This window comes from Eubalaena glacialis, chromosome 6, assembly GCF_028564815.1.
Source record: "Eubalaena glacialis isolate mEubGla1 chromosome 6, mEubGla1.1.hap2.+ XY, whole genome shotgun sequence".
NCBI lineage: Eukaryota > Metazoa > Chordata > Mammalia > Artiodactyla > Balaenidae > Eubalaena > Eubalaena glacialis.
Window position 1 is genome coordinate 122251902 of NC_083721.1, and position 72089 is coordinate 122323990.

Consider the following 72089-nt stretch of genomic DNA (forward strand, 5'->3'; position numbering starts at 1 on the left):
GAGAAATTTTAGTTAATTATTTATGAGGTACTATTATATGAAGAAATAGTAGATGCAATGAAGGAATAAAAGGAAATTTTCAAAAATGTATGACCAGTGTTCATTATGTACAAATGTCTGAACCAGCTGGACCTCAAACACTGTATGATGTTCCTCTATACTCATGTTTACCTGGAGTAGGCTGTTTGTTATCTTAAATGCACTCTTAATGACTAACCTTGTTTGATGCAGTTTAGGGTGATGCACAAGAAAGTTTAACTAGAAAAAATAATTAATTTAACTGTTCTGTGGCAACTATTAGAGAACCAATCTTTTACCTAATTACAGACCAGTTAGGATAATTTGGGCTACACGTAATATGCAAGCCAATTCATAGTGACCCAAACAAAAAGGATATGTGTTGGCCTGCATAACAGGCAGTCCAGGGTTGAAAAATCTCTCTCTTCTATTATGTCACTAAGGACCTGTTCTCTCAGTCTCTCCATTCTGCCATCAACAGCTTAAACCTAAACCAGCTTCCAAACTCCTGGTTTTAAGGTGGTCACCAGTACTGATCAAAGCCACATGTTTCCTCGTTCATGACCAGCTCAAGAGAAAGAAAACACCTCTGCCCTAACCGCACAACATAATTCCATTCTATTGGACTAATTGGGCCACTTAGGTTATCACATGCCCATTCCTAAACCAATCACTGTCACCAGGGGAATGCAATGCACTAGCTGGCTTATGCCTGAGTTGCTGACACTTAGAAGAGGAGCGGGATTTTCATGATTGCCCTGGACCTCTCAAGCTTTACTCTTGGATTTAAACAATTTGATAAAGTGCATGGCAGCTACAATGGGTGTTGAGGGATACACAGATGTTTGGCAGTTGACAGCAATCTCGACTCCCCCACTGAATAAAACACCGTCTAGCTTAAGCTGCTTACCATTCATAGCCGATATTTACCATCTCAATACTGAGTCAATATCTTTTAATATGTTTTTGCTTAGAAAAGGACTTCCCTTTGAAGGATTTTCTTCTCAATAAAAGGTTGCCGCCTGAGCATATCCTTTTATAATATAGAGATAGATAAAATATGCATCCAGTTTGATGAATAGACATGAAGAAAATATTTAACTCTCAAAGTAGTACAGATATTTAATTCTACTCTACATAAACATCATGTATTTATTTGCGTGCAACTTTTTTCCCAAATATTTAGCTGTTATATTAACTATCCTTTCTAGTTAAACTTTCTTGTGCATCACCCTAAACTGCATCAAACAAGGTTAGTCATTATGAGAGTATTTAAGTTAATAAACAGCCTACTCTAGGTAAACCTGAGTTTGGAAGGGCATCATTTTAAGTTCCAGCTGGTTCAGACATTTGTACATAATGAGCACCGGTCATATTTTTTTTTAATTTCCTTTTTATTCCTTCATTGCATCAACAATTTCTTCATATAATATTTGCTCATAAATAGTTAACTAAAATTTCTCACCCAAATATCTCCTTATTACACAGTTATGATTACACTTAGAGCAGATTCATAGACTATTTTTATTTTTCTCAATTATTTTAGTTTTATTTCTTTATGTATATTTAAGAGCAAGAAGATGCTAATGTTTAGCACTTCATGATAGAAAAACAAAAACTATATAGATTTGAGAGAGAGGAGGAAACCTATACTACAAGTTAAATTGCTTCCTTTTTCTTTGTATTATCAAAGAATACCTCACTCCCACTTCCTAATCCCCAGCAAGAATCATCTTTAATTTTTTACCTCTGTTTTTCTTTTGGGGAATTTATTTTGTATCTCTAATTTACATGCTTTTACATCGACCTCTTGACTTTTTGTTAATGTTATAGACATTATGCATTTATTTCCCATAATGTTTCAACTGAGGATCAGGCATTTATCATCTCTTTCTATTTATTGACTGTAGTATGTGTGGGAGCTTCATAAGCAATGAGGAAATTCTCCACATCATTCTGCTAAAATCTGTATTTATCTCTCATTGGTACTTCACAAAGGGAACATTTGGCTTTATCACCATTCATCATGAGGTACTCTATTAGGTATTTATTTTTAAAGGTAACTGAGTAGCCCAATGCTGGCTGTGTGATGGTTTGTCTAAGGTCCATGGTCTAGTCGGCTGTGACTCTTATAGAAATTTGTTCAGGGCTCTTCAACAATTATGCCTGTCATACCTGGACTTTTTCATTCAGTTGAAGCTCCAAAGCTGAAAACAAAGAGGATAATTCTTCCCAATTTTAAAAGAGGCATCAGAGAAGCTGTGCTGAACTTGCTAAGTGATGACCTAAAAATAGACACCTTAGCCCATCACCCATACAAGGGTATATAAGAGGTAGTGAGGAGAATGATTCAAGGATGACAAAGAAAACAGATTTTTGGAGAGAATTTTCAGAGGGCCAGGCAATCTTCCAGCCCTGTGAGGTAGGGACTTCTTCTTACCCATTTCAAAACAAGTAGGAAAGATGTAACCCAACCAGCTGGAGAACTTGATCTCGGGTTTCTAGAGTTCATGGGGTGCTGGAGCTGGTGCCTAATTCTCAGTTGGAGATGTGTTAATGTTAAAAATCCATCAGGAAGTATCTTGACACATGAATGATGGGCGTGGGAAGCATATATGTATTGCCTGTAGGCCACAATGACCCGGTGAGATCCCCAAATGGTGGGACATGAATTGTTTTCAGAAGGATCCAGCAGAAAAGTTTGAAATGTTCTGGGAGATAGAAGTTAAAGGGGTGTCTAAATCAGCAGGAAGGAATGACCTTTCTATCCTCTGTGTGGTTATGTCACTGGTAAATACACAGATTCATTTATTGTATTTTGAGTTTGACTTTTAGGGATTCCATTTTCTAATTTAAATTAGTTTTTTAGTTATTGAAATATATAAATAGTTGAAAAGTCAAAGATTTTTGAAACAAAGATTTTCAGTGAAGTCTAGTTGTCATCTGATCTTTTTCTTTTATGGCCTGCTCCTGCATCCAGATAGATGGATTGATAGATAGATAGAGATAATAGATAGATCTATAGATATAAATAGGTCTCTCTATATAAACAGATATTTGTTATATATATCATATATACACACATAATACACACACATATGCACTTACACACACACACACACACACACACACACACACAGATTTTATAGCTACATAGTACTCCATAGTACTCCACTGTGTGGATATACCATAGTTTATTCAACCATTTCTGATGGATAGATAGTTTTGTTTTCCCCATTACAAATAGTAGATAATACTCAGAGAGGGAGGGAGATGAGTCTGGGAACTAGGAAAGAAACAGAATGTGTAAGGCTTTGAAAGCCATAGTAAGAATTTTGGACTTTATTCTAAGGACATCCACAGACATTGAAAAGTTTCGAGCAGAGGACTGACATGCTATGCTGTTTGTTTTGTCTAGGACTGTGTGAACTGAAGAAGAGAGGCCCAGGAAGGTGACTACTGCGTGAATTGCAAAGGCAGTTCTCTGTTAGGAAGATCATTTCTATTAATGAAATATGTCCTTTGCTTACCCTGAAGCCTACAGTTTTAAATAATTTCCTAGGAAAGCAGATTGATATAGCCAACTAGAGTCTGCAAGATACTTAAAAATAGGTTTCCAAGATTAAGATTTTAAGTTTATATTGCCTGGTCCCAGGGCATATATTTATTTAACATTTCAGAGTATATAAAAAATCCCATACAGATTATAAATTATGGAAATGCAGAGTAATTTCTGTATGTACACAAAGACTGAAATCTGAAATAGCTTTGTGTTCAATGAGAGTCCTGAAGGTCATTTAGTTTTAGTTTTTCAGAATCTGTAAAGCTTTTCCAAAACCATGCCATTAGCTCTCTTGTGGTACTATACATTAGAGCTAATAACGCAGTTACAACTTATGTAGTTAAACAGTGACATTGCTTTTTTCCCCCAGAAGGTCTTCTTTTTAGACATATAGTCATCATTGTACAGTTGTATGGATTCACATTGCTGCAGCCTAAGTAAAATTATCAATATAAGTTCTCTGTCTTAGTAAATGCCAGATTTTCTATCAATTAACCAAATACTGAATTTCATTAAGGCTCTAACCTATTTTAAAAGAGTATGTAGTGTTTCCAGGCAAAGACTCAGGTTCTTTTTTTCTTTTTTCAAGTGGCTTAAAGAACAAAGGTTTTTTTTTGGTTGTTGTTTCCTTTTGTTCCTTTCTTGTTTGTTTTGCCACCTTTTGCCTTGTGAAATGTGTATAAATTCTCTCTCTCTAAAAACCAAAACAGTTACATTTTAATATTCTAGCTACAAATAATAAATCTTTTGGGATTCCTGGTAAATGAAGTAAACCTTTATATTACAGAGGAGGAGAAGGAGAAGGAGGGGGAAGAAGAGGAGGAGGAGGAGGAAGAGGAAGAAGAAGAAGGAGAAGGAGAAGGAAAATGAGAAGGAGGAAAAGGAGAATATGTGGCCACCATATTCATGGGTGGCCTTGAAAGATATTTTGGATGAAAATCTTCTCAAGGGGAAGATCAACAAGGAGTGCACCTGTTCGTCTAGTTTGTGTGAGAAGTGGCCAAAAGTGAGACTATGTATAGATTCCTAGGCAGTAGCCAACAGATGAACCTCTGGTCAGGACACTGGAAAGGACCAAAAGTTCAGAAATAAGAAGGTATGGGGTAGAGGTATATGTCTGGACATATGGAATGGACAGAAAGTATAAATACTTTGTAGCAATTTTAATGCCCATCAAAAAACATGCACCACGGAAAAGGTCCTGGATAACTAAGTACACAAAATTACTTGACCAACGGATATTAGCTAATCTCATTATCAGCAACTTCAGACTTAGCATAAAGGGTATATTAAAGGAATGGTCACAGTGGCAGAGATGGAGGCTATGGATGGCTCAAGCACATGGACTCCCACTTACCAAGCCCTATGTAGCTACTTCTGCTTCTGAACATGTAACTTGTTCAGTAACAGAGACCAACTCTGTGCATCTGATTGTTGAAAACAAGTCTCCATGTGTTTCTCATACGTTTGAAGGCTTTACCAGCAGAGGCACTGGCAACTTTGGTTCAGGACTATCTTTTCAAGGATGTTTGTAGTGGATAGACTTGGAAGACAGAGGTCGTGTCTTCCACTGGAGTTAAGGGGCAGGTTTGTTTACTATTCACTACTATAGTGATAGCACCTCCTTCTGGGGAAAAGATACAAACCTACTTCCCATTATAAAATATCCGGGTTCCCTAAGGTTGGGGTTCCTGTCCTGTCCAACTCACCGCACGTGTATTCCTCTTCACAAACCCCTTTTGGGAAATGGGGCTGGAGCAAAGATGATGATACTCTCACTACTGCTGTTGCTGTACATAATAAACGGCCTGTTTTCTCTGATTCAAGAGTCTCATGTCTTCTGGCAAAATCTATGAAACTATGGCAGGCTAATGTAGTTTGTAAATAGAGTAAAATCTCAGCTCTTTCACAGTTCTTGACAACAATATGTCACTATTACTTGAGGAGAGCAATGGACCAGTTGGAACATGCTGACTACATTGGCCCCTTCCATTCTAGAAAGGCCAACAGTCCTTCCCTCTTAGAGGAATAGATGCCTATTCTGGTTATGGATTTGCCATTGTTACCTGCTTAGTTTCAGTGAGCACCAATATTTCAGGGTTTATGGATTTCATATGGCATAGCATCAGATCAGGTAACCTACTTCGTGGTGAAAGAGGTATGAGAGTATTATTGGAAACTTACTTTGTGGTGAAAGAGGTATGAGAGTATTATTGGGCTGTAGAATCCAATAATTATATCACATACCAAACCATCCAGAAGCAGCCAACCTCACAGAATGCTGGAACAGCTTTAAAGGCTCAGTTTCAGCACCAGTTCAGAGGCAATTCTCTGAAAGTATGGAATGCCAAACTTTGGTATGTATTAAATTAGAGGCCTGAATATGGCGTTGTGTCCCCAGTAGAAAAATACAAAGATTTGAGGACCAGAAGGTAGAAGTAAGAGTGACCATATATAGCATCACTCCCAAAGACCCAATGGGGATTTTGTGCTTCCCATCCTACAGCTCTGGGCTGTGCAGAAATGGAGCTCCTGAAAGCCAAAAGGATTATACTATTATCAAGGTCATCAACAAAAATTCCATTATATTATAAGCTACAGCTGCCACCAAGGCGCCTTGTCCACCAGGACTCCTCGTGTCCAGAGACCAGCCAGCAGACAAAAATAGAAATCACCATGCTAACAAGGGTAACTGACTCTGAGTGGCAGGAAATGGTGAGGCTGCTTTTACACAATGGGGGCAAGAAGGAACACATGTGGAACCCAACTTATCCACTTGGGTACCTCCTAGTACTCCCTTGCTGAACAGATATATGCAGCAACTCAGGCCTGATAAGGGCATGATCATCAAGCATTCAGACCCTCAGGACACCACCAAGTAAGTAATCAAGATATGCTGAGGTGGTAGCTGAGGGCTTTAGAATGGATCTTATAGGTGGAAAAAGATAAGAACCAATGAGATCAACCACAGTGACCAAGGCTGTAGTTCACCCTATAAATTTCTCTCTTTTAAGTTTCCCCTCAGGAAGACAGATCCATGGGAACCATGGAGGAGCTCCTCCCCAAATAAGTGTGGAGAAGTAAATCTGTGCAGAGCAAGTGCTAAACTGTGGCAGCCATGAAAATGGACCATTCAAATATCTTGCTGAATGAAGTGTAATTGATTGGTGGCCCAAGCTATTACATTAGGAATCCACCAACATGACTGTGCTGAGGCCACACTTCCCACATGCTGCTTCTAGCCAAAGGCTGAACACAGAAGGAACTCCTCTGATGGGAAACTTTGGCTCAAAACCTCCCATTGCCTTAGCTGAAATTTTCTTCAAACTGCAGTGCAAGACCCTCCTTCCTTCCTTCTCTCCTTCACAGAAGTCAGAACTACATTAGAGTCAGAAGGCTTTCCCCACCTTCTCCAGCCCCTTTTCATTTGTCCCTCACAGATGTTTTCTTCAGTATGGTTCTTGCACATCTAACCCCATCTTGCCTTCTGCCCTTAGAGGACCCAAACAAACACAGAGGCATCATTAATAAGTACATCCAGAATAAAAGACCTGATATTAAGTAAGCCACTACCAATAGTGTCAACAGTGACCTCCATTAGCTCTCCTGGATGTAATCATCAGGAATTCTGTGAATATGTGTCAGAAATAGAAGCTGAGTACTCTACCTTACAGCAATTCTATAACTCAGCAGTGACACTGTATTGCAATTTTCTTGAGGTCAGAGCCAAGATTAAACTTTTTGTGATCAAGAAGAACTGTCCTCAAACACTCTTTTTGAATGTTGAATGAATTTGGAGATTACCATTTGTGGTAGACTTGATAATATTTCTTAATTAATTTGACCTAAAATTACAAGGCAAAACTATAAGTACTGATATCAGTACTTATATGCAAAACTTACACTGCAGGAGTGTCATTTGGATGACAACTAATATTGTTTGAATCTTAAGTAAGATCAAGCTGCTTTATACACCACCTAAGTTGTCAGAAGTTAAGATAAAAAGAAATACCTCCACTACCACACAATTTTGAAGGAGATATACTTTTCAAGCTCATACTAAGTTCTAATAGTTCCAGGTTCAAAGGAAATTTCCATGTTTCAAAATTCATTTAACTACGTAAGTGAGGAGCTTCCACCTAACCTACAACTGAAAAGGAATAATCTGAAATGTAATGACATACTAAAAGGCAAATATCTAGAGAAGAATCTTAACAGAATTCTATAAGTGCCTTTCATGTGCTCAAGGATTAATATCAGTATTTGGCAGAATTTAGCTCTGTGAAAAGACATTTTCAAAGATAAAATAATAAAATCTCATTACTGATCAGCATTGTGATGAATACTTGCAATTGATTTTGATGACAGGAAACACTGACTTGGAACCCAATTAGTGAATATTATTCCTAAAGGAGAATTCCACTTTTCTGATTAATATGCTTATATTACCAAAAATTGTCTTCAATTATTATGTTTTGAATGTCATCAATAAGATTTGTGGAATCCTGATTTCTCACTTGTTATTTAACGTCCTCTATAATAGTCTCAATTTTGCCTCTTGGCCCACAAAGCCTAAAGAATGTATTATCTGATCCTTTCCAGTGTAGGTTATGAGTATGAAAGGTTCAAAAACAGAAACCATATGCAAAGCCTTGATTGTTTTTCCTTGCCTTTGATATTAATTAAATATACTCTATTTTCCAGAGTGTTATTTGAGAACAATTCTGTGATGCCTTCAAATACAAACATGTTTGCAGCAAAGCAGATATGTGAGGGGACAATGTCTATGAGGAGTTTTGAATGATGCCATTTAGATTTTCACAACCCAGTTTCCTTAATCTTATACTGCCTGAAGTCATCATTTGTGGCTTGACATAAGACAAAATTATTTGAAATTGTTCAACATGCTCCATTATAGTAGTATTCTTAATGATATCAGATGCACTATTAATCTAATTTGTAAATTGTACTGGTGCCTAAAATGTTTTAGCTGTATTTAAGGTAAGTTTCAAAATACAAGAATATACCAATAACAGTGATCTAGGGTAAAATATATGACTATGCAGAAATTATATGTTTGGGCAGTGCAGGAAGCTATTTACAGATTCTACCTGCCTTGCTCCGTGGTCATCCCCTGTGGCATACCCAGATATTTTCATAAGCTGGCAAGAAAAACACCGGGAGTGAGATAAATATGCAATTTATACTCAACAGAAAATGTAATAAAAATATTAAATGTATTTGTGCTCACATTAATAATCTTTAAGATTCAATGTTAAAACTATATACCACTAATAATGAAGTTTTTAAAAAATATGCACACCCAAAATAAAGCTTTAAATGAAAAATAATGAATATTAGTTATATTACTCTTCAGAATGGCATTTCAAGAGTGTTATTAAAATTATAAAACAAATTAGACCCAGTTTGTTAATGCCTTTTTTTAAAAACTATTTTAGAAGATAAATGCTTTGTTAGAATTCATTCATCTCAAACTTATTCCTTCCGCATGCTAATTAATAGAACAGGATCATGGTTTTATTAATTAAAATAAGATACCTCAGGGAATTGAAATTAATTTTCAAGTCCTAATAGATACTCTCATATCAATAAATCTCCCAGATGTTTTGTTAGCATTATATGAAAGTGGATAAAGGCATTCTTAGCTTGACTTTGGAGAAAGTGAGAGGGAATTATCCATTTTAGGCTAATCACAATGCATGAGGTAGATTAATGTAGTTTTTCATTAAGACTAATCTCCATGGATATGTTAGAAATTTCAGAATAAGCTTTCAAACACTATATATCTAAGTCTTTTGTTCAAATGCGATGCAGTTTAATAGTTACTGAAAGCTGTAACCATCTGGCAGATGTTTTCTGGCCTATGTGAAATGAGTTGAGGGGCTCATTTCTGTTTCCAATGAACACATGTCCAGGTCACCAGAAATACCACCACAATTTGCACCCTAATTAGCAATCTCAAGCATGTTGTGGGCTGCATGGTAATGGAACATGGGCTACTCCCCAAATTTGGAAATGAATCTATTCAGATACAAATAGAAATGCCCTTGTAGGGTCAGCATCAAGAGAGCTTGCATTTCTGTGTAGTGTAAATTTCAAAAACAAAAGATTGGGCTTTTTTTTTCTGGCTTTAGGTGTTCACTTGACATTTTCTCTGAAAAATTCTTCTTTTTCACTAGCAATTTTTTGATATAATACAGAGTAAAGCATATGTCATTATGGTTCTTAACATTCTGGGTGAAACAGACCCTTCTGAGAATCTGATAAAAGCTACAAGAGCTTACCCCATAAAATTAATTGATGGATATATACCAACATTTATATACAATGTCAAAGACTTTACAGAATAATGTTATCCTAAGATAAGGAAAAGATCTTAGAAACTATGATCAAGATTTTCACTGTGATGTGTAGACTATATTCAATAAAGAAGTTTCTTCATTACAATAATAGGCCCAATAAAAATACATGGTAAGAATTTTTAAATAAAAAGATTCAATACAATTGTCACTTCTTTCATATGCTAGTTGGAATGGTACCCCTCAAATTCCAACATTTTCTTAGGTTGGTAGTTCTCTAACGTCTGAGCCTATATTTCTATAAATATATTTATTTGTTCCTATAAGCTATACATTAAGCACAAGTCACTGCATTTTACATGAGGCCTTCCATTTTGTTTATAACTATCAAATACCTGCTCTAAAAGATTAAATGGAATGTCCTTGACCTGTGAGAAGAATAATTACACAAGTATGACAATGAAATTCAGGAGAGAAAACAAGAACTTTCTTTGTACATCAAATTTATATAATATTAAGGCGGGTATACTCCGCTTGAAAAAATCTGTTCGTTTAAGTCAACTAATCTATATTGAGTTAGAAAGAGACATAAACAGGATAGAAGGGGTTGCTGTCCTTTTGACACAATGAGTGAGAGATGAACATGTGGAAACAAGCAGCTCTAGCACAACATGGGATAAGCCACGATGGGAAGGAACAAGATGGCACCGTAGTCCTTAAGAGGTAAACCTGGGTGATGCTCAGGGTCTCTGGACCTAGAGCTCCTGGAGGGCCACATGTGTGTTTTATTTGATTCTAATTCTTATGTCCAGCATGATGACTGGCCAACAGAAAGTCACGTAATAGAGATTTTGTGTTGAAAATTCAATTTGCCATGGAGTTGATGATGGTGGTGGTGGTGTGTACGTACAACTTATAAAACATCAGAGCTTTTTGAATAATCAATATGTATAATTATTTATACCTGTTTTACAAAATGTGTTATACAAATCAAAAGATCCAAAGAGAGGTATGGACAAATATTATGAATTTGGGAGTTGATAGAAATTAGAGTGCGCATGTGGATCAGATTGTTCAGGGAGAGAGTATAGAATGAAAAAATAAAAAAAAGGACCAAGGATGCAGCATAGGTAACACCAAAATTAAAAGTTAGGTAAATGCAAGAAGGCCCTCAGAGTCGTAAAAGCAAAACCAGGAAGAAATAATATCAAATAAGTCAAAGAAAGAAAGTGTTTTGAAAAAAGTGTTTTGAAACAAGGGAGTTGTCAACCCAGTCAAGTGCCAAGAGAGGTCAAATGAATACGATTTTCTAAGCATATTTAGGTTTGGAAACCAGAGGACCATATGTTACCTTGGAGACAGTTATTTCAGAGAAGTGATAGGCCTTTGACTTATGAAGCAAAAGCCAGATTGTGCTTGTCTAGGTAGAGAATGGCACGGGTAGTGGGTGGGGAGAGGAAGTTGAGAAGGCAAATAGTGATGTATATTTCAGGAAGCTTCTATTCAAACAAAGGAGACAAAGACTCTGGCATTGCAACTGACACAGACACCAATGAGAGAAATAATGCTCCAGATTTTCCTTCATGTGACACGTAGATTCCTGCCCAAAGGATTTCACACAGATTTAAGAACTCTCTGCCAGGAAGGGGAGGTCAAACAAACATTACAGTGAATTATAAGAAATGGTTTCTGGAATCACCTTTCCTCTAGGTTTATCTGTCCAAATTACTTATAAAATGTGCCTGAGGGTAAGGAAATGAAGCACCTGAGACCTGGAGACCTTTTGCAACTCTGTAGCACTGTCATTCATTTTGTTTGTTTGTTTTTTAACTTTAATTAGCCTTCTGAGGAGCAACTTAGAAAGGCCAATGTACCATTTCTCAGATAATTCCTAGTTATAAAGAATATAAAATATGAGGGGAAAAATTAAACACAGATGACATAGAAGCCCTTAACTCAATTTCCTTATCTACAAATACTTGCAGCCAAATACTACTACAATGTTCACTTTCCCTCCTTGCCATTGTTTTGTTTATTTCTACTTCACTTAAATAATTGGTTTTGTTCTGTGACTTCTCTTGTACACTAATGCATGCAAATATAAATGAATTAAATCAGCCAAAGAATAAAATTAGATAACGTGTGATTCCTTCCCCCTCCGTTTTTTGCTAAATAGAACAATTTTTAAAACTGAAAACTCTCAAATTTAGCTTTTCCCCTTTGTTTACTTTAAACTAATAGAGGGTCTAATCCTCTCCTTTCCTCTGGCACACTAACCAAAGGGACAAGGTGGGCCTCTGTGAGATCCCCTATGGTCTCCTACTTTGTAATCTCATTTTAGTTACAAACTCAAGAAAATGCTGTTTTGGAAATCCTGCCATTTGGGAAAACATGAATGCAACTTGAGAGCAGAGCATTATGCTAAGTGAAATAAGTCAGACAGAGAAAGGGAAATTCTGTATGATATCACTTAGATGTGGAAGCTGAAAAAGCTGAATTCATAAAAACATAAAGTATCATGGTGGTTACCAAGGGATGGGGGTTGGGTGAGGGGGAGAACTGGGGAGATGCTGTTTAAGTGTACAAACTTGGAAATAGTAGATAAGTAAGTCCTGGAGAGCTAATGCACCGTATAATGATTATAGTTAACAATACTGTATTATAATCTTCAAAGTTGCTAAGAAACTAGATCTTAGTTGTCTCCACTGCAAAAATAGAAATGATATTTGTGTGACATGAAAGAGGTGTTAGCTAAGGCTTTGGTGGTAATCAGACTGCAATATATACACATATCAAATCATTTTATATACCTTAAACTTGCACAAAGTTTTATGTCAATTATATTACAATTTAAAAACATTTAATAAAGATGATTATTTGAGGAAATAAAACTGTTTGGAATCCTTTTTCCCTCACTCTTTCTTTAAGCTCTTGGTGACAGGGTGACTTGAGGCTTTCTGTGTAACTGGATAGGCAGAGTTCACACTTCCACCTACCCGGGCAAAATTACAGATCCCTTCTAGACCCAGCAGAGGCATAAAAAGGCAATATTCATACAATAACTGAACAGGTTATGGTTGCTTATTAATTCAGTAAATATCTCAGGAAATACCTTTCTCTTGGTAAACGTAACAGGGTGATCACAGAGACCCAAAAGAATCGACCAATGCCAGCTCTTAAGAAGGAGCATGAAACGAATCTTTAGTCTGGGAGGTCGGTCACGTTCTACTCTTTCTCACTTTCACTTTCCTAAAGAACTGTTTGTATCTGATCACATGTTTGTTTAATGAAGCGCCTGGCTTTAAATGAGTTAATGAACCTTTGCGGAGCAAAATAGGCAATGCTGGTTATTATGTGAATAGCAAGCTGATCATTGCTTCATTTCTCCTTAATTGTAATATCGTTTGAAAGCTTTATGCCACTAATATATTAGAAGTGATTTTGAGAGAATATTAAGATAATTAATATTAAGAAAAATTTGAAAGCAGATCAAATCAAAGCTGCTCTGTTTGAAAGGAGAGAAGAGGAGTCCAAAGTCTCTCTGCCCAGCCTCACATACACCCCTGGCTGCACTCTGCATCCCACACCCTGCCCCTCACACACAGAAGCCCCTGAGGCCTGCTCTTGGAACGTGAGGATTTCCCGAGACACAGTCAGAAATTCATTGATCTAGTCTATTACCTCCTCACATTCCTTTCCTCTCCTAACTTTGGTTATTTTATGGCTCATAATCACCTTCAACTGTAGAGCAATCAAAGAACATTACTGGAACCGAATTTTGTAAAAAAATACACAGCACTTGTAAAACAGAGAGAAAATTACTCTCCTTATCAATTTACTGTGATTAACTAAATTAAATTAAATATATTTAATTTCTCTCATAGCATCTGATACAAAGATGATAAGGGTATACAAATTAATAAACAAAAACCTCAGTTAAATAGAGGGGCAGCTCTCACGCTCTTCCATGATAGCAGAGCCCAGCAGGAAGAAGAAAGACTCCCTCTTCTTGCCTGGCAAGACGCTCAGTCAGTGAGAGACAGTCACAAATCAGAGTATGAAAAGCCATGGACTCTTTGTTTACTGTAGCCCTCCCAACTTCCTTTTCCCTCTATAAAAGAGGTGTCCTCTCCATTCATGCTAGGGACTTACTTCCACATGGCTCACCATAGTTGCAGACCCCAAACTGCAATTCTTTGCTGATCCTGAATAAACTCTTTTTCTGCTGGAAAAATAACTGGCAGTCTATTTGTTTTAGGTTAACAAGACCATGTGAATTTCCTTCCTTCCCCTTCCCTCCTTCAAGTATTCCCTTTTTCAAGTGAACCAAGGACTCTAGTGATGCCCCAGATTTTTTAAAAGAAGAAATTTTATTTAAAGTCATGATTTCTGCAGTGAAAATCATTTTCTCTGTGTGTTTCTCCAAACAGGGGAATAAGTATTCTAAATAAGGGCTATAGAAAATGGAATTCAAAGGAATTCTCTGATGTTGGACCTGAAGCATCTTGATGGGGACAGCTCCCACCTGTTGAATTCCATCAGTGTGTCCTTAGTGATGCAATGAAATTTAAATTCATAGTAGCTCCCTTTTAGGGGTTAGTGTTGCATTATTAACAAAAGATACCAATACTGGAGTCTTTTTACTCAAACAGAAGGCAGCAGCCCATGGCTTAGTAGGTGGTACAGTGCACACTGTTGCCATATCTAACGAAGGCCATACACATTATAGATATGGCAGATTTGTATATTGATTACAACAATTTTTCTGACAGATGAGAGTAAAATCCCAGCTCTAACAAAATCACAAAAGGGTCTCAAGGTAGGGGTTTCATGGCAGGTATTTCCCTTTTGTCCCTAAAAATCCATTCTCTATCCATCTCCACCTATCCCTACCTTGCTCTCTACTCAGAAAAACTGATTTCTCTGTTCTACAAAATAGACCCCCCTGTCTTCTTGTTGGAGTTTAGCCAGAGACGAGCCGGGAGATGGGGAGGTCAAGGGAGGGAGAAGTCAGAGTAGCTATTTTCCTTTTACATACCTCTCATGTCAGCCAACCCCACCCACCTCTGTCTTTCTGGGTTCTTGTTGTAAGTCACACACTTGTCCCTTTGGGGCTGACTAGTAGCCTGAGGGGTATTCGTCCTAGGTCACCACACCTACAAATTTAGAAATAATGGCTTTGTAAATAAATAAATATTTCTGACCTTGTTCTATTTTGAAGGTGTTTCTGTTTCCTCTTGGTACCCTGACCGCTGGGGGTCCCTTCCTCATTCACATACAAGCAGCGCATGTGTTGGCCCTTCTTTGTGCCCATGCTCCAAATTCACGGCCTCGGGTCCACTGATACGTGCCTCTGTACTTTCTCCCTAAGAGAAAAAAGGAAATAAAGGGAAAATCTCAAAAGAAGAGAAATGTTTATGGGGAAAAGGACCCTCCTAGAGAATCTAGGGCATGTAATTATGTTCAAATTCAATTTGGAGAGAGAAAAAAATTCGTACACATTCCTTTTTACTGTGAAAAACACCATTCCAAAATTCAGAACAACAAAAATCTCGATTTGCTATTTATTTAAAATGCTTAGTGCTTAAAACATAAATGTCAAACCATACAAAAGTTTTAAAATATGAGTCTTATAAACTAACTTCCAACCCCTGGTTCCATTTTCTTTTTAACAATTTACATTTTTTTCAAGATGGATATCAGAAGATATGCTTAAAATATTCTAAAAACATTCAAATATCTAAATATTAATATATGAAAATATTTATAAAATTATTCTAAAATATGCTTATGCTTTAGCTTCCTGATTTATACATTTAAATAGTACCTCTTGAGTCAACAATATTAGGTTAGCTATTTAATAAAATCACACTTGCTTTCACCAAACATTATATGGATAAATGTATACAATTGCTTTTATGTTTTCAAGGTTTCTAAAATTTACCTTCTGTTATTTATCTATAACCATGTCCTCTGTGTTTTAGCCATAGGTTGATTATACAAACTGACCAATAATAGCATTTATCATATGGCATACAATACTGCAGAATCAAGTTATATGGGGGGAAAAACGGATACAAGTAACCTTAAGCTGCTAAATATGTGCCAAAGGGAAAACATTCTCAGCATCAAGGTCAAATTAATTTTCTTTTCAGATACTCAATGAATTGCTCAAAACATTGTCACATGACTGTGCTTGTTCCTCCATCTTGAACCATAAATTCAGTTATATATAATTTTAAATGAGAATTAAAAATAATCATACTCGAATCCATAAATTATGTACAAATACAGTATTATTTATGTTCAACTTTCAATAGATTTATTAATCCTAAGAAAAATTGTAATGAGAGTGAAATGTAATGAGAGCTTCAGGAAGGTTACCTTGGTAACAGTTTGGCTTGGTTTCCATGGTTACAAAGAGTACAGCTGAGAGGCTCAAAGAATCACAATTTCCTTTGATTGGTAGAGTCTCAAAAATGATGATTTGGAAAGTGACAGGGGATTAAAAAAAAGAAAAGAAAAAGGTTTCCCTCATGAGGAAAGAGACATTAAGTGTAATAATAGCACACGGATGCTCAGACACAAGACAGGCCTTTGAAATTTAATGAAATCTCCCTTCACCTCTTCATAAAAAAATTGGGCAGACTATCTCAATTTATAACAGCATGAATCTGCAAACCCAAATTCCTGCTCCTGATTAACTGGTCAAAATATGTTAGATGGTTTATGAAGAACTTTTGAAAAATTAGTTTAAAAATTTACTAATTGACTTAAAAATGTAAGTGATTCAAAAGACTAAAATAAATACTCTTGATTTCTCTTTATTGTTTTCTGGGTTTGAGTAGGAAAAAATAATATGGTGTAATAGAAGTACAGTGAGTGATAAGGGCATTAAGAAATCAGAGTCAGGGATATCTCTGTAGCTAGTTGCATGTACTTAGGCATATCATTTTATTTGCAATTATCAGTACTTACTATCAAAAATGACACAGAAACTGAAAACTACCTAAGGTACTCGTTGGAAAATACTATAATACATGATTTTAAGATCTCTTTCTGTGCCTTGAGTCCTTTGATTTTAAAATATTTCCTCCCAATTTGAAAAGCACACTGAAGAGATGTGTGGGCAGGCTTGGAAAAATGTGGACAAAAGCTCTAGACACTTAGCCCCTCCCTACTGTGTCAGAGCCTCATAAGAAGAAGGAAAAATGTCTAAGACTCTTCATTTAGATTTTCCCAGCAGGAAGGATGTTTAAAGGAAAGACAGAATGAACAATCTTTCCAAGAGTTAATTGTCTCCAGCCGGAAGGCAAAGCAGTCAAAGACAAAAGAACTTAAAAGGCAAGGCAGATCCTCTGAGAGAGGAGTGAGGCCCATAGAAATGGATTCACTAAAGGCCACGGGTCTAGACACCTTGACTGCAGTCTCCTAGTCCCCTTTACCAGGCAATGCCCCAACCCCTCAAACTCTAACCCCCCAGTTTGTAGACTAGACATTCTGGAAATTCTGTGGGCAAAAGCAACAGTTTCCAATTGTGTTTCTGTTCCTCTGCTTGGTGAGAATGTGGAAATGGCAGCTGGAAGAAGTGACAAAAGAACTACCCAGCCAAACCTTGTCAGAAGCAGAGGAGGGCTCCAGGATCCCACTTGACTTTGGATACAAGGGTATCCACCACAAAACAGAAACAGGATACACAGCCAACTTAGGATATTGAAATGGATACAAAATCTTTCACAAAAAATGGAAAAAGGAGCACAGAGATCAAATCTTCCAAATAAGATAACACAGAACCCAGGTTGAATTCTACTCTTGATTTTCATGGTCTTGGGCTACATAATAGTAATAGATTGTGAAAAAACAAGATGTTAAACTGGAGCTCTGTGCATTTTATATCAGGTCAGAAAAGAAAATCATGGAGAATTTATCCACACTACATCAAATAGATTAGAAGATCTTGGCAGAGCTGGATGAAAGATAAAAGCATTTTAATACTGCAAAGATGCTATTGGAAGGAAAAAGGAAGGAAAGAATGAGAGACGAGAGAGAATGAAAGAAAGGGAAGAAGGAAAAAAGAATTTGGCTGAAAGGGAAGTTGGATGAAATGATGGCATACAAAAGTGAAGTAAAAAATTAACTCCCGAAGGAAAAATTATCTAAGAAAATAAATAAAAATTTCTTACTCTTCCTTGACAAAAAATAATATAAAGAAAACACAAACCCAAAGTATCAAAATACTAAGTTTACAGTGATAAAATAGCTGAATAAAATGCAAATGCAGAACTAAGGACCAAATTGAAGGGGCAAAAACAGCATTACAGAACTAAGAAATAATCTGAAAATAACAGGTACTTCCAGTAACTAGATTATACTAGGTAATATAGGTAAAATGCATAACATAAAAGATAATATAAGAAACTCTTGAGATAATGTGAATGCAGATGAACAAAGTTATGAAAGCAATTAGAAAAAAAAATAGTAGATACAGAGCTGGTAATAGCAATGAAACCTAGGATAACCCTTGAAGTAAAAAGCACAACTAATGGAACAGAGAAAAATACTTTTAAAAGAAAAATTTTCTTATATAAAAGAATAAATGGATGCATGGATCAAAAGATTATGTGTTTCTTTTTCTTTCTTTCTTTTTCTTTTTCTTTTTTTTTTTTGGCCACACCACGTGGCTTGCAGGATCTTAGTTCCCCCACCCGGGGTCTCAGCAGTGAAAGCGTGGAGTCCTAACCACTGGACTGCCAGGGAATTCCCAAGATTATGTGTTTCTAAAAGAAGTGGTGGCGCAGTGGTTAAGAATCCACCTGCTAATGCAGGGGACACGGGTTCAATCCCTGGTCCAGGAAGATCCCACATGCCGCGGAGCAACTAAGCCCGCACGCCACAACTACTAAAGCCTGCGTGCCTAGAGCCCAAGCTCCGCAACAAGAGAAGCCACCGAAATGAGAGAAGCCTGCACACTGCCACGAAGAGCAGCCCCCGCTTGCCGCAACTAGGAAAAAAAAAAGTACTAAAAAAAAAGTGTTACAATACAATTAGCTTCTAACAAAATAGTCAACTTCTTGAACTTCAAGGCTAAAGAAAGTATTCTTCATTCATCTAGGTAAGGAAAGCAAGTCACTTATAAAGTGGGAAATGTCATTGTCCTCAGACAACCACATAAATATTGAAAAAGCCATAGGAGCAGAGTCTACAAAGATCCAAGAGGAAATCAAGTATAATCCAGGAATGTTATACACAGCCAACCTGTCAAGCAAGTGTAAAGACAACAGAAAGAAATTTTCAGATATGCATGGTTTCAGGAAACATGAGCCCACAAGCCCTTTTTGAAAACACAACATCATGACAAACGTAGCCCTAAATAATATACTGACCTTGTGGTAAAGAGCTAATGGTAAATAAACATTGAAAACTTTATGTATAGAACTAAGACCAAACATTAAGATATGGTATAGAAAATAACTTTAGACTTTATTACATACATGTGATCAATATATAAGTTTAGGCTTTATAGAATAGAAAAAGAATCTATAAATTTCAAGCCAAGAAGGTGAAGAAAGGGGGGTTGTGTAGGAACATTAAAGGGGGTGATTGGGCTTCCCTGGTGGCGCAGTGGTTGAGAATCTGTCTGCCAGTGCAGGGGACACGGGTTCGAGCCCTGGTCTAGGAGGATCCCACATGCCGCGGAGCAACGGGGCCCGTGAGCCACAATTAGTGAGCCTGCGCGTCTGGAGCCTGTGCTCCGCAACAAGAGAGTCCGCGATAGTGAGAGGCCCGCGCACCGGGATGAGGAGTGGCCCCCGCTTGCCGCAACTAGAGAAAGCCCTCACACAGAAACGAAGACCCAACACAGCCATAAATAAATAAATTTTTTTTTAAAAAGGGGGGGGGTGATTAAGGTAGACTGCATATAAAAGGTGATATTTAGGCAAAAATGTAAATGATATGAGGGAGTTTATTTACAAATATCTTGCAAAAGAACATTCCAGATAGATGTTACTCAGCAAGGGCTCGCTGCCTTATTTGCTTAGAAGCCAATACTATGGCACCAGCTTTTGAGAAAAGAAAGAACTTTATTTAGAGGTTGACCAGCAAAGAGACAGGAGGCAAGCCTCTCAAATTTGTTTGCCGATCCAAGGTTAGGGGGAAAATTTAAGGGTCTGGGGCAATCTCAAACTTGGAAGCTGATTGGCTAATATTGAATTAGTACATATAAGTTACTCATGCTGCTGGAAACTAGATTTTCCTATGGAAGGACTTCTCGCTTTGTAAAGGGCTCCAGTGGCAACATTTCTATTCTTTGAGTTCCATAGACTGAAGATTCTTGGCTCTGGGGTCATGCTGGAGACAGGTGTTCCTGTCCTGTACCTCCACAGTACTGTCTCTGTAAAACAACTCAAGGTTTGATTTATCAACAACCTATTTGAGGAGGCAAAGTCCATTTAAGCTGGCGCTGTTTCAATTTGATTTTTCAACAACCTATTTAAGGAGGCAAAAAGTTTAAGCTGATGCTATTTCATAGAGGGAATAGTTAGAGCAAGTCGTAAAGTGGAAGAATCCCAGGCATGTTCTAGGAATAGCAAGGAGGCCAGTGTGACCAAAACAGACTAAGGGGAAGAGTATCAGAAGATGGGATAATAGAGACCAGATACTATAGGGTCTATCGAGCTCATTCCAAAGTTCGAGGAGCAGGATGATATGATCTAACTTACATTTTCAAAGAGTCATTCTTGCTGTTGCATTTGAGAATTAACTGTAGGGGACAAGGGTAGAAACAGGGAGTCTATTTCCGAGACTACTGCAATAATCCAGGCATGGAATTATCATGGCTGGGCTAAGATGGAAGCAGTGAAAGTAATAAGAACTGGTGGGATTATTGATGTATTTTGAAGAAAGAGCCAAAGAACTTCCTGTGTGAAATATAAGGTGTGAGATAAAGAGAGGAATCAAGAATGACCCACAAGATTTGACCTGACTGGGAAGACAGGGTTACCAATGACTAGACGGGTAAAGCAGATTAGGAGTTCAGTTTGAACCTGCTGAGTTTGAGATGTTATTACATAAGTAGAGAGTTCAGAACAGCAGCCTGAGCTAGAGATATATTTTGGGGTAATCAACGTTTTTAAAGCCATGAGACTTTAAAAGATCACCAAGGAAGTGAATGTATAGGAAAAAATGACTAAGGATTGAGCATTGGAGTACTCCAAAATAAACATTTGAAAGAAGAAGTGTCTCCAGCAAAACAGACTAAGAATGATCAGTAAAAACAAACAAAAAAGGGATATGCTAAAGCCTATTAAGAAAAGTGTGTCAGCAAATGAACTTATCTACAAAACAGGCTCACAGACATAGAGAAGAGACATGTGGTTTCTAAGGGGGAGGAGGGTGGGGGAGGGATAGATTGGGAGTTTGGGATAAGCAGGTGCAGACTATTTTATATAGAATGGGTAAACAACGAGGTCCTACTGTATAGCAAAGGGAACTATATTCAAATCCTGGGGTAAACCATAATGGAAAAGAATATAAAAAAGAATGAATATATATGTATAACTGAGTCACTTTGCTGTACAGCAGAAATTAACACAACACTGTACATCAACCATACTTGAATAAAATTTTTTTAAAAAAAGAAAAATGTGTCAGGAGGAGCACATGATCAACAGTGTCAAGTGTCAGTAGATCAAGCAAAAGGAAACAAAATTGACCACTGGATTTAAGAACATGGAAATTATCATTAACCTTAACAAAAGTATAGTTTTTTTGTGGAATGGTTAAGGCAAAAGTCCATGTGGAGCAAGTGAAGAGAACACAGAAGGAGAGAAGTCAGAGGCTGCAAATACAGAAATCTCTTTTGAGGAGTCTTGTTACTAAAAGGAGCAAAAAAATGGTCTGTAGCTGATAGGAGAGGGGGTCAAAAAAAGTTCAGGTGGAAGTTATAACAGCAGGTTGTACACTGATGGACGTGATCCTGCAGAGAGTGAAACTTGATGTGGGAGAGAAAGGAGAGAATTGCTGGTACAATGTCCTTAAATGTGCCTGAGAGGAGGAGATGCAGTGCACACAAGAAGTGACCAGCATGGACAAACCATGTATGGATACACAGGGGAAAGCAGGCTATGTGCATGTATAGTTGCTGACAAGTGGATGATATGGTGGTAGGAGTTTCTGAAAGTCATGTTCAGATTGCTTTATTTTCTCAGTGAAGTAGGATGCAAAGTCATAAGCTGAGAAGAAGGATAGGATAGGAGGTGTTGATGCTTGATTAGAGAGAAGGCATGAAATTGTTGTCCAGGTTAGTGGATGAAATGGTAATCTGGCAGCACTGAGGAACCACTTGATTTTGAGGTCATGAATATAAAACTGAGACTGATATGCATTGTTTTGTGTCCTTTGTTCATGGTAAGGTACAGACCTGCAGTAAAAGTGTTGCAATTAACCAGGATTTGTTTGTTTGTTTTTTTTTTTTTTTTGCTGGTTAGTTGGTTTCTGCTAAATAAGTACTACAAAATAGGAAATATGTATATTCGGGGGTGTGATTATAACAACTCTCCAAAGAATTTAGGCTCAATAAACAAGCAAATGAAGACATCAAGGGGGGTGCAAATGACAGGCAGGATGGGAGGCCTTGGTGCATCAAAAGATTGTTTCACTGAAAGTATCAGAAAGAGCAGGCCAGAAATAGAGGAAGGAAATAGAGGATAAGATACATGAATTTGATATTATGGAAGGACTGCATTCAGTAGTCACCAAAAATATCTAAGATACACCTATAAAGGGTATATCTTTTTAAAAAGTAGGCTGAGGTTGAATAGGAAACAAAATCATCAGAGGAAAGTAAAAAGGCAGGCATTGTTGGGATCATTTATGTGTATATTGTATTTTCCAAGTGTCAAGATAAAAGTAGTATTGAAACAGGTGACAGAGAATCAGGGTCTAAAATCACTGAGAAGCGGAAAGCAATGTCAGCAGATACCAACAAGAGAGTAAATTTCATTCTGTTCCTCTTTTTTTAATAAACATTTTTACCACTGTCTCTTCAGGTTAATCTGTGTACATCTAGTTCATTATTCCTAATAGCTGGATGCTATTCCACAGTGAGTATCCACCACACTTTGTTTATTCATTGTCCCAGTTACAGATAATCTAAGTTGCTTACAAATCTTCACTACCACTAGCTATCATGAGTGTCCCTTATGGTCCCAACAGAAGAATTTCACTGAGATATCTGCCCTTGGTATATACCCAAATACTGCCAGATTACTCTCTAGAGTGGAAACACCTATCCACACATCACACCAGTTTAAAATTAGAATGTTGCCACGACTTAAGGATCTACTTGTAGGCCTCTCCCCTTCACATATCTTCCTTACCTCTCTAAAGGTAACTAACAATCTGATATTCACTTTATTTTTCTAAAAATGTATACTTTTAGTATTTATGTATGCATTTGGTTTATAGCCCATTTCAAACTTTACAGAAATGGAATCACTCTATACAAGCACTTTTTGATGACTCACTTCTTTCATTCAATATCATGATTGTAAGAAATAACCATATTGCATGCATGTAGCTGTAGTTTATTCATCTTCATTTATGTGGAGTATTTCATTATATAAGTATGCAACTATTCGTCACATTTTTTGTGAATGGAAATTTTGGTTGTGTTGGAGAAGGTAATCAAGTAACCCAAAGGACGTGACCACCAATTGACCCTCCAGCTGGACCCGGGCAATCAGAGGCTCCTCAATCCCTCCCCTGTCCATGGAATGTGTGTTCTTCTTGCCTTCCCTAAGCTAGAAGTTGCCCCATGGACACAGCCTTGAGATACAAGGTGTTGTTGAGAACATCTGGACAGTATACATGACTGAATCCAGTTCAAAGCCTTATATAAGTTTTAAGATTCTAGTGAGCAGTTGTGGAGATCTATTCATTTTGCAGCCACCCAAGACAAGCTGCCTAAGTTCCCTTGCTTATTAAAACTACCACCTACCAATCTGGAGTGGTCTGCCTCTTTCTTTGGTCTCTCTTTGTCCTCCATGTACAAGGGCCAGTTTGCAAACCAACAGGTTGTTTCCCATTTGGGGTTATAATGATCAATGCTGCTAATGAGTAGTCTTCCATATTTCTCATGTGGGAGATGTGCAAGGGTTTCTTTGTATATACCTTCATATATACAGTTGACCCTTGACCAACACAGGTTTGAACTGCCTGGGGCCACTTATACATGGATTTTTTTCAATAATATACAGTCACCCCTCTGTATTTGAGAATTTCACATCCACTGATTCAACCAATGACAGATTAAAATTTCCATCTGCCTTTCGTTGAATCCATGAATGCAGAACCCATGGATATGGAGGGCTAACTGTATTCACTATACTACACCATGTTAAAAAAGGGATTTGAGCATCTGTGGATTTTGGTTTACTTGGGGCCTCCTGGAACCAATCCCCTCTGATACCAAAGGATGACTGCACTAAATAATGCCAAACTGTTTTCTACATCATTGTGGCAATACACACACTCACCAGCAGTGCATAAGAGCTAGCATGCTCCATGTCCTGTCAACACTTAGTATTGTCAGTACTTTTAATTTCTGCCATTTTAGTAAGTGTGTCATGGTATCTTATTTAATTTTTCTCTGTTTACTACAGAAGCTGAGCACAGTACAGGTCTGTTTGTATAAGATTTCATATGTTTAGAAATTCTTTATATTCCCATATTTTAAGTATAAGCATTTTTTTACCTAAAAATATACACATAAAAGTTAACAGTAATGATTTGGGGAGGAAAGGAACTGGTATCAGGGGAGAAGATAATCTTTTACTTTTCATTTATCATTTTCAGTATAATTTCAATTTGTTTGCCCTATCAATATGTTACTTTTATTTAAAAACTATAAGTTAAAAATTGAAGTTCAAAATTATCTTAAAGCACATATATATTTAAACAAACACATAAGATTAACACACAACTTTTAATCTGTCACCGGCCAAGCCGTTTTCTGGATAAATACGCTTGAATTTCCATGTCCAATACAGTAGCCACTATCCACATGAGGTTACTGAGCACTTGAAAACTGACTAATGCCACATGTTGAAATTATATGTTTGAAATAGTTGGTGAAATAAATCATTTAATTTCACCTGTTTCTTGTAAGTTTTTTTATTATTTAAAAAATATATTTATTTATTTATTTATTTATTTATTGGCTGCATTGGGTCTTCATTGCTGTGTGCAGGCTTTCTCTAGTTGCGGTGAGCGGGGGCTACTCTTTGTTGTGGTGCATGGGCTTCTCATTGCGGTGGCTTCTCTTGTTGCAGAGCACAGGCTCTAGGCGTGCGGGCTTCGTAGTTGTGGCATGCGGGCTCAGTAGCCGTGGCTCGCGGGCTCTAGAGCACAGGCTCAGCAGTTGTGGTGCACGGGCTTAGCTGCTCCGCGGCATATGGAATCTTCCCAGACTGGGGATCGAACCCGTGTCCCCTGCACTGTCAGGCGGATTCTTAACCACTGCACCACCAGGCAAGTCCCTCTTTTAAGTTTTTAATGTGGCTCTTAGAAAAATTTAGGTTACACATGTGGCTCAAAATATATCTCTATTGACAACATTGCACTCGAATCTATTTAGTTACTAGAGAAAAACATGACTAAGGAGATTGCCAAAGAAAAAATACAACTATGCAAAACATAAATATACTTCGCTTGAAGCCAGCCCAGAATTATTTCTAGTTATGCCAAAAACACAAAGCATACTTGTATACATCTTATTCAAATCACGACTGACTACAATTTGAGGTCAGGAGCAAGATCATAATTCTCGTCAATTTTCACAGTTCATACATTTGCTTGTAGACAAAATAAGGAAAGAAGTCCCAAACCACAAACAATGCTTTTGTTGGTAACATCTACTCCCTCATTCTTGGAGTTAACATTTCATGAATGCCTATAATGGGTCAGGACCTGCATTAGACAACAACAAGAAAAAGGATATTCACTAATAAACACAGGCCTTCCTTTTCCAACCCCATTCAGTGAAGCAACATTATAGGACACATCCCACACTTTTAGCCACCACTTCGCAAAGCATGCATTTAAATGCAGTAACATTTTCAGGATGATCTAGCCTATAAATAGCACCAGAAGAAAACACTAAATATGCACCGTTAAGCATAAATTAACTCTAACGTATGTTGTCTATGCATTTAATGTATATTTGTTATAATAATTATCTCAATTTCTTGGGAACTTTGCTCTTGGGGGGGATCCAAGCTTGGGGAAGCTTATTTTCGAGGCTGGAAATGTGAAGGGAATGTATTGCAGAAAACAATTGGTGTCCTCTGGCTAGCACTGAGCTGCAGCTGCACTGGCTGTGCGTGATATGGCTGCAGTCAACGAAGGCACTTGCACGCAGAGCACCGCTGGGCTGTCGGCTGCAGCCACGGAAGGGCTTGTTGCAGTATTTTGCTGATGTCTGAAGATGCAGGCAAATGTTGGGAGGACAAAGCGACCACACTGAGCAAGGCACAAGAACCCAGGCACAAGGTAAGTATATTTAAAATAATGGCAGAAATAAAGAGATTTTCAAAATGGTAAAGCAGTTCTTGATGGGGTTTCTGAAGATTTTAAATGTCTTCTTAATTCTCCCCACCAATCTACTTGGTAGCTCCAATTCCCTTCCGTTCTCTCTTTCTCTCTCTCCTCCTCCTTCTCCGCCTCTCTCTCTCAGAGACACAAACATACACCCTGAAGGACATCTAAATAAATAATTATTGATATGTCATATGTCTGTACAGTTTTCTGCTTGTAACGCTCTTCTTCTAGTAATATAGCTTGCAATGAGCCAGAACCTCTCAGAAGATTCCCACTACTTTTAGACTCTTTAAAGGAAAAATGCCATTATGAACTGTTAAAAGTTTACATTATGCATAAGAGGTCAGAAAAATGCCAGAAGACAAAGTACAGTAAAGACAGATTACTTCAAAGAACTCCATTCAGCTTAACTTCATCTTACCTGAAGAAAACGTACAAGGCAGAAAATTTGAAAAGAACTTCTATGGACAATCTAAACTTTTGCTTCTGCCTTGGGCTTTACAATCTACTGATTATGGGATACCCTTTGTCCCAGGGAGCCTGTGCGCAGGACTCTAAATTAGGAGTCTTTTTTTATGTCATCTTGGTGAGTGGGGACCCCTCTAGATATATTCGTTCCAGAACCAGCTTCTCTTAGTTTCAGACAGATTCTTCTCTGTATCTAGGATTCTTTTCCATTTTTTTTCTAGTCCTTTAAATCAATATCTTTTTAAGTAGGCAGAGAGAGAGAATGCAAGAAATCTATCCCTCGTTAGCAACCAAGAAGCATGATCCAGTATACTATTCTTTCATTATTTAAGAAATAATATCTTAATAGTTATTATTTTTCTGTTTTAAAGTAACAGAGGAAAGGAAAATTAGACATACACACGTGAAACAAAGAATTGCTCATTTGAATGATACATTACTGATTCTGATTAGCTTTGTTTTTCAGAGAGAGGATGAGTTGTATCATTTTATTTTCAGGAGGTGGTAACTGACTCTTACTTTTAAAGAACAAAAGGAGTATTGCATCTCTATGTTGTGATCCTCCACTAGAGTGGAGGCCATATCATTACAGTCAGTAGGCTCCATAATGATACGCCCACAGTAAAAAGTTAATAAATATTGAAAGAATGAATGAAGCATTGTATCAAAAGGGCAGGTCTGAATAAGATAGCAAAGAAATGCACTTTGATAGGAGGTTTGCAACATGTGGATAGATGGCTGCTGAAATAGGCGTTGTACTTTCCCAGGGAAGAAACATCCAAGTTCGCATTAAAAGATTGGATATCTTACATCCACAGTGTAGTTGCAAATCAAATAACTCTGGGAAAAACATTTATACTAATGATATTTCTTCCCATGATTGCATTAACTAATTAATTAATTAATACCCACCCTGAATTGTTTCACAATGAATTTTAGTATGGGAAATTATATATCCAGAGATAAGATTTATGCATAGAAATGCATGCCTTAAGTGCTGCACGTTTGCTAAAAGTGGATTCACATTTTAGCAGATCATACCATGAGCCTCACTGAATGAAAGGAGTTATTTTATCACTAAATTGCAGTCCATTACCATACGATTCCTCACCTGTAGCAGTTACTTGTATGATAAGCTGTTCGTAAAATTTGCTGTTAATTATTCTTGCATGATATAGTATGATAGGAACAACTGAAAACATAAATACATGCAATCATGTTTACATTTATCAGATTATAATGTAATTAAGACTTCTAGATGGTGCCTTCTCATAAATTAATACTTAGGAGTCCACTAGATATTCCCCACTATGGTGACCAAGCCAGTGTTGAAAGGGATATGTGGAAATGGGAACTCTTATCCCTTACTGTTGGGAATGTAAATTGGTACAAGACCATTGAAGATCAATTCAGTGATACTTAGTAAAGATTAAGATCTTCATATCCCATAAGCCAACATTTTTATTTCTGGATATATATCTTCAAAAGGACTGCTATACATGTGCATAAGAACCATTGCCTTACATAATGGAAACAACTAAACATCCGTTAAAATGGCAATGAGCAAAAACTGTATTCATTATACTCATAAAATGTAATAACATGCAGTGGCTGAAAACAATGTAATGCTATGCATTATCATAAATTTTTAAAAACATAATTTTAAGTGACTAAAATGTGTTTGAGTTATACCTAAAATAATATTTATATAAATCAAGAAAAACAAGTAATTCTCTCTCACTTCATGTATATTTAGTTATATATTTATATATATATGTTTATGTATGTATGTATGTATGTATATAATTTCTAGGAACACATACTTTTATAGTAAAACCAGAGGCAGAATAACTATTAAGCTGATGAAACAGGCTAAAAGTCAGTTCATCCTAGTCCTTGGTCCTTGGTCCTGCCCCAGACCTGTAGGCTTACATCTTAATCCACTCCATACTCTTTCCGCAAAGGATGTCATCGGGAGCATATTGCTGATTTTGTTTCGTTTCGTTGTATAACAGGTAGCACTTCTTTTGTCACTATATAGGCTTAAATAAATAGGCAGTCTCTCCCTTTGTACTGAGAGAAACTATTTTGGTGAGCCTTTTCAATCATGAAAATTTAAGTCAAACATCTAACAGCTAAACAATTAAATAATGGGGAAGTTCTGAACAGTGATGTAACATTGAATGGATGGACCTTCCAAAATAGCTTTGACAGGTCCTGGGAAAAGGCCATGGGCAGGCGTGATTGTGTCAAGATTATGCTGGAATTTTTTTTCATTTCCTTTTGGCTGAAACTGAAGATGGCGGATATAGAGTCTTTTCTTTCAGGGGGGGACAAGGACAGGCAAGGCAGGACATCCTGAGTAGATGAGCACGCCCAGACAACAGAGCAGCAGAGCTGAGGCTCACGAGAGAGAGACCGGTAGGGAGTTTCCTGGGAAGGGGCAGGCCCACTGACACTAGATTTCCTGATATTCATTTTCACGTCTCCTTTTGTGTACTGCAATCCCACTATGTTATCATCAAGCCCTGGGTTATGTCTGTTGGACATGCCCAACTTGTACTGTCTATATTTCATGGAATCAAGGGAGCAGACTAAAATACTGTAGCCTGCTGGCAAAATAAAACTGAAGCTGCCTGAAAAAGCCGAGGGCTTCATAGCACGGGGGTAGGAGGATTGTGTGACCATCTGGAGTATTGAGAGTGGTCCCGGTTCTTCCATAGAGGCGGCAGGTGTTAGGGGAGTTGGAACGAGAGCACTGTGAAGGTGAATGGCAGCAGGAAAGCAGCAGGATGGGGGTTGAGGCCAACTTGTGGAGCAACGTCTCCTGACTGCGGGAGCACTCAGTGACAGGACACTTGAACCTCTGGGAGGTCCCTTAAGGAGGGTTTGCAAGCCTCTCCTTGAGAAAGGCTGGGAAACCGAAAGGAATGGAGGGAAGGGGAGACCTCAGGTTGATATCTGCTGGGCCTTTTTTAAAAAGAAAAAATGACGTTGGTGCTGTCTTTGGCAGGACAGAGGAAGAAAGTATAAAGGAAGAAATAGGCAGTACCTACACGTCATCAAGTTAGATGGCCTGGAAAGTCTTTGTTGCAGGTCAAATATTGAAAGATTCAGTGAGTCAAATGGCCATGTCCAAATGCATAGATGGTTGGCCTTATATAGGCCAAAACATATGTTTAATTCACTTAGGTTTTTATATTTTGTTTCAAAATTGGTGCTCTGTTGAAAGTCAAAATTAACTGGTCTGTTATGACCATAATTTAAAATACCACATTTTTTTAATTAATTTTTATTGGAGTAGGGTTGCTTTACCATGTTGTGTTAGCCTCCACTGCACAACAGAATGAATCAGCCAGACACATACAGATATCCCCTCCCTTTTGGACTTCCCTCCCATTTAGGTTACCACAGTGCATTAGGTAGAGTTCTCTGTGCTCTACAGTATAAAATACCATGTTTGATAGTGCTAATAACAACTTAGTTTCTTTGGATCAAAGTTTTTCCAAATGCCCGTGGCAAACATTAAGAAATTTAGGAAACATATAATTTAATTTTAAAATACTAATCATATTTATACACATTTTCTGCAAAATGATAACTCAAATAATGGCAGCTCATTTTAACCTCGAACATTTCAAAACAACAACAAAAAGAAACATCTCTTTGCCAAATAAGAAGAACCCAAACTTTTGGCTGTCTACAGCCTGTGAGCTGACTTCATAATTTTTCATCACTATCCATGCCTTCTCAGGCCACGTAGCTATTTTTAGAAGCTGACAGAGTTGCTGATAATGTAGTATATCCTACAAGTTCAACCTTTGCAAATCATGCCATCCAGGGCAACTGACTTGGTGAGCAAAATCTCCATGGTCATTTAGAAATATGAACTGTCTAGTCAAGTTTACAGTGCTTTTTTGTTTCCCCTCAGTGTGCAATGCAGTTAAATATTACCTGTATGTTTCATTTAACTTTATGAGGTTATTGAAGGTTTCTATTTTCAAATTCCTGATTAATCAAATTCAACTAAAAATAAAAATAAATATTCATTTATGTATGTAAATAGTAGGAAATAACCCTTTTCTTGTTTGTTATGGGGAGAGAGAGTGGGGAGAAATCCAGAGTAAACATAAAAATATTCCTGTTCAAACATTTTCAAAATTAAAAAAAAGTTATTTATAACTGTCAAAACTTACATGTGATAGAATGTTTTATCACAGACTCTGGTACAGGAGATTTCTAGAAATTAGAAAAGTAGAATATTTCTAATGTAGTAGTGAGGGCAAAAATATATATTCCAAGAAGTAATTTTTAAACACTAAGTGGAAATAAGGCCCATAAAAATGAGTGTTGTATGTTGTATATTTTCTTTCCTGGTTTTTATTATTTTGAAATTGGTCCTTCAGCCACCAAGTGGGATGATGGTTTCTGAAGAGTGTTTACTTTTGATGATAGCTTTGTCTCCCCCTGTTGTTCAAAATGATAAAATACAGCACTCTGGAAACAGCAAGGTTCTCCATTCCTCCAGTATTTGTAAGCTGACAAGAAGTAGAGATACCCTCTGAAGTTTTATGCCTGCTGTGTTTCTCTCTTTGCTGCAACAAGAGGAGCCTTTTCTTTTAACCTGCATGCCTTTGAAGAAGTGACTCAGCATATTCATGGCCTCTAAAGGTAAGAGTAAATATAGGCAGCTAAGAAATTTTTCCTTATATTATGACTGAAAATACACAGTTCTAAGGGTGTTACAATCGGTGAGATTGATACTTTAAAACCTGTCATTTAGTGCTTTTCAACGTTGGAATTTTTAACTTTGAACTCCAAGGAGCATGTTGCATTAAATTATTTTTAAAAACCCTCTATCTGATAGAATGTAAAAGTTAAGATGCAAACAGTGTTCTCGTTATCATAAATATAAACCTAGTGACTTGATGTGAAAAGCTGCAGACTAAAATTTAGAATGGGAATATCTAATGCCAAACACAAAGACAAGTTGATATTCCCAGTTTAAAGGGATTTGTAGAAAACTTTTCACACATAAGTTAAAAGTGTTAAAGTACAGTTCAATATTTTAAAATTTCCCATTTGTTGTTTAAAATATGTGATACAGCCATTTATTATAGAGAATTAAACATGTGTTTTCAGGAAATCCTAGTAAATTTAATGGACTAGAAGTAAACATTTCTGAACTATGAAGCAAAAATCTTTCAACATTTCTTTGATGGTAAATTATATCTAAAAAGCAAACAGAAACTAAGCAAGCGTATTAAAGACTTTGGGAGGGGGAACTGTTAAGTTTTCCTCAAATCCCTAAAGCTGTAAATATCATTAGTGTTGTCTCACTTAAAGAACTTCTCAGAAGACAAGGGATGTGCTTTTTTTAGGTAATGGGTTGCAATCTCACAGAAAATACTTGTGAAATGATATAAAAATGAAATTATAATGTGTTTTCATTCCATTATCAGAAGAAACCATTAAACTCTAGGCTATAATGAAAGTGAAGAATTATGATTAGTATAATTGGTGGAAACCTTTTAACCTAATTACAAATAGGATAATAGAGTCCACAATTTAAAATATCCTAAATTAAATTAATGATCCATTCAGAGAAATGTGTACGCTTATTTGCTTCCTTTATCAAAATAGACTTTGGATGCTATTTAATTTGGAACAAAAGAAGTAATCTTTTCACTTTTTGTCAACATGTAGCATACACCAGTCCCTGAGTATCACTGGGAAAGCTCAAACAAATTGTAAAATATAGACGTGAAACATCAAAATTATGAATTTTAATACATGTGTACTTCATTTTTATACTTGAAGACAGACAAACAAAATCTTGGCAAGGTCTTTCTGTCATTTAAGACTGACACTAAGACTTAGTCCAAAACACTTCATCACTTTATCAAGTCAGAGTTACAGCAACAACTGCAGCCGGTAAGGTAAAGAGTTGCAGAGTACGTGAAATATTTATAAGCTAGTTATACATTTTTAAAAGAGTAGATAGAAATTCAAAGCCAGATAGAAATTCAAAGGCGTTCCTTCTTCATTTGGTGGTCTGAGTCTCTGAAGAAACTTGTGACTAGAAAGCAATATTATGATCAAAATATGATTAATCTACCAAAAAAGCAGTGATGTTCAGTAATGATAGGGGCTCAAGACTAAACTCAGAGGTAAAACTTACGGTAGAAAACTAACACTCTTGCTGCATCCCACTCAAAATATTTAACAGATGAAGTGGGTAAAACATCTGTGAGAGACCCTATACTACTTAAAAGAAGTGAAAAATGAAGTTTCCTTTTGAATTAGAAATCTGGTTTTAGGGGGCAAGTGAGTTTATCATCATTATTTACCTAAAATATTTTTGTGGAGTTTTATTCAAATATATTTAAAGACATTATTTATAATGTCATGATGTTTTCTGGCCCATGAAACTGTATTGGCAATTAGCATTTTCCCAGGGAATACAGGCTAATTGGACATTTCACACATTTTGTAGGAAGTTCAATCAGCACCACTAAATCAAAGGACAGTCTGGATACTGGATGCCATTAGAACTGAGGAAATATTTGTGTGGTCTGGAGTCCCCTGGTTTAGTATAAATAAACACAATTTAAGAACAGGTTGGTCTCAGACTTTAAGTTTGAGAAAAACAGGAGTTTCCAGGATGATCTAAACTGAACGGAAGCTTCCGTTTAGGTCTTCAAAGGCTGTGCTGCTCCGATGTGAGCTGAAATCCCAGAAGAGCAAGCAAGTGATCTCAGAATGGTGATCCCAGCAGTCTTTGACTGAGCCTCTACTCCCCAGTAAAGACTTTGGACATGATCTGCTCTGGGCCCCAGTGCATTAACATCGCTTAATGCCATGAAATCTAAGGACCTAAAGACCTGGGTCAGAAATGTAGAGCCACTTGCCAGACACTCGAGAATCTACCATGTTTTGTCACAGCAAAATAGTTTACAAGATAAAATTGGAGTAATTTGCTAATCTTTTCAACAATAAAATTGGCAATAAGAGAGAATCTAATAGTCTCCTCTATCAGCTATTATTAGAAATTAATCCCTACACATTTTTTTTAATTGAAGGATAACATGTGTACAGTTAAGTGCGTAAAGGCACCAAACTTAAACTCCATGATTTTAAAAATCAGGATGCACTTGTGTAACCACCACCAAGATCAAGATACAGAACATTTCTGGCACCTCATAAAGTTCCCTTTCTGGTCAATAGCCATGCACCTCCACTCCCAAGATGAACCACTATTCTGAATTTTATCATTATGAACTAGTTTTCCCCAGATCACAGTTTTGTCTCTGCTTCTCTGAAAGTCAATGACCACAGTGCTTTTGGCACTAATGCCAAAGAAAGGATGTTTGTTGCCTTCTATTATTTTCTAGTTGTTATTGCAGTAGTGGCCATTTGCTCCTCTCCCAGATTTGACATGGTGTTACCTAGTCTTCCTCTCAGTTTACTCAGTTAGTAGCTCTCGAGAAGGGCTAAGAGCAAGAGGAATTCTAAAGTCTATATCCTTTGTGTCTGCCCCAAACCTGAGAGAAGTTCAGGATGGGGGCCTTTGGGGAAGCAAATTGTTATAATATTATCAGTGTGGAGCTCTCTTTTCATGGGGCCAAATGACAAGTTTGCTTCCATTCAGTCCTACCCCTAAAGCGTGTCCAAATTCTAAATGTCACAGATCAGTATAATCTTAGAAATCCATATTGGTCTCTTCCCACAACCTTATTGTTAAATGAATAAATGAATCATTTGGCAATTAATGTCCCTCATTAACACCAAACGTACACATGACTTTAATGAGCCAATTGTTACTAGAAACAGTTTATGTCAGTGTCCAAAGGACCACTCCTTAGGTGCCTGTGTTCCTTCACCAGGTTTTTTTGGTTTTTTTTAATCCCCTCAGATGCTCACCCAGGCTATGCTTGGGAAGCAATGAATGAAGAGGAATTTATAATCTCCAAAGGAAAATCAGTCCTTTCTTCAGATTTATTTTTTAGAGGTTTAAAAGATTCAGAAGAATACCTCCCCCCCTCACACACACATATTACATGGACCTGGGTGTCAGTGCTGAAGAGAGACCATTCTAATCTACTGTGAATTATGTAGCTGTCACTCCAATTTTAGTATATGTACAATGAGTGCTTATCCAAATCTTTGTGCATCTGTTATAAATTTCTTCCTCATATTAATCCAGAACCAGTTTCCTTGTCCTTCCCATTCATAGGTTTTTAAAATAATCTAAATTACTTTTCTTCATAATGGCCTATCTGATATTTGAAAACACCCATCATGAACCTTGCTTGCTCCATACCTACACTCAGTCTAAAACAGCAAAGTGTAAACGAAATGAATGCACATGTGAGAACTCTGAAAATTTGGCTTAATAAAGATGAGAAGTAAAAACACTGATAGTCTTTGAAAAAAATAATGGTATCTAATGAGGGAGATAGCCAAATGGCAGTCATGTGAGAAGAAAAGGGAAAAATAATAGTAGAAAGGGAATAAAGTATATTTTTAACAAAGAAGAAGAATTTTGCATGCACCACTTACAGGTCTTATGCATAATATTAGGCTCCAGACTAAAGCAGTATAAATAGCAAATTTCCGAATTTCAATCTAAGAGATAATTGAAACAGTAACAATTTTACCTGGCAATAATATAGAAAACAGGTGATTAAATCAAAGCCAAACATTTTAGAATTCTGTAATTCTTTTATCCTTTGTAATGTTGGGTGAGCTACAAAGAGATTCATACTGTCAAAATTTTTTTGGATGCTTTTATACCAAACACTGAGAAATCAAAGCTAAATTAAATATTACACTGCCCTTAAGAAGCTCATAAATTAGTTACAAATATTCCCATTAGTTCTCAAAGTATATATCAGCAGCATTAGTTTACCTGGGAACTAGTTAGAAATGCAAAATTCTCAAGCTCCACACCCACTCCAACCACAGAATTAGAAAGTCTGGAGTGTGGCCCAGCAATGGGTGTTTTAATAAGCCCCCCAGCTGGTTCTGGTGCAAGCTAAAGTATAAGGACCCTGAATTAAATCTAGCCATAGCAGTATGATTGATAAAAAGAGACAAAATATCCTTGGAAATTACGAGGCGCCTTCATAATATTTGAGGAAGGGAGAATATGCTTGAAAGTCATAATTATGATTTAAAACCTATGTCCAAGGTTATCCTTTTATGAGTGGAGAACATCTAGTTTCTTTTGCCATTGATTTTCTTTTTGTAGTGTATAATCTTTTAGCTCTTTGAATAGAAGCTTCACTTGCCTTCAAAAAATATACTTTCTAAAATCATTTATTTTGCCCAAATTATCCAACTCTTCTCACAACTACCTCTGGTAGTCTTCCACAGTCCTTTATCTCTGGCTTCGGGGTCAAGTGGTGCTGACAGTGAGTAGGAAAAATGAAGGAAAGGGCACTGTAGTGAGAGGCTACTGTGGGAGATACTCTACCCTCTGAATTAAGAGGAAGCAAATATTATAAGACAAACTAAATAAAATGGCCTACATTTAAATATGGACTTGGATGGTCATTCTCTTGCAGATGCACAGAACCAAAGAAGCAGAAGTCTGCCTGGTTTTCTTCCGGGAGCTTCAGACCCAGACCACGGCCTTCACATCTCACCTTCCAATCCAGGGAACCAAGTGTGGCAGCGGGGTCCCCCTCCACCAGGGAGTCTCCCTCCTGGTCTAGAGTATTTAAGCCAGGTGCTTTTATCTCCCTATTTCTACTAAGTGTTTGCCCTTAAAATGAATATAAACTTGATTTCTTGCCTTTCAATCAAGGCTGAAGAACGTCAACAAATAACTTACTGAAGTGAGAAAAGCATTATAAATCATGAAATTATAAAATCTGTCTTTTATTTATTTCTATTATTTGGGAAGAAACTTTTTTCTTTTATGGTCACTTCTAATTTCCTTATTTATTTGTCAGAGGAAGAAGACTAAACATTTTCGATTGAGCTGTTTAGCACATTTATCCTTTTACTGCTTATTGCTCAAGGTGTCAGCAAATTTAGCCTGAAGGAACTGTCTAATATGTCCAGTCACCTACAGCTATTTAATTAAGGACATTGAGTATCTGTCTTAATCAAGGCACATAAATGGTATAAAACCTAGTCCCTCTCACCCAAACATTCTGCAACCTCATTGGCAAAGACAAAAAATGATGACAAAAAATGCAAGGCTGGGTACTAGAGCCAGATAAGCACACAATTTTAATTTGCGCAGGTGTACAGAGAAGAGAAATGTTGCTAGAGGTCAAAGTACTCAGGAGAGACTTCTGCAATGAGCTGAGAGTTCAACATCTTCAAGTGAATCTCAAAAAGGTGGATGCAAATCCAAGAGAAAATCAGCCTATCAAGTTAGCATTGTCTTCTGATGCTCTTGCATCTCCAGGCCAATTTGCTTGAAAGATCATATTATCATTAGGTATAGCCACTGTTCTAGTCATTGGAGGGTAAGCAATGATTCAAGCCTTATAATAAATCAATCAAGAAATATTATCATCTGAATTCTATGGCACATAAATAGCAATTGATATTTATGTATATTATTGTTGCTTTTGTATTTATCCTACAAAAGATTAGAAATACACTTACACTAATATTGAGATGTCAGCACATCTGCTGCAATTTTCAGCTTGTTTGGCACTCTTTCAAACTATAAAGTCTATCTCCTTTATCAAAATCAAATCTCTGTGTTAATTCCCTTAAGGTGCAAGAGATTTCTGTTATGCCTGATAGGGTTTAAGCTGCACGCAGCATATGTTCCTGGGAAAATGTTTATAATTGCAGATGCCTTCTCCAGAAACCCACTGGCAGACAAATGTACTTTAGAGACTGGAGAGCTCAGGGAGTTATGTAAAAGAGCTGGAAAGGCTAACCTACCATCTTCCATCTGCAGGAAGGATCAGCTGTAATAGCTGACTAGAGTTGATTAACTGCTGCAAGCTGTTTGGGAATGTTGTCAGACAAGGTTTTGCCGAGTATAAAAGTGATATACCAGTGCCAGAGGGCTGAGGTTTGATGATCACATATGGTCATCGTATATTCTTCTTCCATCCATGAATGATGACACACCCGGAGCCAGATGCCTGACATGAATACACTTTTTTCATATTTGATAGAGATATGAACCCATTGGCTGCAGTTTTAAAATGAAGTCAATTTTCCAAACATATACCTTTGGTAATCTTTTTCAGAAAACAAAAATATGCCACAAATTGGTGGATATTTTACTTCAAAGGGAAAGAAAATTTATAATCTTTATACTAAAAGAACACTAATTTGCTTTAAAGTGGTGCATATAGAAAAGGATGAATGCACATTTTGAAAGTTTAATACTACTAGTTTGTAAGAAACATATATATAAAGAATTTTGTGAGTTAACTTTTATCTAAAACCACAAGATTAAATAAAACTATGAACATTTGAAAATAGTACATGTTTCAATAAACAAACAGGAAAATATTCAATAAAAATCCTTCTAAGTTAAAACACTCAAAGTAAAATTTTAAAAAATCATCTATTCTCCTTTAATCAAGACTATCCAATGACCACTACTGAAAATCATGTTTCCATTAATAATTTGAAAATAAATTCCCAAGCAGGGTGTGTGTGTGTGTGTATACATACATATGTACATGCACATACTTACATGTCTAGACATGTATATATATACATATATGTTGTTCGTGTAGGTTAAACTTAAGAATAAAACCAATACATTCTCTTTCCAGATGGATTAACATGTTCATAATAGTCAATAACATTTTATCCTATAAGCGTCAAAGGATAACTGTTATAATTTAGTCACCTATAGCTAAGAGTAGTGAGTCAAAGTCTACAAGGACACATGTAAAGATCCCATTTATTTTGCTACATGTATTAAATGGAATCAGTGATACCTGTAAACCTGATAAATTATACATAAGAATTGATTCTTAGTTACATATCCAAGGCTGTAATTAGGTTTCCATTCTATAGCTTTCATACTTCAGGAGTCCTTTACTTGCCCTGACACCCGAATACATGACACAATCTCTTTAGACTTTCCAACAATTCTTAGTTCATCAATTAATAGCAAAAGATGAAAAGGGCTCTTTTGGACCATGGTTTATAAGTGGCCTGGGGCGATTTAAAGGAAACTACAGGAACAACCAAAACCAAGACCCTCAAATCCAGGAGGTTTGCCCACAGCGGTAGATTAAGTCAAATGTGATTACAGAGGATGGGTGAGTATAAGAGTAAATAGGGAGGAAAGGTACTCAGAAGTCCCACAGCATCACTTAAGATCGTTTCTCCCAGTTCCTAAGATTAGTTTAGTGATGTGGTACAGCAGGGTAAAGAGCATGTCAAAATCAGCGGCATTACTGCCTGGGTTCAAATCCCAGTCTAACCACTTATTGATACATGCTCTGTGATCTTGAGCAAACTACTTTCTCTCTCTGGGATTGTTTCCTCACATGGAAAATGTAATGATATCTAGCTCTCTGATGTGTGTGAGGACTAAATCAGACACTATGTCAAAATATCTGGCACAGTGACTACCTCACGGTAGTCATTAAATAAACAACTGCTATTATTAGGTATTAGAGAGGTACAACTTCCCTTTTCAATTAATAGTCTCTAAATTTCAAGGCTGAAAACTTGATCCATGTCACAAATAGTCAAAGCTCCTAAACTCAAACTTAACTTCTGCCCCCATACTCCTTCTCTATCTCTAAATTACTCCTACATAGAACCACTGCTAAATAATCATGCATGTCCTTTTGAAGCTTACCCCTTCTCTTTCTTCAACCCTCCATTTTCCTCAAAAGAGAAGAGAACTAACAATACTACACAACAAAGACCGATTCAAATTTTTTTTTAAAAAACTTTGTCATAGTTGTTAAAATATGTTTTAGAATATCTTAAATCATAAATTTTGGAAAAAATATTTTTGTGAATCTTAAAAAGGAGGTCACATACACTTTTATCAATAATAAGACTTAAATAGAAGAAATGATATTAGTTTTTACCTCCACCTCAGGATATACAAGGAGAGTGAAGGAAATAAGGTAACGTCATATTTTCTGCGTTTGTGATGCCCAATCAATTCCAACTGTTAGTATTGATTACTTTCATTTAAAAGTTATCAGTGAGTTTATTAATGTGAAGGGAGAATAAAGTGAAGAAAATTTTAAGGCAAGATAGAAAATGAAGCATTCAAAAAAGTAATAATCAGCATTGCATTCAGTGTTCATGATTTTACCTTAGTGAATCTTCAAGTATTGAATATCAAAATGGAAACATACACAAATAAAATTCACTCTTAAGAACATACTTCAAATATTTCCTTTAAAAAGCAGTTTGTACTGTATTCTGTTTAATAAGTCACTTCTCAACTGTGGCTACTTTATCTCTGTAAATTAACTTCATTTCTAATTACATAGGCAAGTTTTAATGTGTCATGCATTTAGTGGCTTAACTCTTTTCTGCTTAAATTGGTACTTTGTTGGCATCAGCAGGATTTCTGGGTTTTTTTCCCCTAGTCCAAAGGAAGATGTGAATGAGAAAATTTTAAAGAATAGCTTTTTTCAGCTTTAACAAAGATGTTTCATCACTGTGAGGAATGAGTTACTGCATGACAGAGTGAAAGTAGAGTTATAGGGCTGCGAGGAGAGGCCATGCATGCAGGTCATTACTGTTTTGTTTCATTTTGGTTCATTTCTTTTAAAAAGAGAGAGAAAGAGAAAGAGAGAGAGAGAGTTTTAAAACCTTATAGGCATTCTTATTCAGATTGTTTAAAAATATTCTCAAAGGTATTGTTTCCAAGAGCTACACTTTTATCGGATTACCACAGAAAAAAACACAGAGTTAATCACAGTTGCTAATGTTATTCTGGGCAATTCTGCCCTTGAAATTTTCCTTGAAATTTTCAGGGTTCTTGTAATTTTTAAATTTTACTTGAATAAAAACCATGTTATCTTCTTTTTCATTATAAAATGTGAGCTGTTTTCAGCCATTTCCCTCACAGAGAACACGAAAATCACCTAATTTCATGTAGTCTAGTAAACAGGTTAATAGTAATAGCTGCAAAGGTTTTCAAAGACCTGTGATGTAATACTTTTTATTTCCTTTATGTCGTCTTTTAACAGTTAGACCTGATAATTATACACCAGCAGGTGGAGCTTCTTGGAAGTAAGTATATTATATTCTGTAATTATTAAAACTGTTGAAATGTTTTAAGTTTCAGAAGTTTCTTTACATCTAAATATTTTATAAATGATAAAGTTAAATGTTTAAGATAGATTAAAAAGAGCACTAGGCCTATTTTTTAAAATAAATATTGAAAGTAAAATTATTAGCTGATATAGATAAACATAAAAGCATAAAACTCCCCAAGTCTTTGATGATACTGTCATTGGGAATCTAATATTATTTTTAATCTTAAAGTAATAAAAACTATTTGTTCATTTCCATGGCTGCTAATAGTTTAAATTTTCTTAATGCTGTAATTTCAGACATGGAAATCAGGGTTGAGACTAAATAACAAAAAATCATCAAAACAAAATATGTTTTATCATAGTGTCAGTGATTCATCAAATAGGCAAATCATTTAACAATACACAAATTTACAATGATGACTAACTGAATTCAAATTAATCAAGTATTTTTGTCCTTAACTAAGATATGTCAAAATTATAATAGATAGCATGCAGCTGTAGATATAATACCAGATAGAGATTTTAGACAAAATCATTACTATCAGTGTGAGTTGTCCCAGTAAATTCCATAACAGTGATAGAATTCTTATCTGAGTATTTGATTCTTCTTTATAGCATTGCTTCCCTAGTTGAAAAGTGGTACTACATGTGTCCAAGTAGGTCATATATCTGCAATCAAAATTTAGTAATTGCACAGCTTTGTTCTCAGAGTTTACTTTGATTTCTATGGCTAAATCCTCAAAATTTCGAGCACGGAAGTAGATTTGTCTGAATAAGATACCATATACTTAATAACTGATCAGACACTCTGTTTTCTTTTAATAACACAACCATTTTTACTCATATAAAGTTTTGATAGTAAGCAATAAGCATGATTTTGATAATTTTTTTTTTGCTCCATTAGTGATACTTGGCACTGAGACCTCCAACAAATATGAGATTAAAAACAGCTTGGGACAAAGAATTTACTTTGCAGTGGAGGAAAGCATCTGCTTCAATCGTACTTTCTGTTCCACACTGAGATCTTGCACTCTGAAGATCACCGATAACTCAGGTCGAGAGGTGATTACAGTCAACAGGCCCTTGAGGTGTAACAGCTGCTGGTGCCCTTGCTACCTACAAGAGGTTAGTCTTTGGCTCTGGGTGTGCTTGTATTTTTCCATGTTTGGAAAGATCAGCCATTATTTCTTAAATAAATGGCATTCATCTGAAGATATGGGGCAATTAACCTTTCAATTTGTTGAATTAGAATGTTGCTCCTTTAGGATCAGAACAGCTTGAGGATTTGGTGATTCACTAAATTTCTTTTCCTTTCCAACCAAAAACCATAGTGGCTTCCGTGATGTTAATCGGTAAAGACAGCTCATGCATCATGTAAACGAGACACATCCTCCTGAATCTCTGTATTAGCCACGTAATTGTAATAGCTATAAGTTCCACCATTAAGCAAATCTACCCTTTTTCTTCTCTTATTGGTGCAAAGGTCAGGGAGTGCTGAGTGATACTAAACTCTTCTAAAGTATTCTCTTGGGTAGGTATTATTTTTAGTACAGAATCTCAGGTTCCATTCACCCATTTATGACAAACTTCAAGGTTTAGCAAAGACTATGTTATTGTTCTAGAGGGAATCATCTGATTGTTATATTTTTAATATATAATATATTTTCATCACTATTTAATAGATCTATAGTAATAACTTTCATTGACATGATGCAGCTAAGTTGATATGGAAAATATACTTACTTTGATGTTTTTGATATCATGACACCACTATAAGTTAGAAGGAATAGATTTTACTCTCTACGTTTTGCAATTGAGGAAACTAGGGCTTAGAGAGTGGAGGTGCCTTACCTATGATCACACATCTAGAAGATACAATAAATGGGACTTGATCCAGGTGTCTTTATTCAAGCCCAAGCTTCTCTATTGAGGACCTATGTATAAATAGTCTACTTAGCACAAAGGGAAATAAATAGTAACATGGAACTCTCCTTAATTAGAGAAGTTTCTCACAATATATATTGAAGCTAATTCTCCATTTATAGGCAATTACCTGGCTAAGTGATAGGATTGCTAAGGTACTCATATATGGAGCCCAAGAATTTTTATACTTCTACTGGGGATATTCAAGATCTAATATGCCCCAAGATGCTAAACTTAGTATAATCCAGAATGTATGCCCATTTGAAAATTTCTGATAATTGATGTTTTATTTCAAAGTAGCCCCATGTCATATGACTTAACCATAAGATGCATCCTAATACTGATTAATATGTTTTTTAATTTGGTTAAAATCACATCAGTTACTTTAAAAGTTGTCCTAGAACAAATCTATATAATTCTAAGAAGACTTGTTGAAACCACCTTTGTCCATCTGAAAACACTACAGATATGCACATAAGACTATGAACTTAACAAATAAGGAAAGACAAAAGGAGATCAGATGATGAGCGCTGGTTTGATTTAAAAGCAAACAATGTTCATCATTTTCACCCACTTCCAGCTTATTTTACAAAGTATTTGATTTGGCTACATAAATATGTTGAAATACAATATTATGGACAATAAAGAAATTAAGGGAATAAAGGATGATGGAGTAAAATACTAAAGTCAGCCCTGAAAATGCAAGTGCAAGTCTTTAACACTTTGGACAAAATGAAACAGAAATCAAATTGGTGTGTAACAACTGTAACTCTGCAAGAAGCATTTGTTTTTAACTGAGCACAGAGAAGCTAGAAGTTGGCAATCCAAAGAGAAAAAAGTTCATAATAATCAGTAAGTGAGACTTAAAAATAGATGTGTGTTGTGGCCACAACTGAGAGGGGATAAATATGAAATACCTCATAGGAAACATCTTCAATGCTTGACCAATTATTGTACTTGGAACAAAATGGCAAAGAAGCCAGTGTCCCAGGGTCAGAAAACAGCTTTGGGATAGGTTCTCCTTAGGGAAGGAAGATCAAAGACATGGACGTTTAGTGCATAATGCAGAACACATATCTATACAGTGAATTTCTTTGTTTCTATAAATTATAAAAAAAAAAAAAGTATAACATAGAAGCAGATATTTAGAATCTTTTATATACTGTTTAGAAGTAAGCTGACATTATCGTAAAATTAAAATACAATAACCTTAGGAAATCTTATTTTATTATCTCTTCTTACAGTTAGAAATCCAAGCCCCTCCTGGTACTATAGTTGGTTATGTTGCACAGAAGTGGGACCCCTTTCTGCCTAAATTCACAATCCAAAACGCAAACAAAGAAGATATTTTGAAAATTGTTGGTCCTTGTGCAACATGTGGCTGTTTTGGCGATGTGGATTTTGAGGTATGATTGAAAAAATGAAGGACCGTTTCACTTAGGTCCTGATTTTTTGCAACATAATTCAATTTTTAAAATGTTCAAATCATGAAATATCTCTGAAATAAATTTAGAAAATTATATATTTGTGAAATAATGTAACAAGTAATATTGTACATGCCAATAATAACTCATAATTCCAGAGATAGTAAGTTCAAGAATTTTTTTAAAACATACTACAAAAACTTGATTTATGTGGAATATAGCGCCTATGGTATAAAGCAAATATATTTAGTTCAGAATCACCAAAATTACATCTTCTTTCCTATATCCCTGGTGGTAACATATCCAGTTCTGATCTCAAGAGCACACTCCATTAAAATACTATTAATTTAAAAGCTATGTTCATAAGACTTGCTAACTTCATTTTGTAAAACAATCTATTCTCATATAAACATATTTGTGTAAATTGAATGTTAAAAAACAGTAATTACTTGCACATTCAGTGTGTAAGAATATGAACTATCTTAACAGATTTTCCTAGAGGATATAGTCTAATTTAAAGTATGTATTTCTTTTTCATTTATTCACTCCATTCATTCATGTATATCCCACATAGGACATTAAGGTTGCAGGATTTCAGGGAACACTATTCACCTAGAATACAATGTACATTTTGCAAAATGAGCTGTCATAACTCCAGCCCACGCCAAAAAGACTTGGTATAACTTTCCTAAGAGTAAAGGATAAAAATATGCCTTATGATTGAGGAGAACTTAAGAGTTTTATTATTCATGGTATAGACATGGCCTAAGTAACTTTCTCTATTTTCTATCCTCTACTCCCATACAGAAAGTGAAAGTTTACACTGAATTACTTTCAGTCTTTGAATGAGAAACAGGGCAAGCAAATGAATAGTGGATAAAGTTTAACTGTAGATTCCTTCTAGCTGAAAAGAACTATAGACTTTTGATGTCAAATTAGTCTGAATTTCCTGTGTGGTACATTAGCCCAGAGAATTTTTCAAATGAAAAATAGGACTTAGGGTTAGTTATAAAGGAATGACCTAGTAAATATCTGAGTATAATATAAAAATGAAATTGAGCAATGACTGATAATATTTAAACATAATTAGTAATTATAAAATCTTAGCAATAAAAATTAAAAGGTTATAAATCGTACTTAGAAATTATTTTTTTCTAAAAAATTTCTTCTAAAATATTTCACAAACATATTTTTTTCTTTTTCGATGAAGAATTCAGATTTAAAATCTGGACTTCAGGTAAAGGAATCATGGTTAGACCATACAATTAAGACTATGTACCTGCTGCCATCTTGTGGTAGCCTGGCCTCAATTACTTGAGGCTATTAAATTCTCAATCTGCATACAAAAACAAAAACAAAAAAAATAAATAAAGGAATTACAATGGATTAAAGAATGTCAGAAAAGCAAAATTCCTGAAGAGTAAACTAGAAAATCTACAAACCTATGCTTATATAAAGGAATGAGTACCATCGAATTGTCATTTAAAGATGATGAATAAAATAATTCCTATCTCTCATGAAGTAAGTATATGAAGAAATGTAAAACCATCTGTATCACCTTCAAATTTACAACTTCTTATTGTCTTTTCAAAGGTGAAGACCATTAACGAAAAGCTTACAATTGGGAAGATTTCAAAGTACTGGTCAGGATTCGTAAACGATGTCTTCACCAATGCTGACAACTTTGGAATTCACGTTCCTGCGGATCTAGATGTGACAGTCAAAGCAACCATGATTGGTGCTTGTTTTCTCTTTGTAAGTGCAGTCTTAAAGAGTAAAGGTGATTTATTTCTTTCCTTTTCCCTTGTTGATTATTATAGAGCCAATCCCATTTTACACAGCATTTACCCTAAAGAGTAAGTTTAAACATAGAAGGTTAGTTTGGGGCCAACATTCTTCAGAAGTCAGAATGTACGAGCCTGCATTTCTATTAGGCAGGCCTCCTCCAGTGGCCCTCATACTCCCTCTTCCTCGAGGATTAATACCCCGTCCACATCCTACTCAGCATTTCTCGAAACCTGAGTTATCCTTCTCTTTCAACTTTAATTTAGACTTTTGGCTATTTTCACTTTCACTGAAAAATATTTAAACTTAAATATCTTATTATTTATCCTGCATAAAGTTCAGGACTGCTTAATAGCTTACCAAGGAGTTAGGTGATATTCAGAACGTGAAAAGTACTGTTTTCTTGCCCTTCCAATATGTACATAGATACATGAGTAGACAGAGATGAGTTAAGATGTATCAGTTTCTATTATTACAAAGACATGACGTCTTTGTCCTTTCTTCTCAACTTCCACTTTCATTAAAAAACATTTTCTTCTAGATTGGTGATAGGAGAACAGAAGTCAAGTAATACCAGTGCCAAAGGTATTGGCCTTTGGGCTGGTTTTCCTGACTTTCCTTCTAATATCTCCCTCACTGCTTACCATCTTCAGTGCATTCACAAAAGCTCATGGAATTTTAAAATAAACCTACATTCTTCCTCTCATATTTTGTTATTCTTCAGGGTTTTAGGATCCTAATCTTATGGTGATATTAACGTGTGCTGCTGTGGGGAAAAATGTGGTCCTATTTACTTAGTCTCTTCTAGAGACACTTGGGAATTATATTAACTAAAAATAATTCCCTGGTGACATCACTGATGGATACTTAGAGTTTAATTAAAAATATATATTAGGGGACTTCCCTCGTGGCACAGTGGTTAAGAATCCGTCTGCCAATGCAGGGGACATGGGTTCGATCTCTGGTCTGGGAAGATCCCACATGCCGCGAAACAAGTAAGCCGGTGCACCACAGCTACTGAGCCTGCGCTCTAGAGCCCACAAGCCACAGCTACTGAGCCCCTGCGTGAGCCACAAACGTTGAAGCCCGGGAACCTAGAGCCCATGCTCCGCAACGAAGAGTAGACCCCGCTTACTGCAACTAGAGAAAAGCCCGTGCACAGCAATGAAGACCCAACGCAGCCAAAACAAAACCAAAAAAAACATATATATATTAGGATTTTTTTCTCCAGCAGCTTTAGAGAAACTATTTTAACTTATTCATTCCCTGTCATTGGTAGAGGTAGAATTAATACGTAGAGAGCTAGGTTTCTATACTTACTAAGTCATCACTTACCCTCAATTCCCATTTTCATCTACAGATCTAACCAAGTCCAGTCAATCTTGCCTGTCACCTAATACTTTTTCAATTTCCCACTCTCCTTACCTGTTTGGTAAGGCTTTTAATTTGACACTTCCTGCTCACCCTTTCTATTTTTTGACGATTTCTGCATTTCGACACCAAACATGCCAGCGATCATGTGCGTGCATGCACATAAAGGCGCGCGCACATGCACACATACACACACCCTTTTCTCAAAACCTTAATTTGGCTTTTCTGTTTAAGCCCCTTACTTAATATTTATATTAAAAATAGATTCTCTTTAATCTGCCCTACTGACCTATTTTATGTAACAAGCTGATGGCAAAAATGCACTGTCAACAATTCCCTATGCCTATAAACTGAAGAAGTACTGATCTAGATAACATCCGAATAATCTGAAAGGATAACTTTTTAACTCCAGTGTCTGAGGGAGAAGCACACTCACTGAGACTATCAGACAGCTCCTATCCATTGCTTTTCCTTTCCTTTTTACCATAATATCATAAAATATTTGCACTTTTTTGGACAATATAGCTTTTAAGATAATTTGTCACCAAGAATTGTCTTTATTGCTGTCTCCATTTTATTACCTTGTGGTGAGAGATCTTTAGAAAGCTGTTGGTGTGAGGATATTCCCCGATCCAAACAGCAAAATTCACAAGTGTAATTTTATTATTGGTCTCTTCTTGTTTGAGGCTACCACTACACAACACACAGCTCTGACCCCTCCCCACCAAAGTTCCCTCTGGTATACTTCCTCAGATGACTGCCGAGTTACTGACCACAAAGTCCATTATGATATGTCTACCTCTTGTTTAAAGGTCAGAGTCTATTACAACTTCCCACGCTGACCCAGACTGCCCTACAATCTAATTCTAAAAAGTCTTGATCACCCCAAATTTGACTGGTGATACCATGCTGATTCAGATAAGGTTTCCAAGTTACTTGTACTCTGCAAATTTATCTAAGTGTCATGAAGCGAAAAACTTTGATTTCTCTCCTACTGATAAATCACATGTTCCTGGAGCACCACTGGGAAACATAATTGCTTTATGTAATCAAAGCTTACATGTGAGACTCTTGTTGCCTTTTGTAAATTCACTCATATTCCATTTATTTATTTGTAGGATTTTATGTTCTTTGAACATTCGCTTGCTGGATTATAACAAGCAAGATGACAAAAACAATAAAATATGCAGAACAGATTTCAGTAAGTAAAAGACAAGTTTAAATGATCTCTTTCCCTTTGAAGAGGTCTATATTTGATGCTAATTCTTTTTCATTTTCTTCTAGAAATCCCCTGGGCTCTGAATTTCATTTCTGAATGGCTTGAGTATTGGCTTTTTTGGTAACAAAATGTTAATTATTATATTTATTAAAGCATAATGTAATGAAGCAATTATCTGGTTGTGAATGCATGATAGCTAAAGACAAGATGACTGGCCCTAGCAGAGTGTCGCTTGGAGAGATTACCATTCTTTCTTTTTATCCTTTTGAAGTTATTGCATGGTAAGCATGAAAGATGAGAGCTAAGGCTTGCAGCATCACTGATGAAAATTCAATGTTTAGAGAGCACTTTGAAGTTTTTCTGGTACTAGGGCTGGTTACTAATCAAAAGGACTGGATTTCTAAAGTATTTTTTCATAAATAGTCTTTTTTGCTTTGTTTATTAATCTTCTTATTGTAGTGAGACATTTTTACGTTATGTTGGAAAAGCTAAAAGTTGGGTAAATAATACATTTAAAGATGAGACGGAAGATAGATGAAATCAATTTGTTCTAGTGGCAAAAGGCACAGTTACATTCCGTAAAAAAGATAATAGTTACAAATCAAAGCATGTTTTAAATACATGCCCGTGCTAGGGATTTAAATAAGCATATTAATAGACTTTTAAGTTAGTATCAATAAAGCAGTGGTATAGAGCAGGAATTTTATCTATTTGCAGTAAAAGTTCAGTCAAAAAAAGGATCTGAGGCTCTGAAAAATAGACAAATCCAGGCCTTAAAAACAAGCAAACAAAAACAAACAAACAAACAAAGCCTTAATACGTGAGGCAAATACAGATGTCAGGAAACACAGCCAATTCAAACAATTAACGCCTTCCATTTTAATGTTTTCATGGTCCTCCAGATTACTATGTCTAGTTGTCCACACATTTCCAAAGTCCATTCAAAAGGAAAATCTTTTTTTATGAATGGCAATAGTCCTCTCCCCTTTTCAAAATGAGGAAACAAATTTGTTTTAAGCAAAGCACCATGTAGGCTCTACTTTAGAATTACACAAATACTACCCAAATTTCTATCCACATATAAAGATGTTTAGAGAAACTCTAGAAATATTCCACTAAATTCCACTTAGTAAAGGGAATGTGTTCCAAGCATCTGTTACTAAGTTAGTTGTTTGGAATTAGGAATCTATCATCTAGAAATAACACTGTATGTGGTAGTTAAGTTCCCTCAATAGTCCACAAATATCAATTTAGTTCCAGGTTCTGGGTTAAGGGCTTTAGGTTGTGTAAGATGAAAGAGAAAAGAGTCTCTCCTCCATTTTCTGGTTCAGTTTCCTTTAGCAGGAAACTTCTAAGTGTAAACTTTTCTGAGAGCCCCCTGAGGCCTGCAGGAACTGTATATTGCCTCAAGCAACCATCAGTGACCTACTGGTGGGCAGAAGAATTTAAGCACTAATCACCAAAAAATAACCATGCTTCAAATCACACACAACCTTTCCCCGAGTCGTCCCATCTACTTCTTCAGCAGAACTGGTGTCACCTTCATGATGGGAGCAGTGCAGTCATGGAAGGGAACAGAAGTCCTGTGTGCTATGGTAGACGTCACCCTGAGTCTAGCTCCGCTGTGTGCTTACCATGCATCCATGAACCTGACGTGTAGTCTTTCTGAACCTCCACGGGTTTCCCTTTTGTTACCTTGCAGAGCTGTGGTGATGGTTTAGGGGAGTGCAGAGTTTCCTCCAATTCTCCTTATCTATTTTAACCAATATGTGTGTGATTTATGGTCATTTACAACCCGCTAAAGGAAATGGCCGTTTTTAAGCTGATGCTTATTAACCAATAAAATGGAGAAGATAGCTAAGGTTTTCTGAGGGCTTACTACATGCCAGACACTATGCTTGCTGTGACTTTCTGGTGGGGTAACAAAACGAAGTAAAACAAAGAAAAATCAGGCAGTATGTGGAAGGCTGCCTGGCAACCTCTCTTTCCCCACGCTACCCTGCCCTCCGCGTCCCAAATATTCTCCCTAAAGATGATCCTGCTTTCATAGCTTTTTCTTGTCCTTTACTTTGATTTCCAAAATGAAAGATTTTTGTAACTGATGTTACAACAGCAGCACAGCAGTGGTTGAGACTTTCACAGTGAGGCAAGAATTGGAGAAGAAAACACCGTTTGTAAATACTGCCTTTTAATATGACAGTGTTTTGGATTTTTAAAATATTTAAATGAACCCTAAAACTAGTGAAAAGAGCTACTTAATACCTACATCTAATGGAGACTCCCCAAGAATCAAAATCCTTCTTAGAATATAACACTCATTTTAAAGTTGGCCATATTAAATGAAAACCTGCTACAGTATTTGCTCCCTCCAACAAATTAGGACCCGTCCTTTCTCTCCTTCTTTGTTAAAGGTGAAATTGATCTTTGAATGTCTTCTATGCATCACTTTTGTCTTTACCACCAAACATGAGCCCACAAAAGACTAGGGAGACTCTTGCTTTTCAGTGAAAATTTTAATGAAAAGAAAGCAGATCTAGAATGACATTGTTCCTCACTGCCTTTCCTTGGCCCACTATGCTCTCAGAACACAGGTTCCAACCCTGTTTACTCTGAAATATGTTGGGAAAGTCTTGACCAGATTCAAATTCTTCCTTTTCATTCATTCTTTCATCAATTTAATAAATACTTCTTGACTCCCTCCTATATGCCAAAAATAGAGTACCCCCGCCCCATGAAGCTTACAGTTTAGTTAAAGAGATGGCTATTAATCCAATAATGACACAAACAGAACTTAGATTTTCAACATGAGAAGTGTTTACAGGAGATAGACAAGGTTCTCAGTAAGGTAGGGGTATGTGACTTGGTCAGGGAGTGAGGGAATGATGGTGGATTTAATATGTGTAGAATAAGTCAGAGCAGGAGGAAGAATGTTTTAGGCTGGGGTACTAACATTTGCAAAGCTTTCTGATGGAGGAAAAGGAGGACATGATAATCTCAAGTGACTTAAAGAAAGCCAGTGACAGAAGTTCAGACAATGAGGAGGAATGTGGCACAAGATGAGAATGAATGGAGTCTGGAGGCCATGTTGAAGATTTTAAACTCTGTTCTATTAGCAAAGCATCTGATAAAAGTTTATAAGGAGAGAGTTGACTGATGAAAGATTAGGTTGGTGAGAGGCCTGGAGAAGGTGCTCATGGACCAATTAGTGTTACTAAAGTAGTTTAGATGACAGCTAATGGTAGCTTGGATTAACGTGATGCTCATGTAAAGGGAGAAAAGTCAGCAGATTCAAGATATATTTGGGAGGTAAGATCACCCTTACTTGATGCTGGGTTGAAAATGGACATTCAAGGGAGAAAGGGGATTTCTGGCCTATAACATTTAGTGACAGAGAGAACATTAGAAGAGGATCTGGTTTGGTGGTAAAGAAAGAGTGTGGGTTCAGTTTTAAACACATTAAACCAGTAATGCCTCTAAGTCTTCCAAAAGGAGATGTCAAATAGGCAGGTGGGCATCTTTTCATCTAGTGTATTTCTGGAGAAAGAGATGAGTTTATGACAACTATATGGACCCACAGAGATCTGAGTAATCTCTGGTTTACTTCAAAGATATCCCTAACAAATATTTTGAAACCTGCATGGACAATGAATTCATTCATTCATCTAAATAATACTTTATGGAATTACTTCTGTGTACTAGGCACTGTATTAGCAGTGGGGATATTACGCTAAGTGGCCATTATTCCTACTCTAAAGATGCATTCAACAAATACTTGTAAAGTTCATATTATATGCTAGGCACCTATGTCATCAATAAGTTGCAGCAGTGAACAAAGCAACAAAGTAGCTGCCCTCTTGGAGCTTACATTCTAATGCAGATAGATAATAAACCAACAGGTAACAAAAATATCATGTAATTATAGGTGATCATAAATACTGATAAAGAGTCTATCACTCAATATCTAAAATAATAAACTGAATGTATTTCTTGCTAAGGCAAGGAGGGCTGAGCTTATAAGACACAGTTTATAAGCAGAGAACTTACAACGGGTTTTGGAAAAGTGTGGAGTTTAGAATCTGGAGTATTGGCTTTAGCTATGGAAACAGGTTTACCAGAGTAAGACTATTGCTGACTGGCTGACTCTCAGACATCTGTTCACTGGATGGAAGCTGTTGCTGATTATCTGATTTTCAGTCTGATTTTCAGGAGTTGATTGCAGGGGATGTTGCTGATTTCCTTTCAGAAGTGTGTGCACTTTTGTAATCAATCAGACTGATTAAACAAGGCATACCTCATTTAATACAGGCATACCTCATTTTATTTCACTTCACTTTATTGTACATTTTACAAATCGAAAGTTTGTGGCAACCCTATGTTGCGCAAGTCTATTGGTGTCATTTTTCCAACAGCATTTGCTCAATTCATGCCCCTGTGTCATAATTTGGTAATTCTCATAATATTCCCAACTTTTTCATTGTTATTATATTTATTGTAGTGCTCTGGGACTAGTGATCTTTGATGTTACTATTGTTAATTGTTTTGGGGCACCATGAACAGGGTCCATATAAGATGATAAATTTAATCGATAAATGTTGTTTGTGTTCTGATTGATCCACTGACAGGCTGTTCTCCCATCTCTCTCCCTCTCCTCGGGCTTCCCTTTTCCCTGAGACATAATAATATTGAAATTAAGCCAATTAATAACCCTATAATGGCCTCTAAGTGTTCAAGTGAAAGGAAGAGTTGCAGATCTCTCACTTCAAATCAAAAGCTAGAAATGGTCAAGCTTAGCAAGGAAGGCATGTGGAAGGTCGAGGTAGGTTGAAAGCTAGGCGCTTACACCAGTTAGTGAAGTTGTGAATGCAAAGGAAAAGTTCTTCAAGGAAATTAAAAGTGCTACTCCAGTGAACACATGAATGAGAAGAAAGCAAAACAGCCTTATTGCTGATATGGAGAAAGTTTTAGTGGTCTGGATAGAGGATCAAACCACCCAAAACATTCCCTTAGGCCAAAGCCTAATCCAGAGCAAGGCCTTAACTCTTTTTAATTTTATGAATGCTGAGAGAGGTGAAGGAGATGCAGAAGAAAAGTCTGAAGTTAGCAGAGGTTGGTTCATGAAGTTTAAAGGAAGAAACTGTCTCCGAAACAGAGAAGTACAAGGTGAAGTAGCAAGTGCTGATGTAGAAGCTGCAGCAAGTTATGCAGAAGACCTAGCTAAGATCATTAATGAAGGTGTCTACACTAAACAACGGATTTTCAATGTAGGCAAAACAACCCTATACTGGAAGAAGATGTCATCTAGAACTTTCACAGCTAGAGAGGAGGAGTCGATGCCTGGCTCAAAACTCCAAAAGACGGGCTGACTCTCTTGTTAGGGGCTAAGGCGGCTGGTGACTTTAAGTTGAAGCCAGTGCTCAGTTACCATTCTGAAAATTCTACGGCCTTTAAGACTTATGCTAAATCGACTCACCCTGTGCTCTATGAATGGAACAACAAAGCCTGGATGACAGCACATCTCTTTACAACATGGTTTACTGAATATTTTAAGCCCAGTGTTGAGACCTACTGCTCAGAAAAAAAGATGACTCTTCATTGACAATGCACCTGGTCACCCAAGAGCTCTGATGGAAATGAACAATGAGATAAATGTTGTTTTCAGGTCTGCTAACACAACATCCATTCTGCAGCCCATGGATCAGAAGGCATTTCAATTTTCAAGTCTTATTCTTTAAGAAATACATTTCATAAGGCTGTAGCTACCACAGATAGTGTATTCCTCTGATGAATCTGCGCAAAGTACATTGAAAATCTTCCAGAGAGGATTCACCATGCTAAAAGTCATTAAGAACATTCATGATTCATGGGAAGAGGTCAAAATATCAACATTAACAGGAATTTAGAAGAAGTTGATTCCCAGCCTCATGGATGACTTTGAGGGGTTCAAGACTTCAGTGGAGTAATTAACTGCAGATGTGGTGGAAACATCACGAGAACTAGAAATAGAAGTGGAGCCTGAAGATGTGATTGCATTGATCCAATCTCATAATCAAACTTTAAGGGATAAGGAGCATAAGGATGTTTCTTATGGATGAGCAAAGAGAGTGGTTTCTTGAGATGAAATCTACTCCTGGTGAAGATGCTGTGGAGATTGTTGAAATAACAACAAGGGATTTAGAATATTACATCAATTTAGTTGATAAAGGAGCAGCAGAGTTTGAGAAGACTGACTCCAATTTTGAAAGCATTTCTACTGTGGGTAAAATGCTATCAGATAGCATGGCATGCTACAGAGAAATCGTTTGTAAAAGGAAAAGCCAATTGATGTGGCGAACTTCATTGTCTTATTTTTAAGAAATTGTCATAGCCATCCCAGCCTTTAGGAACCACCACTCTGAACAGTTGGCAACCCTAGACACTGAGGCAACACCCTCTACCAGCAAAAAGATTACAACTCGCTGAAGGCTCAGATGATGGTTAGCAATTTTTAGCAATAATGCATTTTAAAATCAAGGTATATACATTGTTTTATTGGACATAATGTTGTTGCACACTTATTAGACTACAATATAGTATAAACGTATGTTTTATATGCACTGGGAAACCAAAATATTTGTGTGACTCACTTTACTGCAACTTTGCTGTATTGCAGTGGTTGGGAACTGAACCCACCATATCTCCAAGGTATTCCTGCCCAGGTTTTGATTATTATTCTTTGCTATAATGAACAATCGGTTATTTCCCAGGAGGGTGAAAACTTTATATTCCCAAAAACCGTGAAGAAAATAATTCAAGATAAAAAAAATAGAGAGAAATGAAGCTGCTGTTACATTTGAACAGCAAAAGGAAATAAGGCAGCAATTCATAAGAATATTTGGGAAAAGAGAGTTCCAGGCAGATGGAAAAGCAAGTGCAAAGGCTCTGAGTCAAGAGGCTGCTGGACAAGTTTGAGAAATGCTGGAAGCCAGGGCAGTTGGAGTATATTAAAACAAAGGAAGAGAGGTTTGAGTTGCAGTAGGAAAAGTGGCCAGGGGCTGGATCATATGGAGTCTTGCTAAGCAAGGTATGGAAGGGTAATTGATAAACCCTGGAATTTGATTGTATGTGGGATGTAAGGAATATTAAGAACTCAAGGATAAAGCCCCAGTTTCTATTGTGGTCTGGCCATGCCACTCACCCAAACAGGTGCAATTTAGTTTTACAGGTGCTATGATAAAAGAATATACATGAAGGAACAAAAAGAGAAAGAATTAAATATATTTAGGGTGGGAAGTCAGAACCCCTAGAGAGTAGATAACAATACCTGAGATGAGTGTGTGTCCTCAGGCCAGGTGGGGTCAAAGCCAGGAAGTGTATGGCTGGGAGAACATTCCAAGCCAAGAGCACAGCACTAAGGCACAGAAGTGAGAAACGTCATTCTCAGCACCAAGAATGAAAAGCACCCAGGAGTTCAGGATGCACCTAGTAAGTTCATAGTTTTCTTGAACAACGAGGCCATACTTTCCCACTCAGCTCTCCTCCAAATTGTAGCACTAGATCATGATTCGAAGAATAGCTTCTTCTCCTGGATGTATGTTCTACGTCTATACTTGACCAAAGCATCCTCTAAGGGCTGTGAAAAATTATCTAGACACTAGATTGAACTCAGAAGCTGAGTCTGAGTGAACAAACAGGTACAAGGAAAAACAAAACAAATCAACAAAAACCTTGAATATCCATCCCTATGCAGAATATTCTGGAGGAAAAAAACTAAAACTCACCAGATAAATCACCTATATTTTGCTACAAGAGAGGTTTTGATAGATGATCTGAAGAATCAAAGTATAGCCCAGACAGCATATATAGCAGTTCACTGAAATTCTGATTTCTTGGAACCTTAATTAGAGGTTTATATACATTTAGTTTAGATTTGTTGGTTTTCTTTTAATCAGAATAAGAATAAACCTAGGAAATAACATAAAATTTTAATACTTCACAATTTACTAATATTTTTCAGTTCTGTCATAATCTTTAATTGTTAAAATTAGAGGGAAGAATTTCTTGTTTATAATAATTTGAGTTCTCAAGTGCAGCAATTTCCCTTACTATAAACTGTGATTTTGTCCTTTATCCTAACATTTTGTTTTAGAATCTGCAGATTATCTTAAAAAGAAAAAGCCTTTTTTAATAAAAATTCTCTAAATGCAAATGGATTTTGTCTATTTCTTATACTATGACATTTTTTGCCGCAAAAACAAGTGAGCATTGTCCTTAGTGACAAGTATGATAGTTCATCCAACGGCCCAGGTGTTAAATTTAGACATCACAGATTTAAATAATTTAAATTAAATAATTTAAGGAATCTATGATTTATTTTTAAGAGAAAAAACACAGTAATTAAAATCTTGTTAAAGAAAAGGAGGGCGCAAGAGGGAGGAGATATGGGGATATTTGTATATGTATAGCTGATTCACTTTGTTATACAGCGGAAACTAACACACCATTTTAAAGCAATTATACTCCAATAAAGATGTTTAAAAAAAAAAGAAAAGGAGAAAAACCACATTAGATCTTGCTGACTGAACCAGTATTTTATGACTATCTGCTGAATATTATCAAAATAATTGAAAATGCATTTTCTGGGCATTTTCTATTTAATTATAAATATCTGGTTTTTAAAGATCTGTTACAATAGAAATATAAGAGATTTCACATATGAAAATATGGCATTTTGTCTGAAAGCAAACATGACGAAACAATTTGTTTTATGAATATATAAAAGCTATTATCAATGGGTCCATTTCAGACATTGTGCTACACTTGCCACACTCAATTCTCATCCAGTTTCAATGCAACACGACAAAGTGATCATTATAAGCCCAAAAGCACAGATGAAGAAAACAATGCTCGGGAAAGTCAAGTAACTTGCCAAATTTTACAGAGCTGGTAGCTTTTTGTCTACCTTCTATGATGAGAATATCAGTGGCCAAGAAATGGCAAGAGAAGAACTTTTAAAATACATGGAATGAGAATTCAGAAACCTAGGACAGAAGTATTCTCATCCCTTAAAGACCTGAATAAGTAATATTCTCACCAACCCCATGAGCTATCTCTATTTGGAAAACAACATATAAACAACGACTTAAAATCTTTCATCCATTGACACTATACCTCTGATGTCATTTTTGTGGATGTCTCTGTGGTTACTATTCTGTATAACAGATTAAGTAGGTAATGGGTAAACCTGAAAAAAATCTCTTTGAGAAAAAGTTTAAATTTTATTGGAGTAATTTTTTTTTTAAACTTTGTCAAACATAATAGATTTAGAAAATATTTCCTGGTATCAATAAATCATAAAGGCTATTTTAGTCTATCATTAAATTGTTTTTTAAATTAATTTTAGCATAATCAGATAATCAACAAAAATAATCTCAGGATTCATTTTGGTACCTATACTATATTCAAAGTACTTTGTGATGTAAAATGTAAAATATATTACATTTTAAAGTAATATTGAAAGCTAGCAGTTGAAAATACATAGAAAGACTAAGAGAGAAATTAAACAATTCTTACTTAAGTAAGCAAGTTGTTCAAAACCTATTTACATATGTACAGATAACATACACTTTTAATGTTTTTCATGCTGCAGATGGCAGCAATACTTCACATTATCAGCTCTGCTTAGCTACACCAGCAAACTCATAGAAATACAAATGTCTACTGAATATTCACTTTGTTCTTTCTGTAATTTGGAAAAGAAAATGTGCTGATTTTGTATGCAGGAGGGTGAAATTTGATGTTATTTTTCCTATCACACAAGAAACAAACCATTATGTTGCATTATGCCCAACATAAAAGTTCAGTAATTACTATCTTTGATGACAAAATATAACTTCACAATTTCAATCAATTTAGTGAATGTACGTATTCCTATTTTTCCAAGGAAACTGAGTAACATTGTGTTATCAAATAGTTAATTATAGGCAACCATAACGATTAAGCATATAATTAAAAATAGATTCCCACCTCTGATTTGCTATTTCTCACTTAAGAGATCTAAAATTATTTAGAATCATGCAGGAAATATCTTCACTTTGGTCATTTGTATGTTGCATCTTGATCATCTTCACAGGTAATGTATAGGCAAAGCCGAGGCACATACATGGGGGTCAAACCTCTTCCAGAATTGGTGATTCAAGGTCATCAAGCAAGAGTAGGTCTGATCGTGGATGGGAACATCCCACCATTTCAAAATAGGCTTTTAAGATGATAAAGTCATAGGAACTCAAAAACCGTAATTAATATTTTATCCAGAATGGTGAGAGGAGGGAGAGCAATAGTAGGAGAAATGCAGTGTAAAATATAGACAAATCAGCTGTATCCTGTATGGGTCATTTTCAATCCAGGCTGAATGTTCAATGTGGACAGATTTTTAAAAATATCATTTCCCAGGCCTCATTCCAGATCAATTAAGTCAAAATCCCTTGGAGTGTCCTTGGGCCACTGCATTCTTTGTTAAAAATATTCCCAGTAATACAAATGCTCAACTAGTGTCGCAAACAATTTCCTATTCAGTGCTGACAAAATACTATACGATTTATTTTTAAGTCCAGTTCCCAAATTCGGCATTCAAAAACTTCAGTAATTTGGCTCTGATTTACTTACATAAATTTCCCAGTAGCCTATAAGCCCTTTATAGTACACTCATGTCCCCCTGGGATCCTTGTGCAGATCCCTAGCCTATTGCCCATGTTTCCAATGTACTGAGTGACTGCAAAATCACAACAACAGTGGTGTCATCTATATACTGGTAGAATTCTTTACAGTAGTTTAAAGCACTTCCACACATATGAATGACCTGAGCAGAACCTCACAAGAAAACAGAGAGTTTCAATTGTGCACAGTTTGTAGATGACCAGGTACAACCTCCATACATTGAAGTTATAGAAAATTAGACATAGAAAAATGACTTTTTTCTACTTCATGTCTACAGGTCAATTTTATAATAGCAGAGTTTACATAAATGACTATTAATAAATATGTAAAATGCTCAATGATGGTGAAGAGATGAATAAATTATGGTTCACACATCACATTATTCTCTTTTCTTAAAATTAGATTGTAATTTAGACAATAGAGAGAATACATAGATATATGGATAGACAGAATAGAAAACATCTATATTATAGTAGGTAAAGGAAAAGCAAGTTACTTGGCAGAAGTATGCAGAATTATGATCACCTTTTGTAAAATCAAAAATAATTACATGTGGGTTGTGGGTAAAAAGAGAAGTACAAAAGGTTAAATTGTCTATTTGCTCTAGCAGAAGCAGAAGCATGCAATTATAAAATCCATATAAAATGTTTTTAGATATATGTTTAAAAGCATGACAGGCAGAATATAGGTCTATTCTATAGACTTACATCTGTTCTAAAACTAATTTGTTTTCTCAACTTCTTTGTATCTAGGGGTCCCCATGTAACTCAGATTTGTCACTGAAGCATAACTAGAAGTCTCTTAGGGCTTCCAGTAAATTATCTGCTGTTCTGTTAACAAGGGCAAATGTGGCTTGTTATTTTTCTGCCCACTTCTTCTTTTTTGGAACATTATATGATGCTTAGAAATATAGCAGCAATCTTAATGAGTCAGCAAGCCAACAGTCTAAGGTTGGCAACTCTAATAGAAAGAATATAGGTCTTTAATGATATGATGTAGCTCTTGTACTATCTATCTCCAAACTTCTTAAGTGAGATTATTATTGTGCTTAGGAGATCATTTATTGCTTAAGCCACTAGTATTTAGGTAGTCTGTAACATGAAATTGAGAATATTGCTATATGATATATCCATTTAGAAAAAATAAAATATGATTTAAAGTCACACACAAACAGAACTTTAGATATAAAAATAAAACCATGAAATTTTAGAAGATTAAGATTTTCTGTTTTGCAAAACACAACCTAAATTAAGACAAAGGAAAAAGAAGTTGCGACACAAAAGAAGACACAGATAGTGCTTATTTATAATGAAGAAAGAGCTTCTACCAATGTATGGAGACAAATATTTTAAAAGAAAACAGGTCTAACAATGAATATAAAATCCATTAAAAAGGAAATATTAGTGGCCAGGAAAAATACAGCCATGTTCAAATAGTCTATTAAAGAAAGGAATCAGATTAGAAAAGATTCAAAAGTTAAATTATCCATTGTTATCAAATGCTCAAAAAAGCAGCACTTTTTATACACTCTTGGTGAAAGAGTAAATTGATATTAATAAGGAGGAAAATTTGGTATCAAGTGTAAAAATTTTGAAATGTAGATATTAGTTGAGCAAGCAATTTTGTTTTCTTGGAATTTATTCTATAGATATGCTAAATAACTGCAAAAGCTTTCAAAGATATATGTACCATGGTGCTAGTTACAAAACTGTTTTAATATTCACAATAAAATGAGTGGAGACATTCTAAAGGTTCACCAATGGTAGATTGGTTAATAAATAATTGTTCACAAAAAGAAGGGAATTTTTCTTTCTTAAAATTACGAAGATTGATCGCCTTTTAGATGGGGGACAGGAAATGGGGGCAGGAGATAGGGAAGGAGGATGGAAAATATCTATACTATAGAAAGTAAAGGAAAAGTTACTTTGCAGAAGTATGCAGAACTATAATTCATTTTTGGGTAAAAAATATATTCTAAATACATATACACTATATAGGATATTCTTTTTTTTTAAACTAAGACTTTTATTTATACAAGAAATATTTTTTTGATTATCTGAGACAACTGAAAACAACCAAAATAACTCACACAGTATACAGACAGTCAATTATACAATGATCACAAATTCTGTAGAGCTGCGCTGTCTGCTGTGGTAGCCACTAGCTACATGGGCCTATTGAAATATTTTAATTAATGAAAATTAAGTAAAATTAAAAATGCAGATCCTCAGTTGCACTAGTCACATTTCAAGTGCTCAATAGCCACACGTAGCTAGTGCTGCTGTATTAGTGCAGATAGAGAACATTTCTACCATGGCAGAGAAAATATATTACAACTCTGTTCCACAGTCATCCAATCTCTGAAATTGCTGAAACCCTTATCCAGGTGTGACTGATGAAAACAGTTCTGTCCAGTCCTGTCCATATGTTCCTCATCATTAATTCTGAAGCTTTCTTACCTGTGACCCTCATCCCATGCTGTCTGACCCACAAGGAGTAACTCTTGATATCTTTGCTGATCTGCTCATTTCAAAGAATTCTGTCTTTCCATCTGCGATTGCTTGGAGTTTACATTTTAAGTGCAGAATCCTCTTCAACTAGTTCTACACCAACGGCTTTAGAGAGTGAATCCTAGGAGCTTGTATGAAAACCTCTCCTTTCTGGAACTTGGCTGAGTTGTCCTGGGAACATGTGTCCTGCATTTACACAAGTCTGAGTCAGTAAGGTGCCAGACACAGAGCATAGGGCAAGAACCAAGGTCTTCAGAGTCTGCTTGTCCTTTGGTTCAAACGCCCTTGGGCTGCTGTAATCATTAACTCTTGCAGGAGGCTCAGAGCATCTGCTTCTGATCAACTAGAGGCAGCTTCTACTGAAGTCCTCACTCCACTCAGGCTGTGACACCCTTTGCAAGCCAGCTGTTCCCCATATGGCATCTTCCTTAGGCTCCAACCTCACAGGATGGGTCACTCTTTGTCTTAGTTCAGGCTGCTATAACAAAGTGCCTTAGACTAAGTGGTGTATAAACAACAGACATGTATTTCTCACAGTTCCGGAGACTGGACATCTGAGATCAGGGTACCAGCAGGGTTGGTTCTGGTGAGGACCCTCTTCCAGCTTGCAGACTGCTGACTTCTTGCTGTGTCCTCACATGTGGAAAGAGAGTGAGGGACTTCTCTGGGGTCCCTTTTATTTACAAGGGCACTAATCCCATTCATGAAGGCTTCACCCTCATGACCTAATCACCTCCCAAAGGCCCCACCTCCTAATACCATCACATTAGGCGTTGGAATTTCAACATGTCTATTTCGGGGGACACGTTCAGTCCACTGCACTCTTCTACCCAGATGTCCCCTTACTCTGCTGAGGCTCCAACACCACTGCTTTCCTCCCCTCCCTCCATGCATGCCTGTTTTGCTTGGTGCCACCAAATGTCTTTGGGACTGAATTGACTAGAAGGGAAAGGGAAAAGAAAGAGGAAGAGAAAGAGGAAGGGGGATTGTGTCTTTATTTTTAACATCTAATATGTCTCGCCACATACTGAACTCTTTGTCCACTTCCCCTGGTGCACAGTGTGTCAAGTTGCCTTTTATTTCAGGAACATTCTTGCATGATTTGTCCAGAATAGGATATTCTTAAATATCCATTCCATACCTACATACACACACACACACACACACATCACCCCCACATACAACGGTTAAAGTGCAAATATCTTCAAAAACAATTATCCAGATTTGCTTCGTAAGGGAACATTTGTGACATTTTTTGAATTCATAGAAAAACAATTATTAAGGATAAAATTAAGAAAAATAATGTCTTTTTTCTTTATGACTACTTCCAATATTTTCAATTGTGTTCTAAATGAGTCCATCTTTTATGCATATCTATTCCTATTTTTTCAATTGATTTGTTTGTCATAATGTCCAGCCTATAAACATGTACCAGGTTTCCTGGGCTCTATGACACTACCCAACATTTTAAAATTCCAGCCTGTTAATATTCCCCTTTGCATAATTTAGTAGCAGTCAGATTTGACATAGCATCAATGGACATGAGTACTCAACAAGGGAAAGAATGAATATCCTTCTGTCAAAATACTAAATAGGACAAAATTTACACTCTGAAATCACTTGGTACCTAATTTATCATTAATACACATTATAATCTTTTTTCATTACTAGTTTATTTTCCACCCACATAAGAAATGTGGTCGGAAGATAAATTGGGAAGGGAAGTTCATCTCCTACTGGACTGGCTTTGAGGTGCTTATGACACATCAAAGTGAAGAAATTTGGCAGGTAGTATCAGGAGAGAGCTTTAGCTCAAAGGTTTAAATTTAGGAATTGAAGCCATGAGTACATGACTTAACCCACTAAAAATATATGGCATGAAAAGAGAAAAGTGTCAAAAGTGGAGGGAAGCCTTCGGACACTATACTTTAAAACTGTGAAGAGGAAGAACGGTCCACAAAGGACAGAGTAGAACTGCCTAGACACTAGCAGGACAGACAACAGAGTATGATGATATAGAAATTAAGAAAGAAGACATTTCTATGAGGTGTGTAGTAATTAACCACATTCAATGCTACAGTGAGTTAAAATGCTACAGCGAGTTTATTTTCTTTGGATTTAGGCTTTCAAATATTATTAGGCCTTAGAGAAATAGTATTAAATGAATTTTGTTAAGGGTCCTAATTTAGTGCATTTGGGCATGATGAAAAGAAAGATTAGAGAAAGTGAGTGAAGAATTTTTTTAATGTAACAAAAATAACTTGCAATTAATATTAAGAACAAATATCAGCAATCACAAGGATCTGGAAGAGGATGGCCATGTCAGGTCTTAATTGGGCAGGGAGTATTTTATTATGCTGCAAAATCATTGTAGGAAATTACATAAGAGAAGCTGAGAGAATAATACACCAAAAACAGGTGGATAAATCTGTTATTCTGCTAAGAGTGAGGTAGTTCTTCCAGAATCAAGAACATAAACATTTGATTAGTCTGAGTTAAAAGGCTGAGCCTCAACTATTATTTTATGGAGTGATAGTAAAAGACGAGGAACAATGAAGAATTATGGCTTCCAATTTTTCAGTGAATTGCTCCATACTGTTTACATATAAATCCAGACATCATGGCTCCATGTTAGATTTCAGAAAATATATCAGTTAAAGTCAGTAGATCAAATTTTAATTACTTAGAACCTAATTAGACAGTTAGAAAGCAGTTCTGAAGAGACATGTGTCCTGGAGTTTTATATATTGTTTTTATATTAAAATTATGTTAATTGGTCATGCAAAAGGAAAAATATTATTTCTTCCTGTGTATTCACAACTGCCAATGACAAACTAATTAGTCACCAAATGTTATAAAGTCTATCTTCTTTTTACCTTACTTCTCTCTCTTCATCTCCCTTTCTACTGTCACTATCTTATTTCTGAACCTGCTTACTTACATCCCTGGCACAAACCTCTCCTTCCTACAATCCATTCTCCATATAACTGATAGATTGACTTCTTAAAGCAAGTGTCTCAGAACATCTCTTCCAGTTCAAACAACTAAAAGAACTTATCTCCCCTTTCACCTAAATGTCTAATAAAATTATAGTAAATGAAGATATTAATGAATAAGACAGAACCAGCAAAAGGCAGGCCAGTACACATGAATGGTCTACAAAGGAGAACAGCCTTTATCCCAGGGAGGCACCTGGCTCACAGACCACAGTGTCATGCAAGGTGGGACTAGGAAGAAGGTTTAAAAACAGAGTTAATTGAAAGTCTGTCTCCTGAAATGCTATGCTAGTCAAGTGCCCCACACTGACCTCACCCTAACCTCTCCCTTTTCTCCACACACACTGAGCATAATAGCCCAACATTATACTCCCAGGCATCCAAAATAGTACTCTTAAATAATTTAATTAACTGCATGAGCATAACGTTTCTAATGTTGCTGGAATGTTCTCCAGTGCCACAGAGTAAAGATCTCAAGATCTCCCCATTTTAGCATCCAAAGAGTGGTTCCCCCATCTACTCACCCTAAAGATAACAAGCATTGTTCACACCTGAGCTCCCCATCCTAGTCCTATAGCTGGGAGAAAGCTAGCAGAGAAACAGGCATACAAGAGCAGAGGGAAATGATAACAGTCACCAGCCTTCTATTCTTAAATATGAATGAACTAAGGACCACCAAATATATGGAGAAACAAAAAACCAAATAAATAAAAAATTACTGACCAAAAAGAAACAAATATAAGGCAAGGAACAGAAGAGAACTCTTATAAACAAAACTCCAGTGTATGTTGAGGAATTTACATCCACTGAAGAAGAACAGCAGGCTATAAAAAACAAATAAAAGAACTCTTGGAAAATAATATATTACTACATTCCTGGGGCCCCTGTGACTTAGTATCATGTTCTGAAAAAAAATTTGAATTTTCTATTTAAGAGTTTTTGCTCCCTTTCCAGGAAATATTTATTAGAACTACTAATAAGTAGCATAATTAGCAAATTTTAAATAGTAAACTTTTTCAGTCTCAGATGAAGGAAAATAACAGCAATAAAGATATCATTAACCAAAAAGAGAAAAAGTATGCAAAGACATATAGATTATACATAAATAAAGTATATAATCACTTGCTGAAAATTTTGTTTACATTTCCTTAATGAATGTATCATTCATGTGCACTTTGGCACAAAAATTAGGAGCCATATTGCAAAAAAAAAAGTTTAATTTTTTATGTATTATTTCACAGAACATAAAAGAAAAGAACAAAATTACAAATGCATAATCCATATAATAATCCACATAAATAACTGCTAGTTCTTCTCTTAGATTTTAATGTTACTGTTTCTGAAACAAATGTCAAATTCTAATAAATAAGTATATTATAAAAAATTTTTCAGCCTACAGGAAATTAATATGTTCTCTCCTTACCCTACAGTTTTTAATAACCATTATGAATGAACCATGCAACTATTACATGAGTCAAATGTATAAAAGCATTATTGTACTTCTTTGTATTATAGTTAACATACATTTTCAAAAATTAATACCAAGAATAAAGTATAATAGATAAAAAGTCATGTATTAAATAATTATAAGAAGAGATATGGTGATAACTCAAATAAATACTATACTACAATGCCTTATGACTATTGTGGGAAGTAAAACAATTTTATCCTTGATATGTACATTGGAGTAGATTAGAGATGCATGTTAGAGTACCTGTTTATTCCAATAAAATTGGGTTCACTATGTACATTTATGAATGTAAAAATTTTTACACGGGTTTATCACTCAATACTTTATGCCAGTTGTAGCTTCCAGAGAATGCCAAAATGTAAATCTTTTGGCAGGATGGAATACTTCAATGATTCAAACAGCAAATGGGACAGTGGAGAGGGCTGAGGAGGCATCAAGGATCACCACATTGGTGGCAGATTTTAGTTCCTGCCCTTCATAAATTTGTGGACATTACAAAAACACAAAAACAAAACCAAACAAGCCTGCACATCTATTAGCCTCACAAGGGCAGGAAGCAGTGAAATCTCACTGTTAAAAAGTTAAAACATCATAATGAAGTTTTCAAGATGAATTTTGAAGCAAAAAGCATGAAAATATCTAGATTTTACATAATCTTAGGTGATATGCTACATTAAAATTCAGCTATGCTCTAAGCACTTCTATTTCCCTACATTTATTTATACTTGTTCCCCCTCAAGCACATTTTCATATTTTTCTGCCTATCCAAACAGGCCTGTCATCTTTTTTTTTTTTTAAAGGAAATCCCTGTGGGAGTGCTGTTTTTTTGGGGGGGGGGTTTTGTTTTTAATTTATTTATTTTTATTTTTGGCTGTGTTGGGTCTTCGTTTCTGTGCGAGGGCTTTCTCTACTTGTGGCAAGCGGGGGCCACTCTTCATCGCGGTGCGCAGGCCTCTCACTATCGCGGCCTCTCTTGTTGCGGAGCACAGGCTCCAGACGCGCAGGCTCAGTAGTTGTGGCTCACGAGCCCAGTTGCTCCGCGGCATGTGGGATCTTCCCAGACCAGGGCTCGAACCCGTGTCCCCTGCATTGGCAGGTGGATTCTCAACTGCTGCACCACCAGGGAAGCCCCTGTCATCTTTTTAATGCCAAAATTGCTTCTGCCTCAAAATTCTTTTCTGATTTTTGTTCAGTTTATATTACTTTCTTCATTCTCTTTGTGTCAAAATATAACGTTATTATGGAAGTTAGCACGTTCTATTGTACATTACAGCTATTTATCTTCTGTTTATGAGTCATCTTTATTTTTAATCTTTTTCATTTTTTAATTTCTCTTTTTTTATTGAAGTATAGTTGACATACAAGATTACATTAGTTCCAGGAGTGCTGCATAGTGATTTGACATTTATATACATTACCAATTTATCACCATGATAAGTCTAGTAACCTTCTGTCACCATGCAAAGTTATTGCAGTATTATTGACTATATTCCCTATCCTCTGTATTATATCCCTGTGACTTATTTATTTTATAACTGTAAGTTTGTACCTATTAATCCCCTTAACCTGTTTTTCCCAACCCCTAACGTGCTCCTCTCTGGCAACTACCCATTTATGCTCTGTATCTATGTGTTTGTTTCTGTTTTTGTTTGTTAGTTTGTTTTTAGATTCTACATATAAGTGAAACCATAGGGTATGTATATTTATAGTCTTATTTCACTTAGTATAATAGCTTCTAGGTCCATCAGTGTTGTCATAAATGGCAAGATTTCTTTTTTTTTATGGCTAATATTCCATTGTATAAATATGCCCTATCTTCTTTATCAATTCATCCATCAATGGACATTTAAGTTGCTTCCATGTCTTGGCTATCGCAAATAGTGCTGCAATGAACATAGAGGTGCATATATTTTTTGAATTAGTGTTTTCATTTTATTCAGATAAACATCCAGAAGTAGAATTGCTAGATTGTACAGAAGTTCTATCTTTCATTGTTTGAAGAATCTCCATACGCTTTCCATAGGGGCTACACCAATTTACAATCCCACCAACAGTGCATGAGGGATTCCTTTTCTCCACGTCCTCGCCAACATGTTTTTTCCTGTACTCTTGATAATTATCATTCTAACAGGTGTGAGGAGATATCTCATTGTGGTTTTAACTCGCATTTCCCTGATGATTAGTGACATTGAGCATCTTTTCATGTGTCTGTTGGTCATCTGTATGTATTCCTTGGAAATTCAAGTCCTCTGCTTGTTTTTTAATCAAGATTGTTTGGGGGATTTTTTGATATTGAAATATGTGAGTTCTTTATATATTTTGGATATTAACACCTGATCAGATATATCATTTGCAAGTATCTTTTCCCATTTAGTAGGTTGTCTTTTCATTTTGTTGGTTTCCTCCTCTCTGCAAAGGCTTTCTAGTTTGATTTAGTCCCACTTACTTTTGCTCTTGTTGCCCTTGTCTGAGGAGACAGATCAAAAAAATACTACTAAGACTGACGTCAAAGAACATACTGCTTATTTTTTCTTCTAGGAGTTTTATGGTTTCAGGGCTTACATTTGACTCTTCAATATACATTTTGAGTTAATTTTTGTATATGGTACAAGAAAGTAGTCAACTTTCATTCTTTTTCATGTAGCTATCTGGTTTTCCCAAAATTATTTATTGAAGAGACTGTCTTTTCCCCGCTGTACATTCTTCAATCCTTTGTTGTAAATTAATTGACCTACAAATATGGGTTTATTTCTGGGCTCTCTATTCTGTTCCATTGATCCACGTGTCTGTTTACTGTGCCAGTACCAAACAGTTTTTGATTACTATAGCTTTGTAGTATATTTTGAAATCAGAGGGCGTGATAACTCTAGCTTTGTTCTTTCTTAAGAGTGCTTTGGCTGTTTGGGGTCTTTTGTGGTTTCATACAAATTTTGGTATTATTTGATCCAGTTCCTTGAAAAATGCCATTGGTATTTTGATAGAGATCATGTTGAATCTGTAGAATGCTTTGGGTAGTATAGACATTTTAACAATATTAATTCTTCCAATCCATAAGCATAGTATATCATTGCATTTTTTGTATCATCTTCAGTTTTGTTCAAGTTTCTTACAGTTTTCAGAGTATAGGTCTTTCACCTCCTTGGTTAAATTTATTTCCAGTATTTTATTCTTTTGGATGAAATCGTGAATGGGACTGTTTTCTTAATTTCTCTTTCTCATAGTTTGTTATTAGTGTATAGAAACACAGCAGATTTCTGTATATTGATTTTGTATCCTGAAACTTCACTAATTCATTTATTAGTTCTAACAGATTTTTGGTAGCATCTTTAGGATTTTCTAATATAGTATCATGTCATTTGCAAACAGTGACAGTTTTACCTCTTTTCAATTTGTATTCCTTTTATTTCTTTTTCTTGTCTGATTGCTCTTGCTAGGACTTCCGGTACTATGTTGAATAAAAGTGGCAAGAGTAAACATCCTTGTTTTGTTCCTGATTTTAGAGAAACTGCTTTCAGCTTTTCACCACTGAGTATGATACTGGCTGTGGGTTTGTCATATATATGGCCTTTATTTGTTGAGATATGTTCCCTCTATACCCACTTTATTGAGAGTTTTTATCATAAATGGATGTTGAATTTTGTCAAATAATTTTTCTGCATCTATTGAAATAACCATATGATTTTTAGTCTTCACTTTGTTAATGTGGTATATCACACTGACTGATTTGCAGCTGTTGAACCATCTTTGCATCCCTGTAATAAATCCCACTTGATCATGGTGTATTATCCTTTTAATGTATTGTTGAATTCTGTTTGCTAATATTTTGTTGAGGATTTTTGCATCTATGTTCATCAGGGATATTGGCCTGTAAATTTCTTTTTTTGTAGTGTCTTTAGCTGGTTTGGGCATCAGGGTAAAGCTTGCCTCACATAAAAAGTTTGGAAGTGTTCCTACATCTTTCTTATTTTGGAATAGTTTGAGAAGATAGTTGTTAACTCTTCTTTAAATGTTCGGTAGAATTTTCCTGTGAAGCCATCTGGTCTTGGATTTTTGTCTGTGGGAAGTTTTTTATTTATTACTGATTCTATTTCATTGCTAGTGATCAGTCTGTTTAGATTTTCTATTTCTTCTTGATTTGGTCTTGGAAGATTATATGTTTCTAAGAATTTATTCATTTCTTCTAGATTGTCCAATCTGTTGGAATATAATTGTTCATAGTAATCTCTTATGATTCTTTGAATTTCTGTGGTGTTGGTTGTAACTCCTCCTGTTTTATTTCTGATTTTATTTATTTGTCCCTCTTTCCTTTTTTTCTTGATGAATCTGGCTAAAGGTTTATCAATTTTGTTTATCTTTTCAAGGAACCAGCTCTTGGTTTCATTGATCTATTCTGTTGTTATTTTAGTCTCTAGTTCATTTATTTCCTCTCCGATCTTTATTATTTCCATACTTCTACTAACTTTGGACTTTGTTAGTTCTTCTTTTTCCAGTTCTCTTAGGTGTAAGGTAAGATTGTTTGTTTGAGATTTTTCTTGTTTCCTGAGATAGGACTATATTGCTACAAACTTCCCCCTTAGAAGTGCTTTTGTTGCATCCCATTAATTTTGGAACATTATTTTTTTTTCATTTTCATTTACCTCAAGGTATTTTTTTATTTTCTCTTGGATTTATTTGTTGACTCATTGGTTGTTTAGTAGCAAATCATTTAGACTACACACATTTGTCATTTTTTCCAGTTTTCTTCTTGTAATTGATTTCTGATTTTACAAGATCGTGGTCAGAAAAGATTCTTGATGTGATTTCAATTTTCTTAAATTTATTGAGACTTGTTTTGTGGCCTAACATGTGATCTATCCTGGAGGATGTGCCATGTCCACTTGAAAAGAACGTGTGCTCTGCTGTTTTTGAGTGGAATGTTTTGTATATATCTACTAAGTCAATCTGGTCTAATATGTCCTTTAAGGACAATGTTTCCTTAATGATTTTCTCTCTGTATGATCCATTATTTGATGTAAGTAGGGAGTCAGAGTCCCCTAACATTATTGTATTACTGTCAATTTCTCTCTTTCGGTCTGTTAATATTTGCTCTATATATTTAGGAGCTTCTATGTTGGCTGCATATATATTTACAAGTGTTATCTTATTCTCTTGTGATTTAATACCTTTCTTTAGTGCTATGTTTGTATTTCTTTCTCTTTCCTTTTTTGTGTATCTGTCATAGATTTGGTTTGTGGTTATCATGAGGTTTATATATAGCAACCTATATATATATAGCATACATATATATACTTTAAGTTGATAGTTGCTTACGTTTAAGCACATTCTAAAAGTACTACATTTTTACTGCTCCCCCCATGTTTTATGTTTATGATGTCATATTTTACATCTTTTTATTTTGTGTATTCCTTAACTATTTTAAATATAGACGATTTTTACTACTTTTGTCTTTTAATCTTCATAGAAGCTTTATAGGTAGTTGATTGACTACCTTTACTAT

At 36.0% G+C, this 72089-nt stretch overlaps 1 protein-coding gene and 1 pseudogene across 1 annotated transcript; both read left to right on the top strand.

Moving 5' to 3' along the window:
* Window positions 1-31625: 31625 nt before the first annotated feature.
* On the top strand, window positions 31626-48861 carry PLSCR5 (phospholipid scramblase family member 5). The gene is made up of 7 exons (XM_061193571.1): window positions 31626-31638; window positions 36537-36700; window positions 41133-41175; window positions 42106-42326; window positions 44369-44530; window positions 46142-46303; window positions 48823-48861. Exons 1-7 carry the CDS (start codon window positions 31626-31628, stop codon window positions 48859-48861), a joined length of 804 nt encoding a protein of 267 aa, XP_061049554.1.
* A 4773-nt stretch (window positions 48862-53634) lies between these two features.
* LOC133093644 (tigger transposable element-derived protein 1-like) lies at window positions 53635-55386 on the top strand (annotated as a pseudogene).
* The last annotated feature ends 16703 nt before the right edge of the window (window positions 55387-72089 follow it).

Coding starts and splice junctions, on each gene's coding strand:
- PLSCR5 (XM_061193571.1), top strand. Junction 42,327..44,368: donor GCCCTTGCTACCTACAAGAG/GTTAGTCTTTGG, acceptor CTCTTCTTACAG/TTAGAAATCCAAGCCCCTCC. Junction 44,531..46,141: donor TTGGCGATGTGGATTTTGAG/GTATGATTGAAA, acceptor GTCTTTTCAAAG/GTGAAGACCATTAACGAAAA.